This window comes from Pollicipes pollicipes, unplaced genomic scaffold, assembly GCF_011947565.3.
Source record: "Pollicipes pollicipes isolate AB1234 unplaced genomic scaffold, Ppol_2.1 Scaffold_7261;HRSCAF=8764_pilon_pilon_pilon, whole genome shotgun sequence".
NCBI classification, from domain to species: Eukaryota; Metazoa; Arthropoda; class Thecostraca; order Pollicipedomorpha; family Pollicipedidae; genus Pollicipes; species Pollicipes pollicipes.
This window is the reverse complement of record NW_023597054.1, coordinates 55,426,873-55,491,709: the sequence shown is the minus strand read 5'-3', so window position 1 is coordinate 55,491,709 and position 64,837 is coordinate 55,426,873. Positions and strand designations below refer to the sequence as shown.

The following is a 64,837-nucleotide window of genomic DNA, read 5'->3' as shown; positions in this document are numbered from 1 at the left end:
GGGTCTCCTGGCTTTTAAATCCACTGGGCCCCGCAACGAACGCATTCGTCAGCACGATGGCAAATGAAAAAAGCAGGTACCCATCGAAATAATATAGGTCAGATCTGGTGATTTTTGGGAAGGCCTTCTTTACCGGGCGTCATTTATCAAGCTGTGTGCCGCCCGACCCCTTGTTACCGAAACTCTGGCCTCTCCCCTATTTTAAGATGGAGCTTTTGAGATCTGAGATAGGCTCTTATCGGGCTTATTTTTCCGGACCGTAGATGTCCCCTTTCTCAGCCTAAAATGTGTCGTTACATGATTTGAGAAGGGCCTAGTTGAGTCAACGATGGGCTCTTTTCAAACCGGAGTGGGTCGTTTCTGTGCTCACGATGGGTCCCATCTAGAACTGAGACGGACCCCTTCTGAGCTTGCGATGGGCCTGTCCTGATCAGAGACGGGCCGTTTGAGTCTACAATGGGCCCTTATGGGGAAAGATAGTTTTGGCCCCTACCTCATGCATGGGGTACAGTTTTCTCCGCCGATACACCTGCCACTGGCTTTCTGAGCCTACGATGTGCCCACTCCAGACCACAGATGTGCCATTCATAGACAAAAAAAGTGAGATAGGCCTTAGGCCGAGCCTAAGTTCTCCCTTTTTCAGCCTACACAGATTCCTACCTGACTTGAGACGAGCCTTTTCTGAATTCATGATGGACCCTTTCCAGACTTCAGGGGGACTTCTCTGAGCCTACGATGGGCCGTTTTCCCGACCTGAGACGGCCCTTTTTGAGCTTACGGTGAGCCTTTTTCCAGACGAGAAAGGGACCCCTTTCGTGCCTAGAAGTGACACGAGTGTATTCCCGTCTTGAATTGGACCATTTCCAGCGTAACATGGGCCCTTTGCGAACGCGAAACGATTCCTTTCTGAGCTTAAAATGGCCCTTTCCAGACCAGACATGGGCCCCCTGCGCTTGCTTTGATAGCACAGTAAGCAAGTACTACCATATGCCCAATGGCTCCTGTTGTGCCGCCTGAAGCTTTCGGGGAGCAAAAAGCTTCTTTAACCTCCGTCTCTGAAAATGGGGTAAGTTTGTCAACGACCCCCTCCCCCTCCAGACATAAGATGAGGCACTGGCATATCGTCTCCCCCTAGTAGTTCCACTCACCTTTATTTTTACGAATTAAGGCCGGGCAGTACTTTTGTCGCATGATTATTCAATGGGCACGGTAAGGGGACTTTGATTCACCAAACGCATGCGGTCCACTGACAAAACCTTGCAAATCTAAAGCGAGGTCTCGTCAATAGTTACGTTCCTTTTTATGTCCAATCTGAGGGTCGCGAGGGTGGCACGGGACTGTCAACTGAAACGTGTTGCGCTCACCGCATGGCTGCCCGAAGAACGTTTTGAGTGAACTTTTCAGGATTTTATGTGTAAACCCTTGTGCTCATAGGAAGGGGGAGGCTCGTGATCCTCTCCCTCAAGGTTATCTGGGGGTGCCTCTCCGGCATGTGGTGCAATCACACCGAAATATTCGGTAGCCTCTTGGGCATTTATTAAACGTGTTTTAACCACAAAAACGTGTCCCTAACACAGAGACTGTTACTTTCAAAAATCGGTTGGGGTGGGGGCTCAGCCGACAAGGTTGACCTAATCTTTCCCAATACCTGATTTGCCCCGGATTTCGGCCTGTTCATTTTGCGTCCTCTATATGATAAGTTAAAGATACTTTTAATATTTCGTGGATCTAATTTTTCTACAGAGCAAAAAACGACACCAAACTACTTTGTTTTTACCCCAATTCAGTCTTAAGATGTTCCCCTTTAAAGTTTTCACTGGAATTCTACGTTGCATAACAATTAGCCCTAACACTTGCACGGGGCAGGCAACAAAGCACCAACAAAACAAAAATGCGGCAACGATGAAAATCCGACCGGTCGCGCGGCACCTACACACCTTTCGGCGAACAACACTACTTTGCTGCCGTGGATGCACCTTCAACAGGTTTACGTGGATATTTTAAAAAAAAACGCGAAGAAAGCAAATTATGTTAACGTGAAACTCCCTTTAACGACGACGAGCTGTGGAAACAAGTAAAAGCCGCCAAATGTTAGACGGAGTGGTGTGCACGGCCTCAGGGCAACATAGGCCAGTGTTTCTATAGTTTACAGTTCATTTTAGTACGATCAGCGCTGGAGATACCAATGTGTTCAGCTGAGATGGGGGTCTGCCATACATGTAGCATACAAGATATCCTGTAGCCATTGCTTGGAAATGTTTTTTGTATAAGTGAAAAGACGCCGCATTCGTGACCGATTTAATGAACATATTGGAAACGCACGTTTACTGAGATTGTACACACCACTAGGAGAACGCACGGTAGATTGACACACCGCAATGAAGCGTAGCGCAAGAGATGCCAAGTTAAAATACACATGTTAGCAACAGGCAAAAATGATGCGGGCCTTCAAAGTCTTGGAATTGCTGCCATTCGGAACCTTCGGCCCAGGCTGAACCTTGCAAACTTCATCATGGGACCTGGTTTCAGCATTTTCTGTTAGGGTATGCACGTTTAAAGGTTTGCGCGATGCTACTTGTGGTTTATTTTCGGTAAGTAGATAATGTTCTTATCTGTCACTCTGTTTCGAGCTCCGTAAGCGCCCTGCTTAGCTGCCTGCCTTGCTTTTTTGCAGCTTTTAGCATTGAACTAGTACGGGGTGTTGGAAGCTTGGGCGATTCTTGTTCACATCTTCGATTGTTAGTTTCTGCGCAAATTGAGAACGTTTTCTAGGTTCACATGTCTTTTTTTAAGCGCAATAATTTGCTAAACTTTCCTGATCCTTTTTTGCTCTTAAGGATGAGCACAGCGTGAAGTGTCGAGTACCGTCAATATCATCCTTATTTAACATCACGGTGTTTTATTATCAGTACACCCTGAAATATTGAATGTTGTTAACATAACATAAGGACTTTAAAGACCGGCCCGGGTGGCCCGTTGAATACCCTCCGCACGGCTAGGGGCTTAATTTGGCCCGTCCGATATTTCCGAAACTAAGAGAGCTAAATGCACCAAATACATAGGGTTGCTGGCTTGTACGTGAGCTCGGTTATGCCCGAATTTGGGGCGCCTAGATCATGACCTTCTGGTCAAATACGGTCAAACAAGGTCAAACTCCAGATTGGTGTTCAAAGTTCCGCATACCTTCTTCTGCAACTACCGTGAACCTAGATCCATGTTCTAAGCAAAAGGTCACTGGCGCCCATTTAAGCTCAGTGACCTCACTTAAATTTTTGTAGGTCAATGCGATCAAAATTATGCAAGACTGCTTTGATTTTGCACTTGAATAAGCGCCAAGGATTACGCTAGACGACACGTTCCTAAACACAAAGTGTTGACCCGAGTCATCTTAAATCAGTGACCTATTCTGACCTTCAATAAGCTCATAGAACATGTATAACGGGGTTCCAATTCCAGATGAGCGCCAGAAACTACCCCAGACAGCAAGCTCCAGGGTAAAAAGCGGTTTTGATCTTGGTGTGACCTTGTTACATTAACCTAGGTCAAAACAAATTGTTAAATCAATTGTATTTTCTAAGAAAATATTCTGACATGTATCGCTCCGTCTAACTCGCCGTTGTCGCATCAGATTGAACAATTCCTTAGAAATTATCTTCGCCGAATCCATAGGCTGGCTCTGGCCCGCCATAGGTCAGCAGCCTCACAAAGGACATCTAAATTTTTGACACCAAAAGATTCGCTACATAATTATCTACAACCACGCAAAATTTCGCGCTGTGCAGCTGCGTCTTTCAGAATTTATTCCGAAAGACCTTCGGGGTGGTAAAATTGACCACCCGAGTGCACTCATGCAATGCTTTTTTTGGGCCTCTGGGATGGAATGCACAAAAGAAGAATGTCGACCTTTTCCAGAGGAGAATGAGAAAGGAGGAGAAAAGACCTCTTCCAGAGGAGAATGACTTTTGACGCCGTTTGCACTTTTTCTGTGCATTTCAGCAATAGGTGCCTGTGTATTGCGGCAGGACCAACTTCGCTACCAGTCCAATACACGCTAGCGTGGAAAGGGCTAAAGCGTAACATTCGTGACCGGCTTAATGGACACCTATGATACGCGTATTCACGGAGAGCTTACAGTCCATGGGGAACGCATCGCGGGCGTAGTTTCATGAAATGAGCTAGGTGTGGGGGTGGGGAAATAAACAGTAAAAAATAGTCCAACCTGGCCCTAAAATATACCATCAAACATTATTTTCTCCAGATTTGGCTCCCTTTTTCACTTTTTTTGTGGGGGAGCTTGAGCCCAAGTTGGGGGGGGGGGGGGGAAGCTAAGGCCTCCAACTGAATAGGAAACTACACCTCTGGAATGCACGGCAGAACGATGTACGGCAATGGAGATGGCACAATAAGCACAAACTTTAAAATTTTAAAAACAGATTCAGACGACGTGACCCTCTAGAACTCAGAACCCATGCACATTTGCTAACTTCGTCCGAGATCGAACACACAGGTGTCATCATGGGACCTGTTTGATCAAGATTGTTTAGGCATTGGACGCCTAGATTTGGTTATCTTTTAGTTGTGATCAACATCGATGCACGCAACACAAATTTATTTCCATCCTGATAATTCATCATATATTTTTCCATAACACACACACACACACACACACACACACACACACACACACACACACACACACACACACACACACACACACACACACACACACACACACACACACACACACAAATAATAGATATACACATATAGATATACTTCCATCCTGATGCTTCATCCCGTGCGGATCATCAAAACTTTTCGTTCTAGCCCCCGCGTTTCGTGAAGCCCTCAGCGTAGAACTGACCGATCGCCTATCGTATGTTATGACGTAGGAGCCCGGATAATGTATGATTTTGACATATTTTTAGTGATAATATTCGCAGGGATTCAAAGCACTTTATTGATTAGCATGTCTTGTTTCTTAACGTTTTTTTTTGCCCAGCGTGTTCACACGTGCTCACTCATTCACTCATTCAAAATGTTTGAAGGTGCCATTTACCGTTGGCTTACTCTCTTGACAAGCTAAACAGCCGTCTCTGTTTCGCGCATCAAACTCAATTGGGGTCACTACTGACGTGGTTCTTGATACGCTACGCTCCAGTAAAACGACGTAATCGGGGGAGGGATGAGGGTCGTCCAGCGCAATCCGATGTGGACTGCCTAACCAGGGTAAGGACCTTAAAAATGACCAGACATGCGTCTGGAAGGCCCCATATTACAAACTTGAATTTCATCATTGTCCATCATCCATAGACCAGTGTGCACCATTGACCGGGAGCGTAGTTTCGCGAAATGAGCTGGGGGGGGGGGGGGGAGGGGGAAGGAAGGGCTCAGCCTTCCAGAACTGGATAGGAGCTACGCCGCTGCCACTAAGCCATTATGCAAGGAAATAGCACGGAAGTGGGTTGAGGACAAGGATATTTGCCATTCACCGTACCACAATATCATTGTCAGGATATCGTGGTTTACCACGATCGTTTAGAGACATTTTTGCCCCCAATCTGGTAACTTGCTCTGGCAATCGGTGGGAGTGGCAGTCGGTGTGGTGAGTGGGGGTGTGGGCGCGGACAGCGTCTTCGCTCCATTATAATAATATTCTTAGGTACAGCCGGAGCTGTTCAACGTGAAGGTGAGTTAGAAGTAGAAGGTTATTTTTTGGTGTTTGCATGTGTTCTGGGGAACAGTTTTGCGAGACGCTCATGATTTCTTATGTGCGCCAGAATTGTAGACGGGGGTTGGCGGGCGGTGATTTGCGCCCCACTCTTGCCATAATGTTGAGTACTGCATAAAGTAGGCTGTCTTGTTCACCAAATGATTGTAAAGTTGATAGAAGGCCATGTGATTTGATGATACGATGCTGTTTTCACATATATTTATTTACCCATGAGTTGATGGTGGCACCTCTCAGGCACCCATCTCCCCTTGCTCAGAATATTTCACCATATCTCTTTATCTGCAAAGTTCACTGATCTTGAAACAAAAGTATCACCGATGAGGATGGGTTAAACCATAGTGATGGTTTAATGCAGCCCATTTTTGAAATGTAGAGGCTGGTAAATGTGCTGTTACTTCCCATGTATTACAGGATCTTAGTAAAAACTTAAATGTTAGACATCACCATGTCACAACAGTTACACCTTATATGATTTCTGTTAGTTAGCACACTAGCAGAGTGGAACAGAGCTCACCATGCATAGTGTTCGGGAGAAATTGTTGTGAATTTAATAGTGAAAAGGATGGTATTTGTAGAGGACAGCCTTTCTTATACAATTAGCACACATGTTTATGTTCATAGATATTAGGAAAATGGTATACATTATCTTGAAAAGAATGGAAAGTGACATCTGCATGTATTGCATGGATGTCAATGCATTTCTTTGTACTTATGACTCAAATGCTAGCATGGAATATTTATTATATGTTATGGAGCTCCTGCGATTAGACGGCTATGTTGTAAACAACTCTAGTGCTTGTTTTCACCTAATAATTTTTTAGCAGACTTATAGCTTACAGCTTAATGATAACTCCTAGAATTTCTGTGAGTAACTCTTGTCAATCATAACATCTGGTTGTGACTAGCTAGACATGTGCCACTTTGATTTTAGATGAAGAAACTTGCTCCAAATGGAGGAGGTGATAATTTATAAAATGTCTGTGAGTTGTAACACATCTGCAAAATTGGCTGAAGGTGTGTTCTTTTTAAGTACCGTTTGTACTGTGTCATCAAGGTGGGATGCTGGGCTATGATAGGTTTTGTGCTTGGTGCATTACAATTCAGCAATTATTTAGACTTGTTACAATTTATATTTTCCCCTCATCCTTCCTCACTCTCTGCTATTCTCCATTCTCCAGTCTCATTCATGTATTTCTGGGTGGTGGGCATTTGTGATTCTGAATGGTTGTGGGCTGAGCAGAGCTTGTTCCCATGCCTTGAACATTGTACCATTCCTGCAGGTAATGTGTCTGGTTCTGCAGTTGATTAAGACTCTACTGTTCTTTATGAGACAGCATATGAAGCAACCTTCTTTTGTGCCATGCAAGGCCATGATGAGACCTGTCTGCTAGCCCAATTCTTGCTACTGCCAGCTGGCTGTTGTGCATTTGGTCTGGAAAAGGGAGAACATTCTCTGTGACTACCTTAACAGTAAGTCTCAGCACAATGCCACCTGTTTAAGGGATATCATGTCAATTCTGGCCTCATTGCTGTCATGTATCTCTCCACTTCTTGTGCCTAATATCTGCTTAGATGTTTTCTGTATTTGTTGTTGTCTGGTTATTATTATGTTCATGCACTTAACACTTGTTCATGCACTTGTCAAGCAACACCTTATGTATATATATATATATATATATATATATATATATATATATATATATATATATATATATATATATATACATGATTATATATGGTTCCATTGCACCACAAGCCTTTTGATCCTGTCATGCTGTACTTCTTGATACTATCCTCCCCCTCCCATTGTGTTTTTGTTGAATCACAATTTTTGTGTGCATCATAACTGGTAGTAATTTCATGCTATATGAAGTGAAACATGCTGTAGCAGTATTAGAGGCAATGGACTGTATTCCTGGGTTCAGGGTGGTATTCCATTTACTGGTCTGCTGTCTATAAGGTCACTTGCAGGTTGCAGAGTCTGGATCATAGTGCAAACACCAGCGCACTACGGTCTGACTATCTTGGTACACAAGCCAGCGATTCTTATTTAGAGCTATTTCTTTTTCTGAGCTGTTTCTCATTCTGCCCTCTTCACCAGGCACTGTGTATGCATGGTGTCATTTTAAGCTCAAAGGCACACAGCTTTTATGACTTGTTGTTAGCAAGACAGTCATGACCAACTCAATCAAAGCATTTTTGGATGGCCAACAAACAGACAAAGGGCTCAAAACTCAGGTGAGTTTGAGCCATTCCCCATTAAAGCTGCTTTCTTTCAGTTTAGAGACTTGCATTGTTTTCTGTTTCCATTATCTGTTTCCCCATGTGTAGGCATGCTTATGTCTTTAACTGACAGTTATTGGTGCTGTATTTGATGTGGAGCATAGGGGCTCCAGTCAGTGTCTAAAAGATGCAGGCACCCATGCATTTTCACCCTGCCATTGTTGAAGATAGTCCTGGGGATTTTAACTTACAGCTTGACTAACTAGGAATGAATAGACACCATAAATATAATTGGTATAGATGGAGATCCTAGATTGATTCAAGATATTTTATAGTACAGCCTGGGATTTTTTTTTTGCTGCCATATTTGGCAGCTCTTGTCTGACACCTCTGGCTGCTGCATTTTGAGAGGCCCATGCAACATGATTTCAAGAAGACATCATCCCTACATACAGGCCTTTGGCATGCAATGGGAAAGTTGTATGAAATGTGGACAGACAATGAATTAGTGGTCCATGTTCCCACTTTGCTGTGCCTGCTATTCAGTAGTGTTCCTTTACTACTGACTGCTAAGCTGAGGGTGTGGAGGAACTGCCTGCCAGCTTTAAAATCGTTTAGGTGGCTGATTAACAAGTGGGTGGTTCAGAAAGGGGTGTGCTTTTCTCCTTCTGTGTTCTCAACTACATGCAACAACTGTTTTAAAAATTCAACCCCTCATCGTTCTTTCACCATCGGTGCAGGCATAATGGTTGCGCCAGTATATGTCCATTAAACGGGTCACGGCGTTCGTGATTTTTGTGCCGGAAAGCTAATATTTGGTGGACACAGGCAGAAACTTGCCACTAGCTATTATCCAGTGCGCCGGACAGACGGAATCAAGCTTGTCATTGGTCACCGACCTGGCACTGATTCGCGTGATCAAAAGGCAGCGCCCCCGCTGCGGGGTTGGAACGCTGCGATTGAAGTCCCGATCTCCGCGGTGGGCCCGTTTTACCGTGGTGGCTAGCTCTCGGTGCCCGCCCTTCGCCGCCGGCCGGGCGCGGCGGCGCGGCGCGGGTTGCGATAGCGGGGATGGGCGGCGCGCGCGCCGCGGCCGGGCGTCGGACCGGCGCCGGCGCGCCAGTGAGCGCCGCGCTGCCGACTCGTGGGGAGCGGGCGACGAGCCCAACGGTCCGGTGCCGGTCTGTGGGCGCGCGGGATGTCCCGATGACGCACCGCTGCTGACCAGGAGACGCCGGTAGGTGTGCCGCCCCCGCCCACGGAGAAGGCGGACTCTCGCGGCGGCCGCGTGCTCAGGGTCATGGCCGTTAGGGAGGCGGGTTTGCTTCCCCTGAGCTGACGGGTCTGTGGCGCCGCGGGGCCGTCCGTATATCCCACAGCTGGCGTCAGAGGCCGGCTCCAGCCGACGCCGCGCTTAGAGCGAAGCTGGTGAGTGGGTGAGCCTTAGTGTATGGTTGGAGCGGGTGAGCCGCGATATCAGGCTGACTTGCGGGCCGGCGGACGGAGCGGCGCCGCGGACCGGCTGGCTGGCTCCGCGGGTCGGCCGGTCGGTCGGCCGGGCTCGCCGCCGGCGGCCGCGGAGGCGGCGCTATTTATTTATATTGGCTGGGGCCACGCTGGCGAGGGCGCTGGCGCCTGCCGCACCGCACCGCGCCGCGCCGGTGTGGACCATCGCCGGCGACTTTCGCCTCCGGCGGATCTGGCCCGTTCCAACCTGTGCTGAGCGTGTGCGGCGCCGCGCGCCGGCCGTCACGATGGGGCCTCGGCCGCCCACCGGTCCGCGCGACAGCTGACGGGGAGGGGTGCGGCCCGAGCAGCGCCCACATGGGCTCGGCGGGTGTGCAGAGCACTTGTGGGCGGGGTTTGGGGAGCGGCGAGCTGCTAAAGGCTGCTTGCGCGGAGTCGGTGCTTTCAAGCGACGATCTGGTGGTGTTTTGGGTGCAGTTGGTTGGCACCTGTCAAAGCGGACGGCGAGAGGCGTCTCCTAGTCGGCAAGATGCAAAGCCAACTGCACGCCGGTCGTGGTGCGATCCTACTGACAGACGCGCCACAAGCACCCTTCTACTTCGCTGGATGTGATCCTGGGCATAAACGTTTTCCGGAACAGCCTGTCGTTCGTCTGCCCCCCCCCCCCCCCCCTTCCTCCGCCACTTTGCCCCACGGCAGGAACGCCGCCGTACGGCGACAGGGACTGTGACGTCACAGCGCCGGCTGAGACAGCTGTGCCGCGCGCGAAAGCGGCCGCCGCTGCTTGGTTAGAGGCGGCCATGTACCGCCGCGCGCTGAGTCAGCTGTCTATTTTTACGACCCGACCGATGGCCAGAGGGCCGTTCTGCGCGCGACTGCGGGCAGCCTCACCGGTGGGGCGGCGGCGTCGGGCATGCTCCCTGATGACTCCGTCCGAAGCCGTACCGCCGGCGGTGGGCGGCTGCACAAACAGAGCCGCACCGCCGCGCGTGCCGGCCTGCTTGTCTTTGCGGCTCGTCTGCCGCCTCCCAGGTCAGATGAAGTGTGGCTCACTTGTCGTAATTGACGGAGCGGAGCGGTGCGTTTGCGGGGAGGTGTTGGTGGCGTGGTCCGGACGATAAGCTGGGGATGGCGAATGCCAGAGCCGCCTTTGTTCTGCAGACCAGCTGTGGACGGCGCGTTAGAACACCCATCGATGGCACCGCAATGTCGTAGCACGGGGCGTGCCATGAAACGCCACGTTGGTTCCCGTTTAAATGTAAATTCTAACGACCGCGCCCATTTCAAGAGAGGTTGCGTGACCCCCCCCCCCCCCCCTATCAAAGCGAACCACGTGGCGTGAATGCGAACAGCTGCGACACAGGGTTGGCGACTGTGCCGCAGACGACTCCGTGATGTTATTCTCACCTTCGTGTCGCGTACCACTTTTGCTCGCCACTTTTTCAGTTGGAGCCAGCACGATCCCGCAAAAAGCCCGTGTAACGGTGTCACCGGCCTCTTGCATGCCACGGCAACTTCTCTTTCCTTGCTGCTGAGGCCGATGTCACCGCAAATTCGCTTTCCTGGCGTGGGATACTGAGGCCAGCTGGGGAGTTCTGAGGTGTTCCGGTCTGGTCCGGTGCCGCACCAGAGCTGCGGCAGAGCGCGACGTCAGGCCTCGTGCGGCCCACGCCGGCGGCCAGCCGTCGGGCCGGGGTGACGCCCGTCTGGCGCCGCAGCCGTCGCTGCCGGACCTGGACCGGCGCCGGCCGCGCCGCGATCCGTACCCGAGCCGGCAGGCCGGCCGCACGAAAACGTGAGCCGCACGATGATGTCAGCGGCCGGCCGGTGCGACGCGGCGCGGCCGGCTGGCAGGCCAGGTACCGCCGGCTGGTTGGGTGGCCGCCGACGGGCCGGCTGGCGGGGGCCGCCGGAAGCGCCAGCTGATGTCGGTCGCTTCGTCGCTCCAGTTGGGAGGCGGCCGACACCGGCGGCCAGATTCAGCTGGCAGCTCTGGCCGACCGATCGAATGATGCGTAGCGGCCACTTGCACCGCCAGGTACCCGCTCTTGGGGAAGGAGTTCTATTCGCTAGCATGTTTCGCTGATGTCAGCGATTGTCTTCTCTGATGACAAAGCGTCTAGTTACAGTTTGCATGACGTGGCTGGCCGGCAACAGTTGAGCTCACACGGCCGTGTGGCACGGGCAGAACTCGCACTCATCTGCGTCAACTCATCGCGTTCCGTCCGGGTGCGTGCGATCTCGCTGCGGCCGCTGACGCTGAGCCGTGCGGCGGTGAGGCGCGATCCCGCGGCGGGCGGCACTGGCCGGCCCTGCTGACCTGAGCGGTGCGCTCCGTTGCAGAGTGTCCGGGCGGCAACGGCTCGCTTGGGAGGTGACTGACGCCCCGGCGGCAGCGAACACACCAGGTGAGCAGCCGCGCGCCCAGCGGCCCCGCAGCGGAGGTCCCTCAGCGGCGGCGTGCTGGCCGGGCGTGTGGTGAACTATCGACGGCGTGATGCGGGACGTCGTGTTCCCGTCGTGTCGACCAGCCCTCCCGCGTGAGAAAAGGCAGGCCCTGCCAGCGCCTCCCGCCCCACCATTGAGAGGGCCGTCAGATCCTGCCGGTGACATGTGTGTGACGCCGGCCGGTGGCCTGTGGGTGGCGCCCCCGCCGTCCGTCGGACGGCAGCTGGCTCGAGTGGTGGGAATCCGGCCGTCTGTGCGTCGTGAGGCAGGTCGGCCGGAGGCGGCGGCGCTCGGCTCTGGGACCCGGCGCCGCCCCGCCAACCGACCGGCCGACCGGCCGGCCGTGTGGGAGGCTGGCGCCAGACAAACCGCGACCAGTCCGGCAGAACGGACGACGCTGGCTCGCCGCGCCGGCCGCGTGGAACGCCGCGCCGCCGGCGGACGCCCGGCTGTCGACCCGCGGGGTGGCGGCGCGACGGCTGCTGTCGACTGGAGAGGCGGCCGGCGGCGTGGAGACTGTCCGCCGGCCTGCCACTGGCGGGCTGGGCGCGTGCTCCGCTGGCCGCCGCGCCACTCATGTCAGCACACCGTCAGTGACACAGAGTGCTGACGCTCTCTGTCACTGCAGCTGACGGCCAGCGCGACCCCAGTCCGCTGCTCAAGGCCGGCAGACACACGGGCTTGCTTCTGACCGGAGCTGGACTCTGTGACGGCCACAGGCGCAAGCACTGGCAGCGGTCAGCAACAGAGGCGCGTGCGAGGACGACGAGAAGGCGCCTCACGCTGCCCACGGAGCCGTGCCACCGACAGGGTTCGCCGCGCCTGGCCCACATCTGCACTCGCAGCGCCCGCCGCACCGGTGCCGCGCCCCGCCGCGTTCAGCCCTCTGTGCGACGCCGTCGCCCTGGCTGGCCTCAGCGCCCGCGCCGCGTGTCGGTCGGGATGTATCACCGCCCGTGCGCGCTCCCGGCGGATGGACAGCGACCACGGCGCCTGCGGCCACGGTCTGCTGGCGACGGGCTTCACAAAGGTCAAGTGGCGTAAGGCGCGATGGTAACGCGGATCTCGGCGAAACTTGCCGTTTACATCACCGGTCAAGCTCCCCTTATCAGCTCCATAATACCAGCCACTTTCTGCGAAGTGCTCTTAATCCGTTCGTGTCCGGGCCATCTCGAAGGTTGTCGACTGGATGTCTCATTATCGTTCAAGTCACGAATGTGGCTTGGTGACTGGCAATGCAGCAGGGGCTGCGGTCGAGCTCGTTACGCTGAGGAATGGGACCGACGATTTGTCCTTTGGCATGGCCGTCGGAACGCGGCTGCAAACTGCTCGAGAACGTCCACCAGCGGCGCTGCAGCGCTGGCTGAGAGCTGTTGAGTAATGGCCCAATGTGCATGCATGAACAGCTTCAGGTGACCGGCTCGGCATGCTTGACGGGTCGGCGGCTGGCCCAGCTATGGCCGTCAGCCCCGGCTGGCGGGATACGGTCAGGGACTCGAGACGGCGTCTGCCCTTGATCGTGACCGGCGGTCGGCAGCGCCGCCGCGCGGCCGCCCGGCGAGGCTGGCGGGCCGGCCGGCTGTACCGCCCCGTGGCGTCATGGCGCAGCGCGGGAGGCGCCGGCGCGCTCCGACCAGCGAGCCGCCGCAGCCCGGCGCGTAACCGTACGCGGCGCCGCGCCTCTGAGCTCGGCATTGTGTGGGCCCGGGCTCGGCGGCCGGGAGCGGTGACGCCCGATGGGCTTCGTCCAAGTGCCGTGTCAGCGCCCGGCGTCGGCCCATAGCCGGGCCCGTGACGCAGCAGATGCCGCCCAGTTGTCGGAGGGGCGTGGGGGTGGCCTCCCGTCCGCTGGCGGCCGGCCGCCCTGCCACTCCGCTATTAACGCTGATTTGTGGGAGCTCGCCCGTCATTAGCGGAAGGACGGCCGATTCCAACCTGTCCCTGTCCGTCAAATGCCGGCGTTTTGTCGCATCAGATGTACGATGCCGGCACCTGCCCGCTAAAAACAGGTCTCTGCACTGGCGGCGCGCTGTCGCCGTTTTTGCCAGACGCCTCAGGCGGCCGTCGGCCGTATCGGGCTGTTTTTCGGCGGCCCGTTCCGTTGTCTTCTGTCCACCTGCGCGGTGCCCGACCTCGAGGGCGCTGGGCTGCCCGTCGTCACCGCCGGCACGCGCTCCTCCCGCGGTGCGAACGGCCGACGTTGCCAGGCGCACCGCCGGCCGCCTCTGGGCGTCGTCCGTCGCTGCAAGTTTTTTGCGAGATCGACGGCCACCCGGAGGTTGGTCCGGAGCGCTGGCCGGAGATGGCCGGGGTCGCCGTTTTTTGCCGGCGTAGACGGATGGCGGCCACCGACCGCTCGTTTTTTTGTGTGTCGGTGCCGGCAGATCAATGCTCGCTGGGGCCGCGTTGGGACGCTAATTGTGTGGCCGCGCGGCGCCCGACGATGGCGACGGTGTCGGTGTCGCGGCCACGCCCTGGTGGCGAAGCTGAAGCTGAGGCGGGCGGCGGCGGCGGCGGCGCCGTCGCCTCGGTTCGGCGCGTGAGCACCCGCTGCGGCGGGCGGACCGCTGCGGGCGTGGGGCCGCCTGGGCCGCCGCTCCGCTCTGCAGCCCGAGCGGTGCCCGACGACCGCGGCCGCCGGGCACCGCTCGGGCCGCTGCATCAGCCGCACGCCGGGCATGGTGCGCTTGGCGCCCACTCTTGGCAACAGGTCCGACCACTCCCCGACGGCGGCGGAGGCGGCGGCGTGGTGCGCGCGCAGCGAACCAAGCCTTTGTGGCCGGGCCGCCTCGGCGCGTGGCCCCCATCGATCGCCGTCGGAGCAGCGGCTCTCAAACGGCGTCCTGCCGGGGCGTGTCGCCCGCGGGCGTTTGAGAGGCCCGCCAGAGTGGGCATGCTGACCGCCGGAGGTGGCACGTCAACCGAGCCGCCGTTTTATTGTGACTTTGTTTCTAGAGCTTGGAGGAGCTGGTCTTGCGTTACAGAAGACTCGTCGTGAATGCATCCAGGGTTAGTCGTTGGGTTAAAGCGTAAATGCGTGGACCACGTACGTGTGACATGGTCTTCATTTAGCTTTATTTGGACCGTTAAACCATGTGTCGATTTCTTAGGAGATGCTTGTTCTATCCATTCTTCTCCATGAAATGAATGTTAAATATGACAGCAGCGTGCAGATTTTGCCAGTCCTGAAATGCTTCCTGCCAGTGGTGGCCGCGTCTGCTTGAAGTTTCGGCCCAAGCCTTCACTTGATGTGATAGCACTCCTATCGTGCGATAAGATAGCGCCTGTTTGCGGCTGTTGGTCGTGCGGTCTATCAGAGGTCCCGTCATTCGCAAGCCATCGAACCAACCGCGGGCTGAATTGTCGGTTTTTTATTCCTTTGGATTAGAGCCCTTTGGGCCAGCCATAACCATTCAAGGCCGTGGGCTGGAGAGAAGAGAATGGTGAGGAAAGACTGCATGGGTCTGGGATTACTTCGTTCCCAAGACCACCGCGCGCAGGGATCGCTGTTCAGGGCTTACGCCGCGCGGCTCCCTATGCAGGCTGCCTCGGATAAACGCGGTGTTGCGGAGATGCGGAATGAAGCGGTTTTTGATGAAATGAGGGTGGATGAGCCTCCGCGGCTTTGACAAAGAGCGACTGGCCACCGCCGCCTCGAGTGCCGTGGGTTGTCCTCACTATGGTGTGCGTGCCGGCCGACCGAGCAGCTTGCCTGCTGCTCAGTACTCCGCCAGACTGTGTGCCGCTCATCACTCCGCTCAGCATCCCGCTCATCACCCCGCCAGGCTGTGTGCCGCTCATCACTCCGCTTATCATCCCGCTCATCACCCCGCCAGGCTGTGTGCCGCTCATCACTCCGGCCATCGCCCCGCCAGGCTGTGTGCCGTTCATCACCGTGCTCATCACCCCGCTCATCACGCCGCCAGGCTGTGTGCCGCTCATCACTCCGCTCATCATCCCGCCCATCACCCCGTCAGGCTGTGAACCGCTGATCACCCTGCTCATCACCCCGCTCATCACCCCGCTCATCACGCCGCCAGGCTTGTGTGCCGTTCATCACCCGCTCATCAGCCCGCTCATCACCCCGCTCATCACGCCGCCAGGCTGTGTGCCGTTCATCACCCGCTCATTAGCCCGCCCCACCGGGCCGCTCGGCGGGCGGCTCCATGCCAGTATGGTCCGGCGGTGATCGGCTGGTCGGAGCCGGGACTCGAGAGCTGGGTCAGCCCGGTCACGCAGCGCTGCGCCATCGATCACGCAGGGGCGGCCCGGGCGCCTCGGGCGGCCGCGCCCGACCGGCGCCCCCGCCCGCCGTCGCCGCCGTTGCTCCGCCGTCGGCTGGATGTGCGGCGCTATTTCGGGCCTGGGTCCACGCCCCGCTGGCGGCTGTCGTGTGCAATGCCCCCAATTGTGGCGACGCGCTGCACGCCGGCCGCGTCGCCGCCGCCGCCACCGCCACCGCCAGCAGGCTGACTGAAGTAGTTAAGAGTGTGCTGCGGCAAGTGTTGGCCGGCTCTCGCTGGATGAGTCGTGATGCCGCGTCCTGGTACGGTCGTCACTCGCTCGTCGTCTGCTCTGCTGTGTATCAGTTGTGCTGCACCGACACGTCATCTCACGTTTGTCGTGTGCTCTGAGCCTGTTTTGCACCTTTCGTGTTTCGTCCCGCAAAGCCGGTCCTCTATCACGTCTTTTCAACTGCTCGAGGTCGGTTTTCGGTCTGCCGTGCACCAGCGACGCCTGTCTGATGCCGTGACGGGTCTGCGCGCGCTGCGGCGTCGCCGGCCCCGCCCGGGCAGCGTCCCCGGAGCGCGTGCCAGCTGGACCACGCCTGGCCGCGCCCGGCCCCCCGTCCGAACGGCTCCAGCGGGCGACGAATTATTGATCTCGGCCGGCCGGGCGGACGCGGCTGAAATGTATCGATCGTACCTGGAAGGTGCGGTGGCCGGGTGTCGGGGGCGGCCCCACGCGCCGGCCGCCCGGCCCCCGGCACCGGCTCCGGCTCCGGCTCCGGTGCAGCGGCCGGTCTGGGCTGCTGCTGCGCCGGCCCTGCGCGGCACCGACCGGTTTGGACAGGTCCGGTATGGTGATGTCGATTTTTTCGTTCGATGCAAAGTGGTTGTTTTGCATTCGGGTGGTTGAGGCCGGCAGTCACGCCGAATGCTTGTCACAGAACCCGTGTCGTGCTGGCGTGATAGCTGGTACGGAACATGTGGTGACGGCCCTGCAGTCGTCATATCGGGGGAGCGTCCAGACTCCGATGGTGGCAGGCGCCACGACATGTTGCCATCCCGAGATTCACTGAGACCAGTCCGCTCGCTCTTGGATATTCGTGTTGAATGTGCAGAAGATAATTGTGGCTTCACTGCACGCATCAGCAGCGCGGTTTCTTGGAGCAGGCTGGTCGGCTCATTGACCCGGAGCTCTGAAGCGGATGGCCACCGCCGCATGCACTTAAACGATAGGGCCTGCATAGAGATTTACTGGGGCGAGGGGGGGGGGGGGGGGGGGCAGAAAGCATTGCCATCGTCATTGCCATTGATTCCTAGCGTGGAACACATTCCTATTATGATTGACTTGAGTTTTAAGGTCACCTGGGCTATTTCACTTCTTCACATTCGTAATTTCCTGCATCAGTTTATGGGCTCTTTCCAAAGTGCGATGGCTGATCTCCGGCTGGTTAGGGCTGCTGCGCGTTGACGCATAGTTCATTCGGGCGTTTTTGTGTGTTGGGTTCGGACGGGAGTCCAATTTGCGTAGTTTATTTATCACTTTCCTCCCCTCCCCCTGTCGACTGTTTTACTGCCTACTACGTTCTATCCCCGCTGCCGCGTCCTCACTCATGTTCACATGCGAGATCACCTTTCACACCTGCCGACGCGGCCTCGAAGCCCTGTTTTGTTCAGTCGGCAGACGAAAGCGTGCCCGAAAGGCAAAAACAGCGCCGGCCGCCGGCGGGCCCCCATTTCGCGTCTGCGCCGCCGCCGATCACGTCGGTAGAGCATGTTGCCACGGCTGCTATTAGCGGCACGCAGCAGACCGGCGCTCGGCATGGCCGGGCCGGGCGGCGGCCGGCGGTCGGCGGCAGCACCCCGCCGGCCGTCGGGCCGCCAAGTGGCGTCAAGGCCGCGTCGGCCGCCGCCGGACTCGCCGCTGCTCCCAGTGCCGCGCGCTGGCGCGTACCCCCAGCGCGACTCTTGCGGCCGACCGACGGTCGGGCTGAGGCGGGCCGGCGCGGCCGCACGGCCGGCTGAGGCCGGACGGTGGTGCCCCACTCGCTGATGCGTCAGCTCGGGGCCAGGCGGGCTTGGAACGGCGCTGACCGTCGCTGTCACGTGACTCCTCTCGGTGGTGTAAACACATGCCGTCGCGCCGCGGCGCGCGGCGTCACTGGAGAGCGCCGGCAAGAAGTCGTGAGACTGCGCGCTCCCACCCGGCGCTCAGGGCGTGCGTGTTTGCCTGTTTGGTGTTCGCGATCGTCGCCCTGTTTGGCTGGCGAGCTGTTGCGACAGCCGGCGGCCGCTGGGTTGTGTCAGGTCCCGTCGTCCGGACGGCTGGCGGCGCCCCTTCTGCGCCTCGCGGCGCTGCTGTCCGTGTTTGCGCTGGCTCGGTAGCGGCCGCTGTTTGCCGGTCTGTTGATTGTTGGGTGGGTCCGATAGCGGCTTGTATCGGTGGCCACGGGGGGCTGCATGGTCACCGTCTCGCCGGCGCCGATAACGTGCCCCGCGAGCGACGTCCGAGACGGCGCGGGGGGGGGGGGGGGGGAGCGATGGACGGTCCTGGACGGGCGCTGTGGCCTCGGCGGCCGCGGTTGGGAGGACGGGGGACAGAAGCTGCACTCGGTCTTCTTTTGTCGCGTTGTCGACAGCCGCCGGGCCGGCCACTCAGGGCCGGCTGTGTTTGCTGCCGCCCGGCGCCGGCCCCGGCCCCGTCCCAGCCAGGGTGCAGCGCAGACATCGATTTGCCGTCCGGCGGGCGGAGGCGTGGATGCGCTCCGGCCGGGAAGTAGGCCGCCGCCGCCGCCGCCGCCGCCGCCGCCGCAGCTGAGCTGGGCTGGGCTGGGCTGGGCTGAGTGACGCCGGCGGCGGCCTGGCGCCGGCGCCGGCAGGTCGGCTCGTCGGCGCGCTGAGTCGGTCTGCTCGCGCCGGCGCCAGAACTGCCTGCGATGCGAACACCACCATGCCGGCGCCTCTTCCGTCATGGTCATGGCATCAGTCGCTTCATCCGTGTCCGTGGTGTTTGTCATCAGCGATGTGCGGTAGGCTGCGGGCGAACCCTGCTGCCATCTGGGCCCGTCATGGCGGCCGATATGTCGTTACAGCTCTTGATCGAACCGCACGCGCGGTAACATATGCTTTAAGACGGCTACGTGATTTAGACCAGTTTTCGCTCCTTTTTGCACACAATCACTTCAGAACGAACCCTGCGAAGAAACGGCAGCCGATGGAGCCGAAGGTGCTTGTAGGCGACAATGAACACAAAGACACAAGTGATGGTATTGGGCTTCTGAAATTACTTTTGCTTGGCGTTCGTTAGGTCTGTAACGATGGACGTAAGAGGCGTGGGAACAGAAACAAGTACACGCCAGATAATGGGAGGCGTCCATTCACCTTATGACTAACTGGAAATAATAGCATCCGTGAGCCTATATTTTGGAACAAAGACTCAGACAGGCACCGGACATCAGATGGGCACCGACCATCGACACGGCTTACACCAGCCATAGCATTCGTCCGTCTTCTGCCACGATCCCTGCACATGCTGTTTGTGTGCTGTCCGCTGCTTGGCTCACTGTGCCCACGAGTTGAGGCCGTGCCGAGGATGTCAGCACCAGCCGCCGGTCTGGGACGGCCGTCGGTTGCCGCGGCGGTCCCCTCTTCGGTGCGGGCCGGCGCCGCCCGGTCTCCCCGCTCCGACGCTGACGCCGCCGCGGTGGTCCGGCGACCGTGACACGGGACGGCCGGCGGCCGGTGACAGCCGACGAGCGGCGCGCTCCGGATGGAGGTGCGCCGCTGACCGCTGGCACAGCTGCTCCTGGGCGGGCCGCGCTCAGACACGTGCAGCTGTAGACAGGCCTGCCTGCCGCGGCACAGTCCACCGCGCCGTCTCGAGCCGGGCCGCTCCGCGCTGGCGGGAAGTCCCGCTGACCACCCCGGCGTCATGCGCCCCGAGAACCTGCGTAGAATGCCGTCCGGCCGGAGCGCGCCGGATGTTCAGCATTCCGCCGTAGAAGCCGCCTCCTCGGCGCGCGGGGGTCGGCCGTGCGTCGCCCTTCGGGGGCCGGTGAATGCATGTTCTGGTCTGATTGCGCTGTGTGACGGTGAGCTCGGCGGCGGCCTGGGCCGAGGTCGGGCCGGCGCTGTCGCCTCCCGCCATTCACGCCGCCAGCCGGCACCGCCTCCTCCCAATCCCTGCCGGCGGCCCCCGGCGGCCGGCGCGCGGTGGCCCAGTTTGACGGTGCCGCGGACACTGTCCCAGTAATTGGTCCGCTCTGTCGGAGGTCATCGACCCGCTGGTCGCGGCGTACGTGTCGTCGGGCGGTGTCGCCGCCGACGTAGCCGACGCGCAAGAGGGTCCACGTCGGTGGAGGCAGCTAAAAATGGCCGAGGCGCTGGCCGGCCGGCCGACCATGGGCGTGACTCACACGCCAGGCCGACGTGTCAGCGTGGCTCCAGCTGTGATGGGGTCGTACTGTCGCCGGGGACGGGCGCGCTGACCGGCGACACGCCCTCGTCCTGGCTGCGCCGATCGGTTCAGGGGGGGGGGGAGGGGGCACCGGCCGGCCGCTGTCGGATGGCGCGGGGAGTTCGTGGTGCGGTCTGTGTCTGACACTGTGCGACCTTGGGACCGCTGCAGTCATGCGGAGACCCGTGGAGCTCTGGCACGTGATCGGGTGTCTCGATACATTCTCAGTGGGGGACGCCATGCCTTGTTGTGACGTGAGGTCAACGCTGAGCCGTGTTCTCGGCGACTGTGCACAGCAACCAGCCGTGACGCAGCACAGTTCGAACGAATGAGGACACAACATGCAAAGGACATCTGCCTTGACCTCGTTAGATGACGCTAGTCGTTCATAGTGATGCAGATGGTGCTAACACGGCCGGCGGTGCAGACTGGATGACATTGCCGTGGCGGGTGACGTCCGGCGGCAGCGGCCGGCGCTTCCACGCTGGAGCGACGGCACTGTCACTGGTCGCAGTTTGTGGTCCCGCGGTGCCAGCGCCCCGGTGGAAGCCCCGGTGGGAGCCCCGGTGGGAGCCCCGGCGGGAGCCCCGGCGGGGGGAGCCCCAGCGGCAGAACTGCGCCGTCCGGGAGCGGGGTGTGGCGCGAGCGGGCTGAGCACTGACCGCCGGCATGCCGACACGGGTTCCGGACAAATGAACACGGTGCCGCCGGCTGTTGCGGCCTCAGGTGGGATGCGCCGGCTGGATCGCTTCCCGCCGCCGCCGCCGCTGGCGGGGCGGGGGCTGGGGCTACAGCCGGCACCGCTGGCAGCCGGTGTTGGTGTGGACGCCAGAAGCTTGTGGTGCTCATATACAACTAGCTCAGCTGGTGTCGGCTGGAAGCGAGGGTCAAGCGTATTGCCACGGTGACTCAGACGATTTGGCTGGTCTTTGACGGTTTGGCTTTTGTACCCGGGGCACTTGAAGGTTATGTTACACATCTGAAGAATTTCAAGCAAGCATCAGATATGATGAAGTAAGCTCACTTACTAGTACACGAACGCTTCTAGGTGGAAAAACTCCTTGAGGCAACACAATTTCCGTATCGATTAAATATGCCCCTCAATACGTCATTGATAAGACTTAGTAATAGCCCTATTCCTCGGAGAAAAAAATAGGAGTACGGAGATATAGATGCGTGGATGTTGCGGCATCGGGCATTTATCAAAACGAATAGAAGAAGTAAATTACATATCCTTTTCTTGGCTTCTGCCATTCGTTTCGATAAAGGCACGCTGCCGAAGTATCGAAACATCTGTATCCCCATTCTCCTGGCTTATCTACGAGCAATACGGCGATTACTTCTGCCCGATCTATGTGCATAATGCTTCTCGCAAATGCGCGTAACAACTTAGGTAATTTTGAATCAATACGTCATTGTTGAATTGCGTCATCGTACCTTGCACGACATTGAGGGCCAATTAACCAATGTTGTGTCTGGAAATCGTACTCACGAACGCCAGATATGCAAAACTCGACAATTATATTTTTCTTGGCTTTGATTAGCGCATGGCCAAAATATTGGCAGGATTTAAGTGACGTTATTATGGCGTGACGGATGTCTGAGTGACCTTGAGATAGTCTGCCTATCTTCGCGGGCGTGTAGCTCAGAAACTAGAGGGGCTTAGGTCAGAGACGGGCTGGGCTGTGAACTTCAGCGAATGCTCTTTAAGATGGTTATTTCAGTTCGAAGCTCCATACAAATGTGGAACACTCCATGTAAGTAGATGGGCGGAACCCCGCATGAAATCCTGCCACTCTTATAGTCAAGACGCATACTGAAGAGGATTGGAGCAGTGCTGAGTGGAAGCGGTGTCGTGGACCTCTCCTTCCGGTAAAAATCCGCTTCATTGTGTTGAGAGAGCCACTGTTTTGGGACTTCATCCGCATGAACAGTGGGTGGAGGTCTTTGACACGAGAGTCACACGGTCCGCTGGGCAGTTCACGGAATCCGTTCATGTGGGCGGGATGCCGCTGGGGCGGAGCGGGATGCCGCTGGGGCGGAGCAGGATGCCGCTGGGGCGGGGCGGGATGCCGCGGGGGCGGAGCGGGATGCCGCTGGGGCGGAGCGGGATGCCGCGGGGGCGGAGCGGCCGGCAACCTCCGCCAGCTCCGGTGGCGCGGCGCCCGCCTCGGTCCGGCGACGGGCGGGACACCTGTCGGTCCGATCGGCACTCCCCTCCCCCTCCGCTCCACGGCCGCCGCCGCCGCCGGAGCGGGGTAGCCACCTAGTCGGAACGGTCGCAGCCGGTGCGCGGCACCTGCGCCCGGCGGCCGGCGTCTAGACGAGGGCGGGCGGTGTGGGGTCGGCCGAGGGTCAGGGTGACGAAGCGTGCTTTTTTGCGGGTGCGTGCGCTTCGAGTTATCTCAGCTAGCGTGTTGCCGTTGCCCTGATGTGTGTTTGCGATTTGGGCTGACTGGGTAGTGGGGAGAGCGCCGATGTGATTTCGAGGAGTCCACGCATCCGAGCGCAGTCTTGCTCTGACTGCAGCGTCACGAGCCCGTGCATTCGCCAAATAAGCCCTAACTGGGTTAACTGGGCGCCTGTGCCGTCTGGCGCGCTGCCAATGGTCGGCACGGCAGCCGATGACAGCACGCTTCTGGTGTGCAGCGCATGCAACCGGACCGCGAGCCGGCACTCCAACCCGAAAAGGTACCCACGCGGCGGGAAAACGACCCGCGCGCGCGTATGTGCCACCCGATCGATTTGTCGACCGGTGGCTGCGGCCGTGCCAGACGCCGTGCGGTCGGCCGTTGCCCCCGCTGCGCAGCCGTCGTGTCTGGGTCCGTGCCGGTGTGCGCCCCCGTGGTGTGTGATCCGCGGATCCCGCGTCGGTCCTGTGTCGCCTCATCACGCGCCGTGTGTCGCCGTCTCCCCGACCCGGCCGCGTGGGACGCTGACGTCCCCCGTCTGCCGACAGCCGTATGGAGGACGTGGCGACCAACGGCGGCGCCGGCGACTCGGCCGGCACCAACGGCCTGACCGAGGAGGAGCTGGAGCGCCAGCGCATGCGACCCGCCGACGTGGAGGCCGACATGCGCGAGATGGCGCGCAGGAAGCGCGTCGAGGCCATCCTCACGTCGCCCACATTCAAGGTACGGCGCTGGTCGGCTGCGCGCTGACCGTCTGCTCACCTGAGCACTAGGTGGTGGAAAGGGGAGAGAGTGGAGGGGTTGCCGCATGCTGTCCCCAGCGGCTCCGCGGAATGACCCAGGAGGGCCCGTTGCCGATGGGTACACTGTCACCGCAGGAGCTGGGGAAAAATCCGAGTGAAAATGGGCTATGTCCCAAACACTCCCAAAGTCCCGTGGTTGTCAAGCTTTCTTGGCCAGTAGCATCAGCCGCGAAGCGGTCGGTTCGTGTCTGTGTTACGGCCCATGTTGGACAGACTCATTTGGCGCGGCCTATGCCGTCCGACGCCGGCACACCAAGCCAGATAGTGCGGCATGTGGCAGCATCGGCTCCCCGATGAATTGGATCATTTGCGGACTGGAATATCCAGCTCTGTCGAGGCCGTGCATCTCATGCGGTAAACAGGATACGGCTGATTGGCCTGAGGTCTGGTGTCGGCGGCGACTGACCGCCCTGGGTCTGATGTCGACCCGCAGCCGGCCGCTGTCGCCGTCGCCAGCCGAGCCGAGCTGCGCCGCCGCGCCGCCGCGCCGCCCGCGGCTGGCAGCGGCGCGGCGGCCTGTTGTTCTGACCCGGACACGTGCCGCCGGGCGTGCCAGCGCCGGCGCGGCCGCTGGCAGCCGGCGGCCGCCACGTGCGCCGCTCTGTCAGCGGCGCCGCCCCGGCGTGTCGGCGGCCGGCGCGCCACGCCGCGGCGTTTTTGCGTCGCCCGCCGGTGGCGGCGGCTGCCGTGGGCGTGGCAGCAGCGGCGGCGACGGCGGCAGGGACGCTCCGGGCCGGTCCGGACCGCGCTGTGTCGCACAGCCGCCGCCTCTATCGGTGGTGCGCTATCGCTGTTTGCCCTGGCTAAGCCGGCGGTCCGGCCGGTCCGTGGATGACCGGTACGGTGTCCGCCATGCTCCCCTTCCCCTCCCCCTCCCCTCGGCCCCGCCCATTAATGATCCGCAAACGGCGGCCGGTGTTTTGCCGGGCTGATTAATCGGCTGATCGGCCGGGGTATCGGTAACGGGCCACGCGGTTGTGCCGCCGCCTGACGACCAGTCGGCCGCCGGCCGCGAGGCGGCGCTCGGGCGCGGCGCTGGCCGGCCGACGCGGCGTCAGCTGTCGGAGAGGCGCGCGGCGGCGGCGTCCGGTGGGGACCTGCAGGTCGGCAGGGACGGGTCAAACGGCGCAGCGCGGCGTGGCAGGAGTAAAGTAGGGCACGTGCTTCGTGACGTTTGAATGACACTCTGGGCACGTGGATACTTGGTTGGATGTTTTACTCACGAACGGTCTGGTACAAGTGGGCAACCACCTGCACGTCCAGTTGGATGTGTTAATCGCGAACGGTCTGGTACAAGTGGGCAACCGCCTGCACGTGTGTTAAGCTGACCTAGCGTATGTTCCGAAGGCGTAGTCTGGGAAAGGCCGCTTAATGTGTTTGGGGATGGATAATGCACACGTGCGGTTCGGAGTCTTCGTGAATACCCACAGTTTGTTGGTATTCCCGTCAACATGTGGCCGTTTTCTCCTCCGCAAGGCGTGCGCTGGCAGCGACCGAGCGTTTGTCACGGCATGAGACTGTCGAGTTTGTTTTAGTTGGACATGCGTGTTGCTTCGCCAGATTTTTCCATACACATGTGCCACCGTCCTGGGCTGTCGGAACATTCGTCACCAGAATAGATGTCAGGCGAAGGACCGGCTGTACCACGCTTGGTTTGCCCGTCGGTGGCCAGGTGGGCGTGGACTTTTTAACGGCAGTTTGTATGCTGTGTGCTCTCACCCCGTCCGTCTCTCCATGGAGGGGGCGGGACCGTGGGGTGGAGAGCGGTCTGTTGGTGTCACCCGTGCTGACCATGTCTGTCCGTGCGTCAGATGGAGCTGGACCGTCTGGTGGAGACCGGTCTGTTGGTGTCACCCGTGCTGACCATGTCTGTCCGTGCGTCAGATGGAGCTAGACCGTCTGGTGGAGAGCGGTCTGTTGGTGTCACCCGTGCTGACCATGTCTGTCCGTGCGTCAGATGGAGCTAGACCGTCTGGTGGAGAGCGGTCTGTTGGTGTCACCCGTGCTGACCATGTCTGTCCGTGCGTCAGATGGAGCAAGACCGTCTGGTGGAGACCGGTCTGTTGGTGTCACCCGTGCTGACCATGTCTGTCCGTCCGTCAGATGGAGCTGGACCGTCTGGTGGAGACCGGGCTGATGCAGGGCAGCTGCGCCGGCGGCTCGCTGGACGGCATCGGTCTGATCCGTTCCGGCCCCTTCTCAGCCAGAGGTGAGGCTCGCTCACAGCCGGCGGCTGCTCTTCCGCCGTCTGCCCGCCCGCGCCGGGGCGATCAAGCCGGCACCCAGCGCCCATGCCATGCACCCCGCCCCACCCTCTGCCGCCCCCCGCAGTCGCAGTGTACACACCTGTCAGCGGGCGGCTGTCAACAGCCCGGCGCCTCTCGGAGCCCGGGCTCCGGCGGCGCCGGCGAGAGACTGATGGCACTGTTTTTCGACGCGCTCGGCGCCAATAACGCGTGGCGCCCGATCCGTTGAACGCAGTGACCCCGCCGGCGGCCGGTATGGCGGGCCGGCGCCGCAGCGCTGACCCGGCCGGCGCGTGCTCGGCCCGCAGGCGTGCAGTGCGTGCAGCCGATCGCCGACCTGCGCGGCGCAGAGGCCGCGCAGCTCTCCAAGCCGGAGAAGATGCTGCGCTGCAAGCTGGCGTCGCTGCTGCGCGTCATGGACATGTTCGGATGGGCGCAGGGCGTCTGCAACCACGCCACGGTGAGTAGCCGGGCGGGCGTGACGGGTCGGGTACCCGTGTCGCGTGGTCGGCTCCTCCGGCGTCAGGGGTGACGGGTCGGGTCCCCGTGTCGCGAGGTCGGGTCCTCCGGCGTCAGAGGTGACGGGTCGGGTCCCCGGGGTGCGCAGTCGGCTCCTCCGGCGTCAAGGGTGGCGGGTCGGGTCCCCAGGGTACGCAGCCGGCTCCTCCGGCGCCAGGGGTGACGGGTCGTGTCCCGGGAACGAGGTCAGAGGCAGGCTGTCGGCCTTGCAGCCTGTCGGATAAGCTCCGGTGGTGAGAACCTTCTCTGTAGGTCCGCGACCACGTTGGCATCTGCCCGGGCGTAGCCTTGGCTGGGTGTATTTATTGGCCGGATGACGGTAACCATGACACGGCCGAACGTGTGACCCGCCCGATGGCGTTCGCAGCCGCGTCGCGCCCCGTCCGTTCGTCATGTGCCAACCGCCCCGTGTTCCCGCCGCTCTGTTCGCGGCCTGACCGCGTGCCGCGCGCCGCCCGCAGGTGCGGCTCAGCCAGGACCTGGAACACTTCCTGGTGAACCCGTACGGCCTGCTGTACAGCGAGGTGACGGCCTCCACGCTGCTGAAGGCCGACATGCAGGGTAACATCGTGCACGGCGGCCCGACGGGCCTGGGCCTGCACGCGGCCGCCTACGAGCAGCACGCGGCCGTGCACGCGGCTCGGCCCGACCTGCGCTGCGTGCTGCACGTGCAGCAGCCGGCCGTGGTGACGGTGTCGGCGCTGCGGGCCGGCCTGTTGCCGCTCACCGAGGACGCGTGCGCGCTGGGCGAGGTGAGCGTGCACCGGCCGGGCGCCGGCGGCGGCGCCGATGGCGAGGACGACGACGACGCCGAGCTGCAGCGGCTGACGCGCGACCTCGGCGTGCACAACAAGGTGCTGCTGCTGCAGAACCGCGGCGCGCTCTGCTGCGGCGAGACGATCGAAGAAGCGTTTTTCCTGCTGTCGCGCCTGGTGGCCGCCTGCAAGAACCAGGTGGGTGGACGGCGCGGCGGCGCCGGTGGCGAGGCGCGTGTTGCGGTGGCGATGGACAGTGCTCGACTTAGGACTGCTGGCCTGTGGGTCGCAACCTGCAGTTGTGAGCTTAGAACATCGCGTCCGCCAGTTGATTGTTATGTTTTTGTTTTGGACGTGTGGCGCCGCCTTCAGTGTGCGCGTTTATGTTAAGGATACTGTACCGTAGCTGGCGTGGTGGGACTCCATTTGATGAGATTGTGATGGTACGTGTAACGGCTCGGGCGATGCTACAAAACGAGATATTGATCGACCTGCAATTTATCACCAGGAACTGGCTCAACTGTATGAACTGAAATATTCTTCCTGGTGTGCATTGACAGCGCGGGTGGATGCCGACACCGTGGCGTATGTGACCGATGCTGTGAATGTGCCTGCGTATTGTGACGCCGTGGTGAGAGCCTGAGTACGCCGCCCTGGCCGCTCGAAAGCCCACCTGGTGACGCTGGCGCCGTCCGGAGCCTGTCCCGACACCGTCGCGACACAGTCGCAGCCGGTCAGGACGGAGCCGACCTGACCGGACCAGACGGCACCGGCCGTGGTCGCGGAGCCGAGCTGACGCCGCCGCCTGCTGTTCGGAGCCTGACGCCGCTGCCGGGCCGGCCGGCAGGTGCTGATGATGCCGCTCGGCGTGGACAACCTGACGCTGGTGGAGGAGCCGCAGCGGCGGGCGCTGTACGAGGAGGCGCGCCGCGTGCCGGCGCGGGCCGGCCCGACCGACGGCGACGGCGAGGAGCGGTCGCCGGCGCGGCACGCCTGGCGGCTGGGCGAGCTCGAGCTGGAGGCGCTGATGCGCGTCATGGACAACGCCGGCTACCGCACCGGCCACATCTACCGGCACCCGATGCGCGCCGAGCCGGCCGGCCACCAGAGCGACGTCGAGTACCCGCCGGCGGCCACCTCCTACAGCGCCGACGGCGACGACATCTTCAAGTACAGGTGCGATGCAGGGCCGCTGCCGGAGGCGGCCCTGTGGAGCCGTGCTCACCGGTATCGGTTGGGAGGCGACGCGCACATGGCACTGCGCTTCTTTGCGGGGTATCTGGGTCCGTTACCATCTTAGAGATTGGGTGGGTGGTGTTGGGGGAGGCGCTTTCCACACATTGGCCTGGACGACACGTGCATATCGGCGTCAGGCGGTGATCGGTTTACGGCGCGTCATCACGGCGCGCCGAAGCGTCCGTGTTTGGTAGCGTTGTAAGCGGACGAGCACTGCGGCCGTCGCTACGAGCGTCACCTGACCCGGGCGCTTTCTGTCGGCAGCCCCATGCGGAAGCTGTTTGGTCCGCGCGCCGGCGAGCGCACGCGCTGGCTCAACACGCCCAACGTCTATCAGAAGGTGGAAGGTGCTGGAGACGGGCACCAACGACCCCAAGACAATCACCAAGGTATGTGGTGCTGGTCTCCGCCCGTAGTCATCCGCGTTAAACACGGCATCACAAACGGCCAGGATGCCGTGATGGCAGGAGCCGTATCCGGCTCATTTGGCGGAAAGCCGTCTGTGTGTCGGATACAACGATGATATGAGCGGAGTGATCGCATCAGAGCCGAAGATGGCAGTTCCAGCCTGTTTCGGCACGCAGCTGTATACAGTGAGCTTGTGCGCATGCGTTGGTCCCGGCTGCACTCGGTACCGGCCTGGGCGGTGGCCGCTGGTGTCCCGCTGCGCCACGCCCCGTCTGTCCCGCCGATCCCCCTGCACTCGGTACCGGCCTGGGCGGTGGCCGCTGGTGTCTCACTGCGCCACGCCCCGTCTGACCCCGCCGATCCCCCTGCACTCGGTACCGGCCTGGGCGGTGGCCGCTGGTGTCCCGCTGCGCCACGCCCCGTCTGTCCCGCCGATCCCCCTGCACTCGGTACCGGTCTAGGCGGTGGCCGCTGGTGTCCCGCTGCGCCACGCCCCGTCTGACCCCGCCGATCCCCCTGCACTCGGTACCGGTCTGGGCGGTGGCCGCTGGTGTCCCGCTGCGCCACGCCCCGTCTGACCCCGCCGATCCCCCGCAGTGGGTGCCGGACGGCTCGCCGTCGCACGGCAACACGCCCATCAAGGTCGACGCCGCACTGCAGTTCGTCCCCAAGAATACCAACCCCAAGGAGTTCAAGCAGTTACAGCAGCAGGTGAGGCGGGGGGTAGGCGGCTGAAGGGTGGGTAACGGACCGGCGGCGGTGGTGTGGCCGCCGGCTCGGGCCCGCTGTCGACGTGCAACTGCTGGGTGATCCATGGCCAACGCTGCTCCGTCAGCCGTGCGTTGAAATCCTAGTCTGGAAAACGTCTGGCAGACAGACTGATTGATGCTGCTCACTGTTTTGATTTCCATGATGATGTTATTCACGCACATGTTTGCAAACTCCATTAGAAGGAACTCACGCCTCAGAGTGGTCGTGTTTACCTTTCGTGTCCTTGTAAATGGAGCAGCTGTGCGTCGCGTCGGCATTGTCTGTTGTCATACAGCACAGGGCCTGACACCGCCCTGGACGCCTTGCCGTGTGTCACTCTTTCCCGCGCCTGACATACTGTCCTCACACGCCGTACCGTGTGTGTCCCGCTGTCCCGCGCCTCTGCCCTGGTTCTGACATCGCCCTGACACGCCGTGCCGTGTGTGTCCCACTATCTCGCGCCTGATACACTGTCCTGACACGCCGTGCTGTGCCGCAGATCAAGGAGAACCGCCGTGGCGGCGGCGTCAGCGCCGGGCCGCAGTCGCACATCCTGGAGGGCGTCTCCTGGGACGAGGCCCGCCAGCTGCAGGAGGCCGCCGAGTCACGCTCCGGCGGCGACCAGGTGAGGCCGCGGTCAGGGGCGTGGGCGGGCCCTGGTCGGGGCTGCCGCCGGAGAGAGGGGGAGGGGAAGACGGGCCGGTCGCTGGTGACAGGACGCATGTGTTGCATCCGGGAGATATATTTTTAAAAGCGTGTGCAATGCCCGTCCTGGGACTAGAAGGACAACCTGACGCGATGTTTCACCCCTGGTTCCCGTCTGATTCAATCAGAAGATGTCATCAGTTAAGTAGACCAGTTGGTTGGTTGGAGTGGTGTCAGACCTGAGGCCGTGCGGTGATACGGGACCTCGCTCTGTGTCCGATACGCCACCACCAAGTGGTGTTTGGGCCTTCAGCCTTACGACGATATTGTCGATCTGTTGGCGCTGTGCCGGCCGGCCCCGTCACTGCGGGGCGGCCGCCTGCGACGCCGCTCGGCTGGCACGGCCGCGTCATCGCCAGGTGGTGCTGGTCGGAGCCGCCTCCAAGGGCATCATCCAGCGCAACTACCAGCACAACGCCACCGTCTACAAGACGCCCTACGCGAAGAATCCATTCGACCAGGTCACCGACGAGGACCTGGAAGAGTACAAGCGCTTCGTCGACCAGAAGAGCCGCGGCACCAGCGGTGAGGGTCAGCCGCGGACGCGGCCGGTGTCTGGGCGCCGTCAGCCGCGCGCCGGGGGAAGCGGCTCCGTGTCGGCGTGGGGTGCACAGGTGCTGGGATCGGTTCGAGGACGCATTTTGCTGTGAAGTGGGGTGTGGTGGTGTGAACACTGTACCTAGCTGTTTCGGAGTAGTGTGAGATGGAGTAATGCGAGACGTACCCTGATCATTTTTTATTTTATTTGCCTGGAGTGCGCTTTAGACCCGCCCAGCTTCCCGTCTGTGAGCACACAGGTACTGGTGCAACCCCACGTGTGCGGTTGTGTGCGAGTCTGGCCCGATAGCGAGAAGCCCGGCGTCCGGTAGTCTAGCGTCCCAGGTACGCAGAGCCGCCGGTAGTGCGCCGCGCGGCCGGGCCGGCGCTGACTGGGCCCGGACGGCCGGCCGGCCTGTTGCAGTGGAGGCGGAGGCGCCACAGCACGCCGAGCGGGTCGAGCTGCCCAGCGACGGCGAGGAGGCGGACATGAGCCGCGGCTCGGCCGCGCCAGGTGACGCCCCCGCCGCCCCCGCCCCCGTCGCCGCCCCGCGCGCCCCGGCGCCAGTCGACACCCCTCCCTTTTCGCCGTCCGACCACGAGCTGGAGGGTACGTAGCGCGGCGGATGGTGCACGCGCCGCCCGGCCTCCGCCGCCCAGAGCGCCGGCCGCTGGCAGTCCGGTCACGGCGCTGGCGGCCGGCCGCGGCGCGCTCGCTCAGCATGAGGTGAAAACCCGCCTCGGCGGCCTCCGTGGAGTGCATCAGATCCTTTCTCTGCGCGCGGAGGCCGGGCGGATAGGCATGCTCTTCTCTGCTGTCTGTGATCTTGTCGCATGGTGTGCCGCCGCCACGGCGGCTCCTGCTCTGGACTCAGCAGGTGATCCGGGTCGGGTCAGGTCAGGTGGTCGGGCGTACCGGCCGCGAGCGCCGACTGTCGGCATGTGTCGCCTGTGGACGATGTACACCTCTATCTCTCACTGTCTATATCTATCTCTCTACTTTGCATCCCTGGCCAGACCGTGACATCACGCCTGACAGCCACTCTTCCGTTTAAACGTACTGGTATGCATTTTGCGGTCCTGCACTTAGTGATGCCTATCAAAATTCTTGGCGTGTTTGATACAGCTGTGTGATGATGAGGAGCACTCGGCAGTGGCCTGGCTGACTTCGGACGGTGGCCTCACCGTGTAGCTGCACGACCCTCGCGACGAGGACGGCGAGTGCATGGTGTCCTGTTCCCCCGGTCCACACCGGTCCGTACCCGCCGGTCCATTCCCAACACATCCTTCACGTCACATTCCCAACACATCCTTCCGGCATATCTTAATTTGTGTTTTCTGTATTTACGTGTTCATTTGAATATTGTTGTTTCATCTGTAGTTGTGACCGTATTATTTTGCTGACCCGTTCTGTTGTCTCTGGCAATGGCTTCCCGTGGCTGCGCCCAATTTGTGTTACAGGACCAGTGGCAGCAACTACTCTGTTTCTTGTTTTGCGTGAATCTGATGACAGTCCAGGTTGTTTTGCTGGTCGTCATCATTAGCCCCGAAGCCTTTGCGACGGCAGCGTTCGCCGCCGGCGTGCGGCCGCCGCCCCATGACCGGCGCGCCGCGCCGTGCCCGCTCGGCTGACCCGCGTCCGCCGGCCCTGCCCGCAGCCCGGCCGCCGCGTCCGCCGCGCACCGACCGCGTGTCGGCGGGCCAGGCGCCGCGCGCCGCGCAGGCCCGCGCTGTCACACTCTTGCCAGACGGTAAAGGCGTGCCCGTCGTCCGTCCGTCCGCGTGCCGTGCAGTGCCGCTGCCTGTCGCCTCTGCTGTCCGTGGCTCGGTTGCCGCCCACTAATCGCCCGGCCCTAGGGAGCGGCGCCGCAGAGACGTCCGTCGCTGCTCGTGTGCCGTCCGATCCCGACTGCCGGAGGCGGTCCGACCCCGGCCGCTGGAGGCGGCCTGACGGGCTGCTGGAGACGCCCGCTAGTGTGTCCATCTGTCCGTCCCGCCCTGGAGACGTGCTCTAACCAACAGACTTCGGCCTCGAGGGTGTTTACTAACACGGACCTGCATCTGCGCCGCCGTCTGCAGTGATGTCCGGCGATGGATGCGCTCTTATTCATTCGTTTGCGGTGCCGTTCACATGCTAACTCCACCTTGGCGTGCATGAGTCGTGAACTGACGCGGACGTAGCTAGCTAGCCGACAGCCCGCCGTTGAAGCATGTGTTGACGGTGGGCGGGGCTGGGCTCCGCCGATCCGTGTGGCGCCCGGCGTCCGTCTGACCGCCGGCCGGCCGGTCCCAGAGCCTGTTGCGGAGCCGGCGTCACCGCCGGCGCCACCGCCGGCGTCGCCGCCGGCCGGCCCGCCTGGCTCGGCGCCGTCCAGTCCGCGCAGTCCCGTCTCGCCGACGTCGGTGACGAGCTCGGCGCCCTCCAGCCCGCGCGGTCCCGTGCCCAGCCCGCGCGCCGGCCCCGGGACGGCCCGTGAGTAGCGGCCCGCTGTCGGTGCCGCCACGACAGCGGGTCGCCGGCGGACCAGCGACGTTGGGAGTCCTATGTCGCCGGAGCTGACGGCGTCGGCTCCGGCTGGTGGCTGGTGTCTGACGTCCTGCCGTGTGGTGGCTGTACAGAGGATCCCGCCGTTCATTCTGCTGCTTCGTCCAGGCCTGTCAGACTCGCGGCGTTCAGACTCCTGTCAGACCGCATCGGGGTGTCAGGTGAAGGGGAACCGCTTTGCTGAATATGTCCCGCGGGCGCTCCGGTGTTCGGGTGACATCTCTCTGTCCGCTGCTCTGCTGGTTGCCAGTCCCCGGGGCGTGGTCTTGTACAGCTGGCGTGGTCGACAAAGCTTTTGCCGCAGCGGGGGTTGCCGCCCTTGCGCTGTCCGCCGTATTTGATATAAGCAGGGAAGGCATCGAGCTAGGTTTTCTGCGTTAGAAGTCTATTTGCTGAGAATAACCTACCTTCAACTTGTCAGCAGGTGCTGGTTTACGACGGCATGAGGTGATTTTTAGAAAGTGTTTGAGAAAATTCGACGATCTAGGGCACCTGCTCACCTTCAGGAGTCGGCACGCACCGCGTAACTCCTGTGAACGGGCAGAGGTCCTCACGGACCAGTAAAACACGGACAGCTGCCACTCGGGGGGATGCGCACTGCCCTGAAGCATCGCGGACAGTATTCTCATAATGTATCCCAATGTTGCCTTATCGTCGTTTAGCCAGTACCATCCTGGCAAGATGAAGTGCGGTTATTTTCAGCAGCAGAACTCATGTCTGGCGTCCTGTTGGTATGCCCCGGGAGGTGGGATTTTCGCCGCCGTGGAGAGACGCCGATCGCGGCGGTCGAGTTCGGCAGCGCTGCCTCCGTCCACGTCTGGAGTCGTGTGCCGACGGTCGCCGTATCACAGAGTCTGTCCGCCGCGCAGCTGCAGCAGGCGGCGACCGCGCCCCTCCCGCCGTTTGGATGGGATTCACCTCCACGCAGCGTGTTTCAGTTACCTCTACGCTCATCTGATGCGGGTTTTACAAGAAATCTGAGGCTTTTGGACTCCCACTTGTATTGCGCATGGACTGGTGCCAGAGGTTGCCTTCGTCTCATGCGGTTGGTTGAAGCTTGTTTGGAAGCACCTGGAGACCATCTTCGTCACAATCGGCTTATGCCTCAGGTTCTGACCGGAGGCGCCTAAAAAAATTTGCACATGGTCCTTGCGTTTAGTCCTGGTGGGTTGTGTGCCCATGCTTAGTTGGCGATCACCTTGTTAAAGGCTGATTCCTGAAGCGTGGTCGGAAGGCTTAGATCCAAGAGCTTACTTGCTACCTTATAACGAGCGGTTACTAATCAGCCATGACCAGCTAGCAATTCGGGCGTTTGGTCACGTGGCCGACTCATTTGCTCCAGCTTCCCGCTTGATTTGTATGTATGTGTCCGCTTTACTGAATGCTTCTGACTAACTCAGGGCTTCAGCGTGGAGCCTGCTCCTGGGACAGCGGCACCCTCGGAGTCGGCCGTGTGGCTCCGCTCGTGTGCCGTCAGCTTCAGCAGTCTGTTGATGACGTCATTGGTATGGCATAGCCGTGTAGCACGTGCATAACTTGCGGTCATGGCACCCGATGTGCCTTCGGGTCCAGCGGGTCCGAGCTGACACGGTGTGCCGGCTGCGGGCCGCGTGCCAGCGCCGCCGGCGCCGTGCCAGGCACGTGTGGCGACAGTGCCGTGCCCCGGGGCGGCCGCGGCCGCGCGTCCGTGCAGCGGTGCTCACCTGTGCGCTGCCGTGTCTCTGCACAGGTGATCTGACGGCCAACGGCGACGAGACGGATACCGGCCAGCTCACCCAGACGGACCAGGAGGTAGGCAGCCGCGGCGGACGGGCCGACGGGTCCTCTGGGGGGGGGTGCTCCTCGTGTGGGCGGTACCGGTGGTGTTCGGTCGGCCGGGAAGGGGGTACGGTGTAGGAGAGAGGCTGCGCCAGGAGATCTTGCCAGTTCACGGAACTCTAGGCGTTCAGAGCGGGGTGATGGGTAAGGCTAGAGCAGGACTGGGTACTCTGGCAGAGTTGGATCGGCGAGCAGCCGTCGTGAAACATGCATGAAAGCACACTTCGTGGGCTCCGCAGTGACTCGGTGTGGAGAGCCACCGTCATTTTACAGTCACTCACTTAAGGGCTGCTGCTCTCTTTTCGGTAGCTAATATGTAATTTTATGAGACTCACTTAAGGACTGCTGCTCTCTAGGGGTAGCTAATATGTGTTTTTATGAGACTCGCTTAAGGACTGCTGCTCTCTAGGGGTAGCTAATATGTTATTTTATGAGACTCACTTCAGTACTGCTGCTCTCTAGGGGTAGCTAATATGTTAATTTTATGGGAGTCGCTTAAGGACTGCTGCTGTCTGGGGAGTAGCTAATATGTAATTTTATGAGCGTGCTCTGAAGCATTTCCTGGGACTTAGTAGCCGTAGCCGAGTGTTGGGGTTAACAAGAGCGGCATCAGTTCCCATTACTGTCGCCAAAAGTCGCATCAAAGTGAAGCCAGTGCGCGCTGAACTTTGAAGTTACCGAGCTCAGAACTGATTCTTACGGGGCTCTCGGCATGGAGGTCAGGGAAAGTTTGACTCTCGTCGCGGCGTGTCACGGGTGTCCCGGTGCCACCACTGCAGTGGAATGGGGTGACCGACTGCTGTTCAGATGTAAGGGTCGCCGTGCCCACCTGGTGTGAACCTGCCGTTGTCTGCAGGACGTCTCCACGAGTGAAGCTTCGAAGAAGGACAAAAAGAAGAAGAAGGGCTTAAGGACACCCAGCTTCCTCAAGAAGAAGAAAGACAAGAAGAAGGATAGGAAAGAGGAAGCATCCAAGTAATCGAATGGCAGACATTATTGAGGTGCGTAGTCGCGGTCCCTGCTTTCCTAGTTCTTGTAATGGTGGTTGCGTGCTTCCCTCTGGTATTGCCTCCGTTACTCGCCGAAAGGGCGTTTGTGTGTGTTTTAGGAGAGTTGTATCTCTGTTTTGAGGAGAAGCCTTCACCGTGTCGCTGTTTGACCCCGTCAGTTTCGAGCCGCGCCCTGCCTCCTTTCAGACACTGCCAGCGTGCGTAAGTCAGTCTCTTGGGCGCGCGGCCGTCGCGAGCCGCCGGAGCGGAGCAGCAGCCGCGGGCATGCACCGTGGCTCAGCGAACTTGACACGTCAGTGTGGCGGAGGGTGAGAGCGCGTGGCTGTACTGTTGTGAGCAGCTGCCGCGGCGGGCGCGCCGATGCTTCGTTAGCTAGCACTGGCGGTGCTGCGTGCTGGCAGTGACGCCGCCCCGGGCACGCCGTCCCTGATGGACCGGGCGAGCGCTTCCGTTCACGCTCTATCACGCGCCTCTCAAATTCACCGACTGCTTTGTGGCGCATGTGTTCAGCGGGGGCGGCGGCGCCCCTGAATCGACGACGAATCAGTGATTGTTTTCTCTTGTATCGGCCGTGTTGCCTGGGCTAGTCTGTGTCCTCTGCTTGGTGGTGCTTGGCGCCGGGCCACGCGGTCACCTGTACATAGAGACGGTGGGCCGACGTGGCGCCCCCCGCCCGGGCGCCGCCCCGCCGCCGCGGGCGACGCCGCCCTGTATCCAGCCGGCGGCCCCTGCCGGCTGCTGTCCGGGCCGACCCGACCCGAACGATTGTGCTACCCGGAGATTTGAGTTCGTTTGGAACTTTGGTTGCTATGACGCAGCAGCTATGTAAAAAGTAGGCACTTTATGTTTTAGAACTATTCATGTTTACTCTTGCGCTCTTTTGTACACAGGCAGCCATTTTATCTACGAAGTATCCTGCAGTGTGGAATAAAGTTTGATCTTCTGGTGACGTTCTGCGTGTGGCGGCGCTGGGAGCTCTCCGATTGGACACCGCGGCGTTCGCTGCGCCCGCCGCTCTGTGGTTATCACGGCGGAGGAGACAGCCTATGAGGGAACACCGATGTGAGAGCGTATCCCGTTCGCCGACGCGAAACGAGACTCAGTTCAAGCATGAACTCCGAGCTCGTGCGTGCATGAACGGGATTTCGACATCCGATTTTCTGACTGCAAGCAACAATCTCAAGCCCGAGATACGCTCATTACTCAGTTCTTGCGGTCAAACCAGGAGGAAGCGAACTCTTCTACGCATTTTCGCTGTAACACTTCAATCACTTCCGTCACCGTAACATCTGTGACAGGTGTTATTGTCTGTGCCGAGCAGAGTGCTGTAGAAGGCAGATTTCCTGCGAAATGTTTGCAGCTGGTTTCTGAAACACCGGGAAATTCTTACTTCAGACAATGGACGTTGGATTTGGCAGTGATGGGTGGCTTCTTGGCACAGTATAGACAGACCCATAAGACCGCAGACCAAGTATACACATAGACCAATTTACAAGAACGATCCGGCAAAATCGTGAAATTTATTCCCGTGGGGCATAATGGCTGGGTGGCTAGCGCAACGGAGTCCCACTTGGGGGGTCCAGGTGGCGCGATGGCCCCTGAGCGCTAATGTGGCCAATACAGCCGCTGGTGCTCCGTGGAAAGGACGCGACGACGTGCGCCGCGTTCCCTTCTCAAAGAGACTGAAATGTTTGACCCGCCACTATCGTACCAGCCATATCCAAAATGCCGAGGAACTTGTGGATCGTCAACTGACGCCATGTGTCAAATACCGCCATCTTTTTTCTTCAAACCAGAATGGCACGGAAAAATCAAATGATCTCCTTAAGGCGTATTGACGTGGACTTCCTGATGTTGCCTACAAAGCTGTCGCAACTCCGAGTGCACTGGCTGGATCCAGAGTCACCTGAAGGGACACATGCAGCGCGTGAGGGCGAATCAGACCGTCAGCACTGCAACGAAACGTCACTAGCACGTTTCAAGGATCTTGTGTTAGGCCGTCGTCGTGCAACATGTTTAGCACCAGCATCGCGTTTTTCCTCCCATCACACACGTAACCGGCCTCGGCGCCACAGCAGTCCGGTGCGCTGTCGACGCGCAGCTGGACATCGCAGTCTGTCGGGTCAGATGAACGCAGACGCGGCAGTCGTTTAGCAGACATGGGTCTGATCGCGCAAAATTATCTCAAATACCAGGAGGCTTTGAAATAGAATTTCAGGAAAGACGCGAGATCCTGCAGGGTCTTTCAGCAATACATTAACAGTGCTGGCTTCAAACGAGGCCTTAAAAGTACTAACTATTCAAAAAGCTTTGCTTGTACGCCCCGTTTGCGGGCGCGCAGCCAGCCTCGGCAGGGGGGGGGGGGGCACAGCGTTAGGCCCCCGGATAGGTAAAGGCCCGCCAAAAAATCGCCGGATATGGCCCATGTGTTGGTGGAGGCATGTTGCTGTTGGAATAAGATGTATATATACGCATATGCGTGTGTAATATATATATATATATATATATATATATATATATATATATATATATATCTATATATTATATATATATATATATGTATAGGCATATTGTATATGCTATATATTCTCCTCTCTCTCTCTCCTCTCTCTCGCTCTCTCTCTCTCTCTCTCTCTCTCTCTCATCTCTCTCCTCTCTCTCTCTCTCTCTCTCTCTCTCTCATCTCTCCTCTCTCCTCTCTCTCTCTCTCTCTTCCGTGTGTATATCTATGTATGTATGTTACACATTCCTGTCTTCTATAATTAAAATGGAGCCTAGGCAGTGTCGCGAGATCAATTCTACCTGAAGTTTATGATAAACAAACTAGAAAAATGATGCGTTACATGACTGTCTGAAATAAATCGCCGGCGCTTTTCATTTTGCGATAGTTCAGTTAGCTCTTTTTGAACCGATATAGGACGAAGAGACCGATATAGGACGAAGGACGAAGGACGAAGAAGAGTTTTTATCTGGGCTGTACAGGGATGTCAAGGACCCCGCAAATGTGAATCGAATGCCAAAATGGCTCATCTACTTGTATCAACATGGCAAACCTATATTTGTCTGGATGTGGTCAACATTCAACCAGAATCGCGATTAGTGATAATTATGTAGCGTAGTTTTGAGCAAGGCGCGCTCGAATGTCAGCAACAAAAACCTCGACGCCAGCCGTTGGAGTTTTCGTGGGCCGCACAGCGTCGGCCCCGTGGCTAGCACTACGACGTAGCAAACAGATAGCAGAATTTGAGAGAACTGTCTGAACGCCTTAGGACGCAGAAACCGTACGTGTAGGTAAACTCCTGGCATATATTTCATCTGTACGAGTTTTAGATTGATGGTGATAACAGATTGGCCTGCACAGCACCGCGAAGTGGTGCTGAAATCTGGTGGTGCACCTGGAAGAGTAAAGCTGAAATATCTATTTTTCGTGTTGCTGTGACTGTTAATATGTCCAGAGAACAACCACAAAACTGAAGAAAAATGTTCGCCCGGTGTAATCTTGGATCCGTGCGGCTTTATTTTAAAAGACATTCAGAAACATGTTACGACGGTCGTTGTTGCGCGCACAGTGCCCACCGTGTGGCATTACTAGCAGTGGCCAACGCCGTTCGGTTTTGCGCAAACTAACCGAAGCCATCGTTACCCTGATCCCGAGCTTTACAACGCACTTAGCGTCGTGGCTATATGGCGTCGCCTGCTTCTCACCCTGACGGGAAAGGCGGGCACCGCGCGGAATCGAACCCCGTCCCTGTGGTTTCTCACACGCGCAGCGGTTAACGCAGACGCGTTAACCACTACACTTTTGGCATCCGGCGCGCAGCCTCAAACCGTTTGGTGTTCACCAGCTGATACCGCAAAAGAATAAACGCTCTTGGGCAAACATAAGACTTAAACGTTCTTAGGCAAACTTGGGCGTTTTTTTTAACTCATTTCGACCCACTCCATTCAATACTAATGTGACTCCCTACTCCTTTCTGGTAAAAGGGCCCATTGAGAAGAACGAAATGGGGCACGTTTTGTGTCCGGTCAGGGACTGATGGGGCGTTCTGTTCCAATGTAGGTGTGTCCTCCGGCCGTCATTCTGGCGGCACGGCGGGATCCCCTGGCCGATCCGGGGGCCCCTAAAGGGATGCATCATATCACATTGGTGCGCTCCCTGACGCGGGAAGCCGCGGTTGACCCCGAATTGACCCCGGATCGCCGCACGAACCATTACTGACGCCGCAACATCCCTGATCGCCGCGGTTGGTCCAATAAGTGGTACCTATACTCCAGTTTGGCTTAACGGGCCCATGTTAGAATTGGGTTGGAGGCCCACCCGTTCGGTCTGGGAGGCCTGACTGGCAGAGGACTCTTGTATTGCCTCAATGTGAGCACTCATCATAAGTTCCTCTGTTTCCTTTAATTGTCCGAGGACCTCGACCAACGCAAGAGGCCCCCTGTCATTCGGGTTCCCGTCCCCGCCACTAGGTGGCAGAGCCGCCGCAACAGTTTGTCCGACGATTGGCTAAGAGTCGCTCGTGATTTCCTGTCAGCAGCAGATATTTCATTGAGCGATTTTATCATTAATAGACACGTCCACCGTTATGAGCAGGTCTGGTTAGTTGCGGTTGCCCTCCATAAGCCACAAAGCCCCGCTTGCAGATGTTTGCTGTGGCATTCGTAGCCATAGCTGACACACTAATTTTGGCCTACAAACAAATGCCTACAAGGCAGAGCATGCAACCTAACGTATCACACCACTGCGCGGCAGTGTAAATTTTCGTAGGAGCAAACTGAGCTCAGTTTGGCAGGTAGCACCCCTCACGGTTCCAACCTGCCTTGATATAACCGAGGTCGCGCCGTCAAAACGCTCTGTTAATGAGGCTGTTGCGACGCCACCCTTCAGCGGTCATGGCGGCCCTGAACACAGCCGCCTCTGTTGTGCTCTCAAAGGCGTGTTCTGTTCATTGGGTTGTATGGTCACGCCCGTCCTGAGAAGCCGCGGAGCCCTGGGGGAGGCTCCATTGTAACCCTCCTCTGCAGCCCTCTTGAAGTTCAACATCCCTGTTGGTGTTGGCTGCGGGTGAATTTCCGGGACGATTGTAACGTCAGATTGGCACCGATCAGCATGTTAGGCGGAACTGGTGGGACGCTATTATCAGGCTGGTCGTCTAACCGCTGACATGCCACCTGGCGACGAGCATGGCCGGCACGACCAGCACGATAGGCCAGCACGACCGGCACCACAGGCCAGCACGACGCCTTGCGGATGCGCCATGTAAGCTCTTCTGTCCAGGAGACCCTGCACCATGCCACGCCATATCCATATGACAATAATGGGGCCAACCCCCCAGGCTCCGCCCACGTATGCAAGGCCGAATGGAGTGTATCGTTGGACCCTCCCACAACACGCATGTTGGAAGACTTAAAGTTTCTAGCACTTAACACCTGACACCTGACACTTGTGACACTTGACTTTCCTGACCTGCCAGCTGATGTTGAGCCTCGCCTCAGCAAGGAACTGGGGATGCTGTGCTGCTGCGCTAGGTACGTAATCATCGGTGAGGACAACAACGTCGCACGGAGAGGGCACGGGTAACGATTATGCAAAACTTCAAACTTACGGCGATTTCGGCACCATCATTCTGCTTCTGGCAACCAATCGCCATAGTGGATATGTCATGCGTCGACCAGTAGTTTAATCGCTGTAATCAAAACGACACAAATGCAGATCAATCTGCTACAGTGGCCTTAATCTGCATTTGCCGCATTTGATGGCGGGTCAATATCTAGCCATCTCCGGTTGCGCATGGCACAGCAAGGTAAACTTGGAGGCAATGCTTTGTTGTATGTGGGGAGGATCACACACAACTGGACCCGCGCGGACGATGCATAAGCTTCTACTGATCTTTTGGATCCTTTTACGCTGCTGTCGCCTGTTGGCGATGGGTAATGATTGAGTCGAGTGGGGGTCCCAGTGGTCCTGCCATCTATCGGAGAACAACACGACTACTGCATCTTCCACCGCTCGGACAGGGTAGCTTCGAGACAATATCAGAGCTGAATGTTGAGTTTGTACTTAGCTATGATTTCCTCTTGCCACGTAACGTTCTTATCATTGCGTAGTGGCGTGTTCCATGCTAATGCACGATCGCGGGTCTCGGCAGTCTTATCATCTGGGCATACATTGTGTGATAAAGGACCGTAGAAATAGCCAGTACATGTGTGGTGCGGTGCAGCGGTACGAGGAAAATGTCATTACGCCAAGCCTGACCGACGTCCAAGGCGTCAGTTCAAAACTTGACTATGTCATAAAATTCATTAAACCAGACGCAGTATACGTGCCCTGCACATTCCGAAGCAAATATAGGCTGCAACGCACGCGAAAAACAACTCATTAAAAATCCAGGATGCTGATAACAGTTAGCATGCTTAACAATCCCTCCATCTACCACATTCCCCGACCTAGACAAAGCACCAACCAACGTGTGCAAAAAGTCGGTCGTCAAAACCGAATAAACAATTCAAGATGAGCGCAGTTCCAAACAACCGCATCCCATTAACACACGGTGCGATGAGTGTATCACAGCAGCGTCAGGCGAGGCCTGGCGGCACACAGCTGGGCTCAACGGTGCGCCCGCCAGCCGCCCACAAACTCGTCCATGTAGCTCTGAAAGCGGTCCGGGTACTGCGCCAGCGGCCGGGCGGCGAACTGGCGACGAGCACCAAGCGCCTGCAGCCGCTCGCGCAGACGGTCCAGGTCCTCGAGCAGCGGGAACACGCGATGCTCCAGCCACTCCAGCGCAATGTCGGCCGGGTAGATGGCCGACAGCACGCGGTACAGCGGCGCGAGCAGGCGGGCCGCCACCTGGCGGTGCCGCTCCAGCTTCGGCAGCTCCTCCTGCACCTTCAGCACGCTGGAGAAGGCGTGCCGGCCGTTATAGCGGCCGAGCCAGGACGACTCATGGCCCGTGTCGAGCAGGCGCAAGTACTCCCGCGTCGCCTCCGCCGTCTCGTTGTAGCGGCCCATCAGCTGATAGAGCTGATCGCCGGGGAAGCGACACGCGGCCATCTGCCGGTAGAGGTACGGCATCTGGAGCTGGTCGAGCGGCACGCGCACAGAGCAGCCGAGCGCGCGCTGCGCCGCGGCGGCCGACGCCTCGTCCAGCGCCCCCCGCCGCACCGCCGCCAGGCTGAAGGCCAGAGCCGGCACGGCGGCTGGCAGCAGCTCGGCCAGCGTAGCGAAGTGGTCGTAGCGGCTCCAGCCGGTGAGCACGAGGCCTCGCACGCCGCCGCGCAGCCGCCCGTCTTCCTCAGCCAGCAGCTCACTCCAGTCCAGGTTGTTCTGCACGTGGCGGTCGACGGGCGCCACGAACAGCGATGAGCCGAATGCGCCCTTGTACGCGCCGGCGCCCCACACGTGCGCGTACACGCGCTCGGCGTGCCGCCACACTTGCGGCGCCACGTAGCGACGCACGTCCGGCGTGTACCACCAGAGCATCGGTTCCACCAGCCGGTCCACGCCGTGCGCGTGCAGGCGCGATGTCGCCGCGTTGCGCAGCATGTCCTCCCACATGACGGCCGTGGCGTTGTAGCGCTCGCGCACGTAGCGGGCCGTGCGCGCCACATGGCCCAGGATGAGGTCGTCGCGCAGTCGGCGTCGGCACAGCTCGCACCGCCCCAGCACGAACACCTCGTCGCTGCCGATGTGCACGCGCCGCGCGCCGACATGCACTGCCATTACCTGATCGAGCATCAGCTGTACCAGCGCCATGCTCTCGTTGCGGGATGGGCAGAGCGCCTGCGGCGTGACCGGGTCTTCGCGCAGGTGCTGGAATGGCTCCAACTTCAGCACAAACTCTAGGTGACCGAACGTCTGCACGAGCGGCATGACGGTGAGGTTAAGCGCGCGCGCCGCCGCCAGGATCTCGCCCACCTCGGTCAGGGTGTAGGCGTTGCCGGCGACGACCGGCCGCAGCGGTCCAGAGAACGGGAATTTGTCCTCCCACTCGATGAGAAGGCCGGTGGCGCCGAGCCCGGCCACCAGCTTCATCCACCTGACTCAGGTAAGCCACCTTGGGCGGCGCGCCCTTCAGGTCGAGGTGCACCAGCAGCTCGTGCGGCGGCGGCGAGCGGCGCGGCGGCGCGGCTGTCGTGGCGCTCGCCGACGCCGCGCCGCGGCCGGCTGCCTCAGCTAGCGTTGAATCGTCAGAGCGGCCGCCCTGCCGCCCGCCGGTGAGCGCCGCGTGCGCCTGCAGCAGACGCGTCGCTCCCGACGCCAGCAGGTCGCCGACCGACTCGGCCAGCGCCGCGCCCACGTCCGGCTTGTAGGCCGGGTTGTCCGTGAGCTGAAATGCGCGCAGCGTCGTCTCGTTGACGGAGCGCGCGCGCGAGTAGACGGGCGCATCGGAGGAGCCGGGCCGCGTCGTCGGGCGCTGCTCGACCGGCGACGTGCCGTCTGACCGGCGGCTGCCCTCCCCCGACGCTTCCTGCTGTCCCGGCGGCGGCTCCTGACGCTCGGCAACCAGCGGCGCCTGCTCGGGCCGCCCCGGCCCCGTGCCGCGCTGAGCCTCGGACGGCGGGGCCGACGGCAGCAGTGTCTGTCGCCGCCCTAGCCGGCCGTACATGGCGAAGACCAGCAGCACGCCGCCCAGCGCGACCAGCAGACAGGTGAGCGGCCGGCGGCGCATTTGGCCCAGCTGGCTCATGGCGCCTGCAACACAGCGACGCAGTAACAGTCAGCCGCTGCAGCGGGTATACAACACAGTTCAGAAATGTGCAGCACGACACTGTGCCAGACGGGATAAGCCCACCTGAAAATCCCAAGTGGGGGCCACCTCCAAGTGGGGGCAGCCGTCATCTTGAATGCTAGCCATTTTCTTATTCTGATCTCCATAACAAAGATCGTCCAGATATCTAAGATATTTGATGAGTAAAGAGCTTAACATCTCAGATACCTCTCTACCTAAATATATTTAAATAATAACTCTTACTTTAGTGCAGAGTTCATTTTTGTAGCAATTTCTGGGTCACGGGGTCAGATTCAGGGTAGAATTAGAGATAGAACGAATTAGAGATAGAACGGATCATTTATGTGGATCAAGCGCTCAGAATGCGGTCATGCAGAAGCACCCAGGCATTTTCGTCGTTCAAAAGTCGTTAAGATGACATTTAGTACCTCTGACGTACAATGGAACGACGTCTATAGAGACATTGCATCCAGTATTACCGGCCAGCACACGTCACCTTCCTCCACTCAGCTACATCGTCATCATTATTTACACCTAGCAACCTGCTTATCTTGCTCCATATCCACCTGCTTTCTGGTGTAGCGACTATAGCTGGTGACTTCTCCCTCGCATGAACAGAAGTCTGTGCGCGAAAGGCCCGTGATGTTGCAGCTGTAGCGTGCAATCATGCATGGATTGCTTTCTGCTGTGCAGCTGTCCCTCACTGCATCCCGGAGTGCTTGGAGAACAACCGGCACCGCTGAAAGTGCCGTTGTGATGGTGGAGCCTTAGATGCCCCAACCGAAGTTGGCAATACATCCAACTTCTCTTCTTCGGGAGGATCATGTTGGTCCGATACATCAATACATCATCTTCGGGAGGATCATGTTGGTCCGATCCTGGTCCAGCCGCCCTCACCCACCCTTCACCTCCTCCCAGGCTGCTCTCACCATCCTCACACTTCTTCCCCGGTTGCTCTCCCCCTCCCCTTACCTCTTTCTTGGTCGCTCTCACCCATCCGCTATCCTCACACTTCTTCCCCGGTCGCTCTCTCCTCTTGATGGCCTCTTTCCTGGTCGCCCTCACCCTCTTTCAGCTATTCTCCGGTCGCTCTCGCCTTCCCTTTACCTCTTTCCGGCCGCTCTCACCATCTCCCTCTCGCCTCTTCCTCGGCCGCTCTCATCCTCCCTCACCTTTTCCCCGCAAGGTTGGGAATGAAAGGAACATTCCCCAAAGTGAAGGGAACATTTCATGGTTGTCGGGCGACTTCGGAAAGGTTCGCCAGGCAATGTTCAGGACATCCGTCATCATCGACAGCTAGTGGACACCAGGTGGTCTCTAAACCGGTGATCACTGACAGCTCAGTGGACACCCGGTGAGGTCCCTAACCCGGTCAGGCCTGTAACGGCGCCGCAACACCAGTCCCCGTAGCCTCCGATGGGTAGTGGGGTAAGACGAAGTCGGCTGCTGTTGTCCGCTTGGACCGATGACCGACGCACCACGTGCCCGACCACACACTTTTCTGAACGCGCTTGTGCGCCTCGAAAACACTGGCAGTGCTTTTGGGACGCACCACAGCCATCTCACAGGCGACCTCCATACATGTCAGATTGCATGCTTGTCCGTTGGAATGATCCTCAGCGCTGGAATAACCTCACACTTCATCCCCGCATGATGGACACTCCCGTGAGTGTCCGTACCATGTGCAGGGAGCTAGTGAGGTTATTTGTCACGCGCGATTTATGAGCGCAGGGTTTGGCGCCATTACCAACATCGGAAATGGGAAGGCCTGGACCAACGCCTCAAGGGCATGTTGTCTCATCAGCACCGTGCTGATGCAGATTTATACTTGGGGGGACACCAGTAAACACCAGAAACTTACGGCCTACCCGGAGTCAGCCAGAAAGCTCCCGACCGTAAGTATGTTACCAGGCTTCTTGATGGACAGGCGGTTCACGACAGCAAAATGGAAAAGAGTGTGACAAGGGGCGTGGTACTAGCACTGGCACCATGCAGATTCATCACGCCATTGAGTGTGGCGCTATAACCTCAACACAGCGGTTCTACCCGCCATTACAGAGGTTCTCCTACGGTTACCTGAACATGAGATCACTTCGATTATCCACGGTTTCGCACTCTGACCTGTACGCAGCCGCGTGGATTATATGCGTCTTTCAGCTGATACGCTTTCTACACAAAGGACAGTCTCGATTAACATTTTGAGAAAGAAACGTTAAGGTAGGACTCCAGCAGCCTTTTGGAAACAATAATAACGATATGAACTCGCAAATACTTTGTGTTTCAATTTTTCACTGCTTGTTATATTGCTATAGTAACGCGATTTGCAAGCTTGAATATTACGGCGTGACAGTGTTGTGTGTCACTCATCGTGTTTCGCCCTGTCTATAACAAGCCTCTTAGCCGGTCGCAATCCCACAATCCTGTGCACACAAGTGTCCTTTGGAGTTAAGCGGACCGAAGAGGCGCAGGTCCTCTCCAGCAGAAGGCATGCAGATTCAGCCAAGGCATGGAATATCACGGCATCGATGCTGAGACCGTCACGCCGATCTCCGTCCCGTCAAAAACTTGAGATCGGGCCTACGTTCGCAACCTAAAGAAAGATGTCTCCTTTGGTATACATATGCAGTTAATATTGTTATGGGATATAAGGCAATAACATATGCGACAACTACAAGTGGTAATCTTGCAATGAGTACGAGAAGACAGCAAAAGGCATACGTCTGTCATTAAATGGAGATGATTTTCGCGACTCTTGTTAAACTTTGACATGTGTCCTTCCTTTTGACCTTGACTTTTACCCCGTGCATGACAAATAACTGCAGAAATGGGCTGATGAATCCACGCCCCCGATCAAAGGATCGCATGTAGGAAGCACAAGGATGAGAAGCCGATTTCTAAGTACGTTGAAATAATGTCAATGTTTCGAAAGTTGGGCTCACTGTGTTCCGGTTTTTCCATTCAGGCTCATTCAGTATTCCGATGTGAACGTCACGTTCAGCGGCGCAGCAACCCAGCACTGAAGTACAGCATGAATGCGGACTCGGAGTTGGCCCGCTGTGGTGGTCAGGTAACCGCACACGACACGGACGGTAAAATGGAACACAGATTATGCCCATGACCTGCAATCGGCACAATGCCGTTACTGATGCAAGAGGGGGTAGAGAACCGTAGCCCTCTTCTATGATCTTATGCGGCCCGTAGTGGCCGCGTGTATAGCATCGTTTTTACGACTCGCTCGCAATTCAGTCAAATTTAACGACATCACGAACACGAGCATCATCACGACGGTCCCACACGGGAAGCGACCCGCTACGGTCGTCGTCCGACGCCAGCCACATCAGTTCTTGTCATGTAGCAGATCGACTTCAGCCTCACATGCTAACAGTGAGCCATTTCACTACACATATACGTTTCGAGCTCGCTCACCTGGAAGATCCCTTGCGTTGAATCAATGGCGCGCTGCCACAGGGAGCCGGCGCACTGCAACCACCCCGACAGCCAGGGCCACACTGGCCGCCCGCGCATGCGTGAGCCTCAGCGCGTCGGGACGAGAGGGAGCGCGATAGGGAACGCGTGTGGGCGTCGGCCCGTTTCGAAGGCCGAAAGGCCTGTGTTGGGAGGTACAGCCAGTGTCCTAGAATTCCCGAGTTTAGGTGTAAAGCAACACCCTATGAGGGATAATTTTTCACTCCTTATCCCCATATTTTATGTGAATTTTTCACTCCTGCCTGACTGCCTAATCGCGCATTGACAAACCCATATTTCCCTTTCTGAGGTTTTCAGATGTCATCCGAAACCGAACTCACTTGAAACCACCAAGCATAAACGAGGCTCCACAGAACCTGGACACCTATGGCTATGTCCTGCCTCACCTACATCTGAATCATGTCTGTGTATGAACAGAGCAAGGGCGCCCGGTACCTCCAAGCCCAAGAACCCCAGCGACTCTAGCCGCTTGCACGCATTAAGTCTGGTTTGTTTACAAAATGCATCACAATCGGCAGCTGTGCGCCAAATGCAAGGTTTTCACGCATCCCCTATTTTTTTTTTGGGGGGGGGGTCTCACCATCACACCACGAAAGCAGAGCCTAGTGCAAACACCAGCAAGGCTCTGTAGAGAATTTTACTCCATGTATTTACTTTTTCCCGAGGAAACTTGACCACTAAATTGCATCACGCCGGAAATGCAGGAGTGAAAAATTCAAGACATGTCTTCTAAATTGCATTTTAAAGATGAATATTACCATTTAATCACTCATGTTAGCAGATTTTAAGTCAAATCAGCTGATGACAAAATTTTGCCAGAAAAGTATCAGACTTTGTATTCATTCAACTACTTTCGTTTTTCTTGGTATCACACGTGTGTATCAAACATATGTGTCATACGATATACATAGAGTCATGCATATAGGCATCATATCATACAAGTGTATCATACATACCACTTTATTCTTTGTCCCTTTTTTATTGCGTTTAGAGGAACCATCTGTTCTTAAAATGTTGACGAATTCCTCTGCAAGATGCTCCAACTGCAAACTTGTACATATTTGATACATAAGTTGGATTAATTCACCAGCCGCCCAAACATGTTTGATATGCACCCAAGGGTGAGCAATTCACAGGGAATGCAGGAGACAATTTGAAGCACGGAACTTATTTTTCTAACATTTTTGCGCTGTTAAAACCTCGGTTAACCGTTTTCTTGGTTCATGGCGGTGCTCAATAACGATAAATCTAGGCCTTTCGAGTGTTTAACTCACCAGGCTACCTGACAAGGCTATCCTAACGCTGCCATATGGAGCCTTGGGCCAGACCTGACGCAGCTAATACAGAAGTGTTTGATGGCGAAATTCAGCCCTCTGGAGATGTTTATCATGCACACGTCATACTTGTTTCGCATTTTAATCTCGCAGATGTGTGGGCATGGGTGATATTTCTGTTTGGGGGGTGAATGGGATGACTCTGTCTGCCAGCAGACCATGCGGAAGGTACCGACTTTTTGTTTAGGGGAGCAGGAAGAAGTCAGGCCTCCTGTGGACCAAGTAATTGCTTACGTTACCTGCTTTCAGCACATGATTGGTGACCACGGTTAGCCATTTTCTGTTTTAATCCATCGAGTTTTGTCATAAGACAAATTGTGAAAATGCATGTTGCAGTTGTCATGGTTTGCTGACTGGCAAATGATTGTGCTGTATATACGCACTATATTTTTAGCGCAGGGATGTTCTAAGCTGCGTGGCAATTATAATTTGAGTTAAATATTAGTGACTAACAAATAGTCAGACCATCCCATTTAAAATGTGAAGCCAACATCTCAAACTTTGTGATTAAATAGGGATAAACAAGGCTAAAAAGATGCCTTTGCTGCAGCTGAAAAGACAAGCAGCAATACTGGCATGGTCATCCAAAAGTTATGTTACTTTTGGGAAGAGAGATTGCTTTGTGGAGCATACCCATTATTGCCCTTGACATAGGTTAACCATGGCGATCAAAATAAGTTATTCAGAGTGATTTAAAGTGTTTTGATTTGTGTGCTGCGAACTTTGTCTGATGCCAACAAGCATACACAATTGAAATGAATAAAAATGCAAGTTGAAACCAGCCAAAATTAGCTTTATCATGTTTTTATCACAAGAGCTGCTGTCAACAGATAGGTGAGTTGAGATCATGTTCAACATATGGGCTACTCTAAGCTAGGTTAAGTTGCTGAAATGCATGGCAAGTGGCAATAGGAATTGTGCAAGAATCAGTAACCCGCAACTGTTGCTGTGATGCAAACAGGTTAGACAGGCTGAGATGAAAAAGGCCTCTTTAGGTTAGGCATAGTTAGGCTACTTTCATGGAAATAAACATTGGTATTTTGTGACAAACAGTGACAAAATGTTTGTTTTCCCTGACCCCATCTTAACAGAAGCCAAAGATATGTCTGTTGTGCTTGACTTGGCGATGGGCTGATGTGTAGGAGTCCAACGTTTTTTTTTTGTTTGAGTGTTTTATGTTTGTTGAATTTTCTGCTGTTCTTTTGTTGTTGAATTCCTTTGCTTTGTTTCGTGATAAAAGTGCTTTGGAAGGGAAGTGCAAAGTGCAGCATCAAGTTATCAGTGTCAATAATTTTGTTATGCTCATTACACTTTCTTGATATTACTGTGCTTTAATGCATTCTGTTTCTCTTTAATGGCCTAAGATGTTAAAAAAGTGTTTTTCAGTTTTCTGATATTACATCCATGCCAACTTGAAATAGATGTTTTTGTTTGCTGAAGCACCAGGCACAAGGTCATAAGTTCCGTCTTTTGTGAATCGATTTTTTCACTCCCGCACGGTCTTTTTGCGATGGAATTTTTCACTCCCAACCTAGTTCAAAAGCGATCCTAGCTCCCTGGGTACGGCCCGCCCGGCCGGGCCCTCACATGACAGTCAGAGGGCTCTTTGAGCCAATTGGGGACCCCCTGGGTCGATGAGGGCCTCCACGTCGGCCAGGCACCACGAATACCGAACGGTCGGATCGGTGTCGATCTGGGCCTGAGGGTCCATTTACCAAAAAGGAAAAGGCTTGGGCCCTCGATTTACATTGGCCGGGTCCCGCGATTCAATGTGGGGCCCCTTGTGTTGGCCAGGGGCCCACAGTGCTTAGTATGAGCCATGTGTTCGTACCTCAAAGACTGGAGCGTAATTTCGCGTTCATGATTTTGAGGATGTCCTCTGAACATATTAGCAGTTAAAAACACGAAAAGTACTCAGTAAAACAGCAAAAGTAAGTGTATGTTCAGATCACAGGTCAAGGTCGATTCTTTAAAATGTTACTTTGGAATGTCTGACCGCTCCCACAGCGTATCTCATTTAAAAGAGTATCTCGTGGTGTAAAATCACTGCGCCCTAATAAAACATGCTACAAAGGAAGGTATCCAAACAAACGCGTGCCGTACCAGGCCTAGAGCCAAGTGGCGGCGCAGTGGCGGGACGGCGGAACCCGTTTGCCAGTTTCACACGCAAACCAACGACCACGTGACTGGCGCAGGGGTTAAAGGTTATCAGGTTGCGCTATCGGCAGGGCTGAACCTTCGAAAACAACGCGAAGATCGATTCTAGTAGCTTCTAGTAGCTTCTGTTCCAGTTTAAGCGGTTATACCTAAAAATAAAAAATGACGATCGTCCGCGCGAGGAGTCAAGAAGCCCAAATCCCTTGATATCTTTTTTAGGGGTTCACCATAACACGGTTCTTGCCCCCATGTCACCATAGGGGGAGGGGGGGTCAACCCTGTGGCCCCTCCCCCTTACCAAAGCTCTGGCTGTGCCCCTGGACATACCAATCAGGAGGTAGGAGCAGATGAAATTGCGTATTGACGTCACGAGCCCTCTGTTGTTCTGATTCTAGTGAAGACAGTTTGCTGAGCATAATGTTTGAGAAAAGCGCATCAGAAAGGTTGATATCTGTCTTTGTTCTGAAACATAGACCAATAAAATATTCAAGGTTAACTAAGTACATACTGTAACCTTTGATGAGTTCTGACCTCAATTCCTGAAAAGAAAATGATGCTCTGGATTTTGTTTGAACCTTCATGCAAATGGGAGCCACTCTATCGTCTTCTAGGTTCGTTAAAAATCGATTCGAACATCGGCGTATCACGCACGGCAACACGCAATTAAACGAAAACTATTATATTATGATATGTATATATATATATATATATATATATATATGTATATATGATATGTATATATATATATATATATATATATATATAATCAAACTAGAAAATTTGTGCGCAGTCCTGTTCGGAAGACATTTATATTGAAAAATACGTCACCGAAGCGCAACCCAGGTGATGTGATACCATCAAACGAACGGCGGCCGGTCTGCGCCGCGACTGCGCGAACCGATTGGGACCATTTTCTTTACGATTTAAGGTTTTTGGTGACTCATTTGTAGTAAGTGAAACAGAATTACCCAAACAATATGGCGAATCAAAAGTGTTTCCGGGTGTTTATATTACATTCTGCTGTTGGCCGGGAATTTAGTGCGATCTGATAGGGGGGAGGGGGAAGGGGTCGGGCCCACTCATCAAGCACAGGTTACCTCTTATTGAAAAGGAACGTGCCAAAGGTCGCCACGCCGCTTCAATGGAGCGTCAACAACCGCATTGACCACGGCAGCGTCTAGCGGCCGTGGTGCAGCCGGGACTCGCACCCGGACCCCCACGTAGGGGTCCGATGCACTAACCACTCTGCCATTGCACCCCGTGAAATCGCACTTAGCGTGGGTGCTGATCACAGGTATCCAGTCAATGGAAAGGTTGGGACTAAGCGTGACAAAATGAATACAGGATGCGTGATTTGGCCACGCATGCATCCCCAGCCGGGGATGCGTGAACTTCGCATGAGCATTGCCGACGAGGGCAGTGCTGATGAAGTTCATGGTTGGCTGGCCATTGCGTGACGACCCGCTGTAACTGGAGTACAGCGGATCGCCGAAACCGTTGGCTGTTGGTGGGGAGCGGACAAACGCAACGAGAGCGGGCGCAGCAGCATGTCTTTTTATTATTAGGATGGCGGGGTGACATGGGAAAGCATAGTTGCAAGGGGTGGATGCCAACCGAAACGACTTTTGATTAAAGAGGCTGTTTCAGCTCCAGTTGTGGGAAGAATTGACCAAAGACGCTATTTGTCTTAAGGTCCCTTTTAAGGTCTTGACATCACGACATGTGTTGGTCAAACAGCTTTTTCGGCAACACTTTCTGGCAGTTTCTTCCGAATGTCGTAAGGTGAGCAATGCATAACATTTTTAGTTGCCAACACGTGGCTGTACAAATCCGTTACAAAAATATACCGGGTACATCATAGCTAGTTTCTGCATCTGCCCAGGAAAACTGGGCCAGAAAAACTACCCCAAATGACGGACTACGGGTTGGACATGACTAAGAAGCTTTCTCCCTTGACATATGTACTTAATTCAGTTTTTATTGTACAGACGATTAAACCAGGCTTGTAAAAACAGGGCAATGAGGGTCTCTTCAGAAACGTAACTACTTGCAAAACCCTGATGAACTCACGATACGACACCAAACTTGACTGTTCAAAAGTGGTATAAGTATCCCAGCCCACCACGCAAGATGGGTGGTGATCTTTGATAACAACCAGGTAAGTGGAGTTGTCACTTCTGCATCTCAGGTAAATGTTTCAATAAAATCCAAAGATACTTCATGAAACGGCAAGTGGCTAAAAACTTCAAGAATTGACGGTAGAAATTTCAGTTGGTGGCGGTAGATAATTGAGAGCGAGAACATATTGGTCCGCCGAGCAAGAAGAAATATTCAACGAAGACCAGGTCAATCGCTCAATACATATTACACATACCACTGGTCATGCTTCTCCTGTCATTCGTAGCTGCATTCACACAACTTAGACAACAATGCTCAAATGTGTGGGCCGGCGGGTGAAACAGTAGCGCTGATCACAGAAGCACGACGGAACTGTGGGCAGGACGCCTGCGTGTGGTGAGGAGATCGGGCGAACACACCCTTCCCGTGCAGCTTCTGCTGAGCGGAGCGCGACGGGAACTGTGGGCAGGACGCCTGCGTGTGGTGAGGAGATCGGACGAACAAACCCTCCCCGTGCAGCTTCTGCTGGGCGAAGCACGACGCCGGCCCGCCGGTAGCCGCATGCCAACCACAAAAGCACAGCTGTGCAGGCTGTATTGTGCCAGGGTTGTATGTGTTACTGAAACAGGAGCGCGGCCAGGGTCTTAGTGGGGGGGGGGGGGGGGGGCAGAAGGTTGGAAAATGGCTCCGTAGTGGTGAAAAGGCTTCCCAAAATAACAGGATATGGTCAACTTTGTTTCGAGAGGGCACAATTTCCCCGTTTCATTTTTATTGATACATCCTTGAACTGGAACAGGCCTGGAGCTAACGGAAGGTGCGATTCGGCTAGTAATTTTATATAAATGTACTGGAGGAAACGGGCGGTGGATGAGCATATGAAATAGGCCACCAGCGTCATTCGTCTTACAATGGCGAAATGAACTGTTTCCAGGCCAATACTACTCACATGTTTTGACAGAATTCTGTGGGATCTACAAGTATCTTGAAAACCCTGTGAGCGTATATTGTAGATCTAAATGAGATAATAAATTTGTATTGAAATGGCCAACTCATGTTGGTCTGAAAATGTTCAAGATTTATTCAGAATTGACAAGTGAAAAAATGCAGCAAAATTCTGAACACACGCGCCTGGAAGTCTCAGAAGCAAAACCCGACGTTCGGTGTTGCAGCCTTATTAGGCCACTCGGCATAGCAACTGCCTGAAATATGGTTCCCCAGGGCTGAGACCGATGTGGAGCCGACTATTGGGCGTTGCTGGTCTCTGGCAGAAATAGAGGCCCACATTGTCTCTAGGGTTCCCAATCGGTGCAAGATGCCATCTGATTGGCATTTGAGAGCATGACCCCGCGGGCCACGATCCTTAATGTGACCAACAGCCAGCCCGTCGAACCCCATCTCGGGCCCCCCTCGAACACCACCCTTGGCGACTTGGGACCCCTCGTCGATACAAGAACCCTGTTAGGCACTGTGGCCCCTGGTCGACACAGGGACCCCCCACTGTTTCAGGGGCCCAACTAGTGCAAAACGCGGGCTCCGGCCTCGCCCCTGCTTGGGAAATAGCCCGTCAGGCCCGGACGGGCACGGAACCAGCCGTATGGTACTGGCCGTGTCTGACCGACTTAAAGGCCCAAATTAACTCAGGGCTCACCCACCGGCGCAAAGGGTCTCAGACTGGCGTTTCAGGGCCCGGCCCCGCGGGCTGGGGCCTGTTAATACGACTCCGACCAAGTTTGAGAGCTCTTCGGGCCCTCAAGCCGGGTCCTTAATTGTCGTTCCCCATTTCCGATATTCCTTAGGCCCCGAGGGGCACGGGACCCTTAGTTCCCGAAACTGTCCTTGGGACTCTCCTTATGTCCCGATGAGCCCTTCGAGTCACTCGGGATCTAAGGAGGGGGGAGGGATGACCCCCCTTGGCCTCCTCCCTTCGCCACTCCTCTGAAAGCGTACCAATTGTGGCACAGCTGTACCGTGCAGCTGTTGATCATGGCCTGCCAAATGACGTTCTCGCTTCGTGGGTCGGCGGCAAGCTCACGACCGCAGTGGAATGTCGCCTCTCAAGAGGCCTACATCACCTGCCATGCTCACACCATCGACACGTTGAGGCACCACGCGAGCCTGTGACTCAAGCGAATGGTGTACCACTCCTCCACACCTCGAAACCCTCCAGAGAACTGTTAGCGAAGAGCGGCAGACAGTGCGGATAAGAACTGAATTTCAAGCCTGTCTTATGCAGATACACTTCATACCATGCAGACTGATGGAGTAATGCTTGAACACTGCGCCGAAAGCGGCTCCAAGTAAAAAGTCAAAGATCGGAACTTGTACCGATTGTTAACTGCAATTGACAAACAATGCCTACAGGTGCAATCCATGTCACAAAAAGTTTGAAACATCACTTAACGAATGGCTTAGTTGTTGACTCAGTTTAGCAGGCGGCAGGGACTTAACGAAGCGTAATTATCAGTATGCTCGCTATAACTACGTTCAAACGTCATGACAGCCTACGTTCGCACTGTACTGTAATGACATCAAACGAGGGGTGTCATCCACTAGCGTATCACGGTGTGAACAGTTACTGTACACCCAAAAGCACCTTGCGCCTTGCCACAGCCTCAGCATCTTGTGGCGAACGTGATTACTTTGCTACGCAGCGTTTTAAAGCGTAGTGTTATTTGAGACAGATAGGCTTGATTGCTCACCACACGGAAATGCGCTGGGTTGCGTGCAATGCTGTGGGCTGCTGTTGGTTATGTTCATGTCATGAGAAAGTGAATGGATAGAAGAACGCAGCTAATCGTCAGCTTCTTAATGTTATAGCGTTAAAAAGCCTTGCCAAGCTAGGAGGATTGCTGTTTGTGAATGCCTGAACTGTAGCTTCAGAGATAAACGGAGAACATTGGAGCGACGCATATCAAGGATTCAACCAGGGCTTCCTGCTGCTGTGAGGAACAGCGGTTTTGAGGTAAGAGGCCGATATGTGAGTGCCCATCGCTGGTATAGGGCACTCACATTGCCCGTTAGACCTCTGATTTGGCGCACTGATCGGTGGACAGGCGTGAGATGAAACGGCTCTTATCGTCATCATATTGCATATCAAGCTAAATAAAGGTGCTAAAGGTGTTCAAAAATATCGTTTGCATCTGCTGATACCAATATTGCATGGGTTTTGTTCTCAATGATTGGGAGCATGTTAAGAAGCGCGAGTTTTTCACCGGTAATTATTATGCGAAGATACTGAAGGTCGCCGACGCTTCCAGTTGATGGTACGATGACGTTACAAAGCCAGAAGTGATTCTGTTGTCATATGCTTGAAGAACCGTTTCATCGGTAAATGTAGACCAGCAGGGGCGTAGGGTTGAGGGGTTCGAGGGGGGGGGGAGGAGCGGCAGGGAAAATGGCTGAGCCTGTTTCCAAAATGCACATTAAACAGTTTTCTCCACATATTTGATGCACTTTGTTTTCACGGTTGGGAGTAGAGATGTAGTCTCTCGAATTAGTTTTTGGGAGCTCGGCCCTAAGGTTGTTATTAACAAAAAGCAAGGCTTAAAATGATGAAACAAATAGGAAACTACTTCCATAGTTACAAGACACAATGCCCTCCGTCTAACTGAATAGGGAACTACACGCCTGTAAGCTGGCCCTGTTAGGTATGCCTTCATCTGATAATTTTAGTAGTTTGGTCTCCACAGTCAGTCAGCCGGTATTTGATGGCCAGCAAATGATGCTTAGGTGCAAAAGAACTCCCAAAACGAAAATGTTTAATGGTTGTGTCGCATTGCAGTAAAGTTATCTTCGTCTTTGTGGTTTGTTGCATTTGGAGTTATATTGCAACGGTTTCTGAAAGATTTGGCTCCAGATGGCAATTCAGATGGTCTCAAATATCATCGGTGACAGAGAGGGCGCTTTTCTTACCCCCCCCCCCCCCCCCTATGGTCAAATTACGAAAAAGTTCAGTGGGCAAGGAATGGGAGATTTACACCCCTACACCTCCATTACGTATCCTTTCCATTGCCACGTTAACCCCCTAACGGTGAAGGTGACGCCACTGCGACATTCTCAGCGCCACCATACACTGAACACCTGCAGCGTATGCGCGGAAATCGTAGTGGAAAGTACCCACCCTCCCCAGCCCGCGGAGGCTCGGGCCCCGACTGGCTAACAGCCTCTCAGTGCATCGGCACCATGAGGCGGCTTTGACTCGATCATTCTGGGTGGTTTCTATCCCGCTAAACAGCCGTGACCGACTGCCGAGTCAGTCGGGGTCTTAGGCTGGACTTAAGAGTCAGCCGGGGTCCTCGGCTGGGCTTAAAAGTCAGCCAGGGTCCTCGGCTGGACTTAAGAGTCAGCCGGGGTCCTCGGCTGGACTGAAGAGTCAGTCGGGGTCCTCGACTGGACTGAAGAGTCAGTCTGGGTCCTAGGCTGGGTGCCCCGTCGGCCAAGAACATTACCGGATGGGTTAAATCCCCGAAATTAGCGCCCAATCTGCGATTTCGATGTAGACTCGCGGTTCGCGAGCAATACCTCACGAGCCAATCTCGTTTTGCAATGGCTTTCACAGGAGTCATTGAGGGAATGAGCAAAGGCCTTGATCAGGCCCATAGGGGCATACATCAAAGCCCATGTTGTTCTTGTACCCTTAGAATTCAGTGAATTTCTATCCCTTTTTGCATGTGCTGTATACAGATACCAGGGAAATGCCACACCGTTATCGAGCAGCTGTACAGTCGGACCGGGTGGACCACAATGGCAGCCAAGAGAGTAGGCGCTGGCAGGTGCGCTCGGAGCCACGACCGGCGTGTCGCTGCTGTGCGGGACGGTGCCATGAGACGCCCGTCATGACGCCCCGCCGCGTCCTGTCCGCCACGTGCGGGACGGTGCCATGAGACGCCCGTCATGTCGCCCCGCCGCGTCCTGTCCGCCACGTGCGGGACGGTGCCATGAGACGCCCGTCATGTCGCCCCGCCGCGTCCTGTCCGCCACGTGCGGGACGGTGCCGTGAGACGCCCGTCATGACGCCCCGCCGGGTCAGCACCGCCACGTGCGGGACGGTGCCGTGAGACGCCCGTCATGACGCCCCGCCGGGTCAGCACCGCCACGTGCGGGACGGTGCCGTGAGACGTCCGTCATGACGCCCCGCCGGGTCAGCACCGCCACGTGCGGGACGGTGCCGTGAGACGTCCGTCATGACGCTCTGCCGGGTCAGCACCGCCACGTGCGGGACGGTGCCGTGAGACGTCCGTCATGACGCTCTGCCGGGTCAGCACCGCCACGTGCGGGACGGTGCCGTGAGACGCCCGTCATGACGCCCCGCCGGGTCAGCACCGCCACGTGCGGGACGGTGCCGTGAGACGCCCGTCATGACGCTCTGCCGGGTCAGCACCGCCGCCTGGCGGCAACAGCGGCCGTCCCTGCGTGCCCAGCCGCCGGTTTCGGCCGGGACATCATCATAGAAACGTTTGAACGCAGGCCAGCTGTGTACGAAGTCACAGCTCGTGTCAAAACAACGGCCACTTAGTCAGACGGTCCATTGGGGTATATTTGATGCACACCCGGTCTGAGATACAGGCAATGTCCAGCAGCTCCGTGCCAATTACACGACATTGTAATAAGAACACGTATGCTCATTGCATGTCAATGATTGAATTATAAACGTGAAAATCGGCCACAATGACACTGAGATTTCCATCTGAAGCCATCAATGGTCTGCAAGCTTTTTACCAAAAAATTTTCAAATACACGCAAACTTGCACTTTGGTTTAGCAACGCCAATCGCTGTCGTTCGGGAGATAACACGACAAATTAAAACCATTTCGAAAACACATCAGAAAACACCCTATTCACTGGAACTGGTCCGAATAACGATATAAAGAAAAGCTAAGGCTTGAAACTCAATTCTAGTCTATCGGACACCACACGTTTAAGCTGCGATGGTGACGAAATCGCACGCAAGCATTACCCAATGAATGGCACCAAAGGCTCGGAACCAGTCATTGTGTTTAGGGTTGGGTTAGAATTTCCTACATAGATCGATTCATCAATTTCCCTCTCGGCACAGCCACGGCTTGTTGAAAAAAGCTCGATTTGTCAGTGTTTAGTTCAGGATTTATGGCATTGAAATGCCACTACCAGACCTGCTTACTCAAGAACGTTTCAAGTTTACGTAAGCGGGCGTCTCGAACATGTTTATTGAACTGATATCTGACTGGTCTCCCGCTCTCGCCTACGTCAAACACGATCCGCCATTTGGATTTTCACAAGCCCTGCACGTGATTTTATACACTGCATTTTCCAAAAGACATTTACCAGATAAGCGAGACTCACAGGTATAGCAGCGATGTCTGACGGCCCAATGAACAGGGGGGTTTCGTTAAGGCTGCCGCACTTTATTTTTTCACGGCGGGTCCACCGACTCAAACCACCCCGACAGGTGCTTTAGCCCATTTAATTATTCCGCTTACATGCCGGACTACCGTTTCATCGACACATGGCGGGCACATGTAAACCACTTGGCTAAGTTTTTATCTTTTGATGTTTTTTTAAGGGGATATTTGGAAGTGATGCCATTTGCTCTCTTTCGGATCGATATGCTTTCGGAGGCCAACATTAGGGTATCAACCCATACAAGAACTTTGCAGCCGACCCTACCTACACAGTGCTTAGTCTCAGGCCAGGTTCACAATGTTTGCTTATCTACATGTTTAGAGCGTAAGCAATCCAAAGCGAACAACCCAATTGCAGGAGTAATTGGGCTGCAGTTGCAGTTTTGCTCAGTCCAGTCCACAAACGGTTCAGGTCATGCTTGCATGCGATTTTGTCCCTATCAAAGCATAAACACGTAGTGTCCGTTAACTAGAAACGAGTGTCTACCCTTAGCCATTCTGTATATCAAAAAGCTACCGATCAAAAAGCTACCGAGTGCAAAAAGCTACCGATCAGTAGGTTGCTTGAGGCCGAAAGCTGATCGCCATTTTGCCTTGCTTTATACTTAAAATGTAATAATAATAATTGACATGCTGCTGATCATATGCGTTCCTATTACAACGCTTACGATAATGTCCGATGATACATGATACAAACATTCTCTGGTCTACCCACCGCTACCCCATAAAGCATTTGTGTGACTTGTAAACCGCCTAACATGTGCAATATAGATTGCATTCTTTTAACGTTCCATTATTTTATTTTTGCGACTCATGATGCCTAATATTTCGTTACTTATTGAATAATCGTAGCGTTCTCTGCGATCAAAGGGTACGAAGGATTCATGGTGGTTTTAAGCTCTACACACCAAACGGGACAACTTTGGCAGCGACAGTCGAGCGCATCGCAGTATCAACAACTCCTTGTCACTGTATAAGACAGCAGGCATCGTAAATATACTGCCTGTTATCACGCAAGATGACGAACACGATTAACTCTTCAGAGACGGTAGAAATTGTGCAGGGTAATGAAGAGAAAGAATATTAGGAAGAAGTGTGAGACAATCTAAAAATACAGATTTCACACCACAAACGAGCATGTGTTTTCGTAAGCATTTGTTGTTTTAACTATCGCCGCCGGCGGTCCGGGCCTCCGCCGCACCAGTGCCACCGGTCCGTCTGGACGCCGGCGGTCCGGGGCCTCCGCCGCACCAGTGCCACCGGCGCGTCTGGACGCCGGCGGTCCGGGGGCCTCCGCCGCACCAGTGTCACCGGTGTGTCTGGGCGCCGGTGGTCGTCATGCTAGCTGGCGTCGCACCGGTTCGAGTGTTCCACGCAGCGGCACTCGACGAGCGGCGGAGACGCCGGACGGGATGGGCGCAGCGCCGACGGCCAAGCCCAGCGATTTACCAGGGGCCATGGGTGTAGTTCTATTCAGTTGGTGGGTGGTGGCTTCAGCCCCCCTCCCCCTCTCCTCCCAGCTTGGGCTTCAACCCTCAACTTTGAGAAGCAAGTGCGCAAAATCCGGGAAGAAACCTGTTTGTTGGCAGATTTTGGGGGAAGGTTGGGCCATTTTTCACTGTTCAGCTTCCCTGAACTCATTTCGCGAGACTACGCCCCTGCCAAGGGCTCCAGCGTCTCGGGGTCGCCAGGGGCATCAGCGTCTCGGGGTCACCAGGGTCTCGGGGTCACCAGTGGCACCAGCGTCCCGGAAGTCCGGTCTGGTCTCCGGACGATCGCAGGGAAGGATGAGGGCTAGTTACTCACCTTCACGGCGGTGTTAGTTATAAATCCGATCTTTAATTATTCCAAAATTTAAGATCGGATTTGTATTGAATATATAACTATATTTGACACTGAATATATGACTCCGATCATGATTGGGCCTTTCTTCTAAAACCATTTACGCCGCATGCGGGATTCAACTGAATGCGTTGGTTCATGTTGGACAAATTGCATACGATAGATGCGGTCGACAACGACAAATCAGTGCCCACTTCCCCTCAAAAATCGCCCTTAAATAACTTGCGGTAGCCAGTAACGGCACGGTTGTAAAAGCAAAGAGAGAATGAGAAACGAAAAACATCATGTGGGTTAAGTCCGCCTAACACATGACGTCACACAAGACCACCTGGCGGCGGAGGACAGGTGCAACTGCCGCTCAATGCAACACACTTCAAGTCCAGGTGGGCATCTAATCTGCGTGATATTTCTCAACCAAACGACTTCGCCATGTCCAATCGCCGAGTGACATGGAGCCCGTCAAACGTAATGAAGTGCGAGTCCCGTGAGAGCACATGCCTGCCACTGCACAACAGCCTTCACGGGCGTGTGCAGAGCGGTCCGGCCGGCCACCAGATGATGGGCGTGGGAGGATGACCAGACGGACCGGACCTGCACCAATCTCTCACGCCGAGCCCGCACCAATCCTCACGGCTCAGATGAGAGCTGCTGAGTCATAGCCGCTGGGCGCCCACCTGCGTGATATCCCACCGTCACTGCTTCACTCCACAGCGCGGCGTCGACTACCAAACGCTTGCACTCATGATCGCGTCCTTGGCCACCTGACCTCTTCTAACCCGCCTGCCGCGGCAGAGAGCGCGGGTCAACTGTGCCTCGGAGACCGCGCGGCGGCAGCGGTGGGGGCGGCGGCGGCCGTGCCGCGCCGGCGAGCCGCCACGCGCGCCAGGTCGTTACCCTCGTTCCCGGCCCGTTAGACGCTGTGCGTTCCGCCCGACGCGGGCCGACCGCGGCCGGGCAGCGCATTCTACCGGGTGGCCTACTGTGCCGTGGAAACTACCGTGACCAGCCGCGACGCCCCCACCTGCCCTTGGCGGGGACGGCGGCCGGACGCTGCGGCCGCCTCACCAAGGCCGAGGGCTGGTGGGAAGCGGCAACGGAGGCGGGCCACGCCCGCTCATTGAAACCTGACCCGGGTTTCAATGGAAACCTGACCTTGGGTTTCAATGGAAACCTGACCTGGGTGAGCAGCAGCTATCGTGCATCACACCTGCCACGTGTCACCAGAGCACGTTTGTTTATTAAGTATGCCCCAAAGAGTTCAAGTCTTTTTAGGCCAAGTCATACCTCGCATCTTTCCGTGCTAGGTATGGTCTGCGGCCGGTGGCAGCGGTCAGACAAAGGATAGTGGAGCGGACCTGTAAGGGATAAAGGTCAGATGACGTCAGAGGGCAGGACGGACCGTGCCAAGCATTGCGGCACGTTAAACTTTCGCCACCAAATTCTGCCGTTGATATGGAACTGCGTGATCGAGTGTTAGGGGTCAAGGCTCACATCACCAGCACTGCTTAGCGTGAGCTCTGATCCCCAAAGTCCATGTATTCAAAAGGCTGGGGTTAATTAAAAAATATATATGTAAGATGTAGGAGCGAGGCCAGAGCAATGGAAGAAACAGAAATTCCCAGCGATTTCACTGTCGATAGTTCTGTTTTTTGTGTAGAAGACAATTTAAGTACACCTGATCCTCACGCTGAGTCAAGTACAGTATGCTGCTGTATCTGTGAAAACGACCCACCTGATTGCCGCTTAGTGAAATGAGACCAAACTTTGCCGGTTGGGTAGTTATTCTTGACTTATTTTTTGCTATTCCTGACCAACACACGGTCTGGGCTGCGCGCATTAAACTGAGGGAGGCCCTAAAGCTTCCTTTCTGCACTGACATCTGTCGCTTGAACAACAAACCAGTAAGCCGTCACGCTCCGCGCTAAGTGTCAGCGCGGGTAAAAAGAAAAGTTCTCGTGGGCAGTCTGTCGTCACGGTAAACGCTGGAGCTGTCACTTACTCGCCTTGGGTGCGTTCCTGCGTTACGTTTGAATGGTGCGTCCAATATAAAATTGAATGTTGACAGAATTTCTTTTATTATGCCCCCCACAACGGGAAGTTCCGAAGCGCCAGGAATGAAACAGAGATTCAATAACATGCGCGATGCGGGGCCACGTTGCCTGTGGGGTAGACTCATGGAGTGTTGAGCTTTTTGAATGACCTGCTGCAGTGTGGTTAATGTGAGCCTGATGCTGATGTTAACTACTAACAAGAGCGTGTCGTTATCTCTTGATCCGTGCAGCTAGTTTCCTTCGCCTTTGCTACAACCTAACAGCATAAAAGGCATGCATGCAAAGTGCGTACATTCACACATATTTCTATCGCATGTTATGTGCATCACTTTGGCTGAAGGCGTTTCTCTTCCAGCCTTTACGATGTTACAGCCTTACTTAACGGCAACGCGGCCAGTCAGAGCTAACATTACTTCCGAATGCCCGCAAAGCGACAACCT

At 56.6% G+C, this 64,837-nt stretch overlaps 1 protein-coding gene and 2 pseudogenes across 1 annotated transcript; 2 read left to right on the top strand and 1 right to left on the bottom strand.

The window, feature by feature from the left end:
* Positions 1 to 9,092: 9,092 nt before the first annotated feature.
* On the top strand, positions 9,093 to 37,247 carry LOC119111811 (protein hu-li tai shao-like; annotated as a pseudogene).
* Positions 15,552 to 16,061, top strand: LOC119111637 (proline-rich extensin-like protein EPR1). The gene has a single exon (XM_037235444.1). It carries the CDS (start codon positions 15,552 to 15,554, stop codon positions 16,059 to 16,061), a length of 510 nt encoding a protein of 169 aa, XP_037091339.1.
* A 4,475-nt stretch (positions 37,248 to 41,722) lies between the features above and the next one.
* On the bottom strand, positions 41,723 to 48,612 carry LOC119111636 (hexosaminidase D-like; annotated as a pseudogene).
* Positions 48,613 to 64,837: the final 16,225 nt, after the last annotated feature.

Coding starts and splice junctions, on each gene's coding strand:
- LOC119111637 (XM_037235444.1), top strand. CDS start 15,552: ATGGTGTGCGTGCCGGCCGACCGAGCAGCTTGCCTGCTGCTCAGTACT.